This window comes from Hyaloscypha bicolor (assembly GCF_002865645.1).
Source record: "Hyaloscypha bicolor E unplaced genomic scaffold K444scaffold_87, whole genome shotgun sequence".
Classification (NCBI taxonomy): domain Eukaryota; kingdom Fungi; phylum Ascomycota; class Leotiomycetes; order Helotiales; family Hyaloscyphaceae; genus Hyaloscypha; species Hyaloscypha bicolor.
Window position 1 is genome coordinate 704496 of NW_020194589.1, and position 72089 is coordinate 776584.

The 72089-nt window shown below is 35.0% G+C and overlaps 7 protein-coding genes across 7 annotated transcripts in view; 3 read left to right on the forward strand and 4 right to left on the reverse strand.

The window, feature by feature from the left end:
• The window catches only part of K444DRAFT_663952 (HET-domain-containing protein), a 2238-nt gene extending 1471 nt beyond the window's left edge, over window positions 1-767 (reverse strand). The window contains exons 1-2 of the mRNA XM_024886906.1: window positions 312-767; window positions 1-222 (exon numbers count right to left, since the gene is read on the reverse strand). The exon at window positions 1-222 is cut by the window's left edge and continues 742 nt beyond it. Of these exons, the coding sequence (XP_024735539.1) occupies window positions 1-222; window positions 312-534 (445 nt within the window). The 5' untranslated portion in view covers window positions 535-767. The remainder of the gene's footprint in view (window positions 223-311) is intronic.
• A 708-nt stretch (window positions 768-1475) lies between these two features.
• On the forward strand, window positions 1476-3136 carry K444DRAFT_562513 (FAD/NAD(P)-binding domain-containing protein). The gene is made up of 3 exons (XM_024876988.1): window positions 1476-1803; window positions 1884-2062; window positions 2115-3136. Exons 1-3 carry the CDS (start codon window positions 1505-1507, stop codon window positions 2996-2998), a joined length of 1362 nt encoding a protein of 453 aa, XP_024735540.1. The 5' UTR covers window positions 1476-1504; the 3' UTR covers window positions 2999-3136.
• Window positions 3137-33453: 30317 nt separating this feature from the next.
• On the reverse strand, window positions 33454-34104 carry K444DRAFT_724139 (uncharacterized protein). The gene has a single exon (XM_024888605.1). The coding sequence runs from the start codon at window positions 34064-34066 to the stop codon at window positions 33479-33481; it is 588 nt and encodes a 195-aa protein (XP_024735541.1). The 5' UTR covers window positions 34067-34104; the 3' UTR covers window positions 33454-33478.
• A 13853-nt stretch (window positions 34105-47957) lies between these two features.
• On the reverse strand, window positions 47958-48425 carry K444DRAFT_643539 (uncharacterized protein; the record flags this gene model as incomplete). Its single annotated transcript, XM_024884870.1, has 2 exons — window positions 47958-48089; window positions 48126-48425. The coding sequence occupies 2 exons, from the start codon at window positions 48423-48425 to the stop codon at window positions 47958-47960; spliced, it is 432 nt and encodes a 143-aa protein (XP_024735542.1).
• Window positions 48426-48882: 457 nt separating this feature from the next.
• Window positions 48883-49635, reverse strand: K444DRAFT_630353 (nad-binding domain of hmg-CoA reductase; the record flags this gene model as incomplete). Its single annotated transcript, XM_024883195.1, has 1 exon — window positions 48883-49635. One exon carries the CDS (start codon window positions 49633-49635, stop codon window positions 48883-48885), a length of 753 nt encoding a protein of 250 aa, XP_024735543.1.
• A 2313-nt stretch (window positions 49636-51948) lies between these two features.
• K444DRAFT_530408 (kinase-like protein) lies at window positions 51949-53520 on the forward strand (the record flags this gene model as incomplete). Its single annotated transcript, XM_024874898.1, has 2 exons — window positions 51949-52515; window positions 52573-53520. The coding sequence occupies 2 exons, from the start codon at window positions 51949-51951 to the stop codon at window positions 53518-53520; spliced, it is 1515 nt and encodes a 504-aa protein (XP_024735544.1).
• Window positions 53521-54836: 1316 nt separating this feature from the next.
• Window positions 54837-59356, forward strand: K444DRAFT_630355 (uncharacterized protein; the record flags this gene model as incomplete). Its single annotated transcript, XM_024883196.1, has 8 exons — window positions 54837-55259; window positions 55505-56632; window positions 56926-56991; window positions 57063-57065; window positions 57208-57210; window positions 57364-57523; window positions 57784-58585; window positions 58648-59356. The coding sequence occupies 8 exons, from the start codon at window positions 54837-54839 to the stop codon at window positions 59354-59356; spliced, it is 3294 nt and encodes a 1097-aa protein (XP_024735545.1).
• Between the last annotated feature and the right edge of the window lie 12733 nt (window positions 59357-72089).

Below are 72089 nucleotides of genomic sequence, written 5' to 3' on the forward strand. Positions count from 1 at the left end.
CTCGTTTCCCATTCGTCTCGACAAGTTTGACATTCCCGGTAGACTCCGGGTCCCCAACATCTAATATCCTAGTTGGTAGAACCGGAAGTTGTTCGCTGTGGCAGCCTTGGTGCTCTTGATTGCATCGCTGAATCCAATTCCGCAAACGTGAAATGGTAGCAGGATTGAGAATATCCGGATGCACGAACGCCTCGGAGCTAGCAGGAAGAACGTCCCAAGTCCCTAAAATTGCGTTAGTTCGGTTTCACGAAAGAATTAAGACGTTAATTAGACGCTACCCGGATCTGTGCACACCGAATAAAGTCGCCCACGCCCGCGGCAAGACCAAAGATATCTTCGTACACGCCCTTCGCCCTTCTCTAACCAGATTCGATGCAGGTCTCGTACTAATCTGTACAGGCAACAATCCCCTTTGTACGCGTTGAACACAGCTTGGTCATGATTAAGATCGTACTTGATCGGGGGAGCTTCAATGCCCAAGGCTGGCCCGTCTAGGGGAAGTTTTGAGCAGACTGGGCACCGATCTTCTTCCATATAGTCCCTACTTCCCTACCGGTAATGGCCCGGGTACCTGCTCTAGGTATTTTGTTCAGACGGGTAAGTATCTTCCGAGAAAGATTGATTAAGCGTTTAGGTTGCTTTTTCGAAATTTCTGGTTAAAACAGTGAAAATATTGCTCTTCCTCAGCCGCAGCGCTCCAAATGTTGAGGTTACGTGTATGGAAAGCCGTAAGGATCAGACGTGCCAGCGCCAATTTACGAAGCACAATTGCAAATCGCAAATCGCAAGTCACGATTCTCTGATTATCGAAGGCTGGGAAGCCCCTTAAAAGTACAGATCCACTAGTCTCCCACTAGTCTCCCAGCCCCTAGCTGCCTTGGGCACCATAAGCTTGGCACTTCTCAATAATAAGTACTTTATAAAAGTAATATAATAAACCGAATTACTAATGCGATTTTTGCCTTTAATTAAGTTTGTAAAAGCATATAATTAAGACTTCTTAGCTAAATATTATAAAAATTCAATTCAATGAGTTATATATAGTGCGGAAAGGGTAATGTATAGTTAGTTGTCTTTAATTCTTAGTTTAGTCGATGGTCGGCTGTCTATCCGCGCCTGCTTTTGAAAGCGTACTATGCTTACCCACGCTAACCCTCACCAACTTTATTCAACCTTCCTTCTTCTTTTGTTTAACTTTCGTTCGAATGTCTCGTAAAGTCCACTAGTCGTTGAATAGGGGTCACTACTGACTCATCACTCGTCCCTGCTCCCTTGTCTTCCACTAGAACTACCCCGCATCCCTCACCCCTGTACAAGCAGTGACGTTCCACGTGAATCTGACATCTCAGCTCACCTCACTCGTACCTCGGACTGTCCTCAGGCCCCTTTACTTTACTTCACTTTACACAAGACCTCCCCTCGCAGCATCATGGACTCTTGACCTTCATCCCCTTCCCCCTTTTATTTCAATGTGCATAAATATAAAAGAAAGCTTACGGTTAAAATGGCCCCCAAATTCCACGTCCTCGTAATAGGCGGCGGCATCGGCGGCTTCGCATGCGCCGTGGGCCTTGCGCGAAAAGGGCACGCCGTCACCGTTCTCGAACGCAGCGCGTCATTGCAGACGTGGGGCGGGGGACTGTTGATTTCGAGTAATGCGTTGCGGGTTATTGAGAGCTATGGGTTGTTGGGGAGGTTCCAGGAGGTGGCGGAGAAGTGGGAGAGGCATGTGATTTTTAGATATGATGGGGGCGTGTTGGATGTTCTGAGTAATGCGGCGAATGAGAAGGTTTTTGGTTACGAGTGAGTGAAAGAAATCTGCTTTGTGAGAAGGGAGAGGGAGGCGAGGGGATGAGGGCTGGGCTGACTGAACTGTGGGATAGGATGTTGAATGTGCGGCGACAGGTGTATCAAAGGGTTTTATACGAAGGAGCTGTGGAGCAGGGAGTGAAAGTGCGATTTGGCTGTCGTGTTGAGAAGATCGATGATAGTGAGAAGGGACCAAGCGTCATGTTGAGTACGGGGGAGACACTTTTAGCTGATTTAATTGTCGGTGCAGACGGTTTGTCCCACCCCTTCTTCCCATTCAATCGCTCATTAACTCCCTCCCTAAGGAATCAAATCCACAACTCGCCCCTTCATCCTCGGCGGAAGGGATGTTAAACTGCAACCAAATAGCACCTGCTACCAATGCACCATTCCTGCCTCCCTGATGCTCTCGTCGCCTCTCACGGCGCCCCTCATCAACGAACGAGCTATCCACAGCTGGTGGGGTCCCAACACGCACTGGATCTGCGGTCGCAAGTCCAACGGCCAATCCTACGACGCAGCATTCTTCATCCACCCCACTGCATCCTCGCCTCTCCCAGCATCCCACGTCTCAGCCTCCAACTCGCACGACCCCGGCAAAGGTAAAGACAACGACAGAAGAGGCGACGTCCGGGAAGTCATCGACGGCGTGCAAACGCACGGGTACGAAGAGCGCGTCCAAGCCTTCGCGAAAATGATCCCACACGAAAACTGCACGCTGTGGAAAGTGGCTCAATTACCTGATCTCCCGACCTGGGTTTCTGAATCCGGGAGGATTGTGCTGTTAGGTGATGCGGCGCATGCGATGAGTCCGCATCTGGGACAGGGAGCAGCGATGACGATTGAAGACGGCGGCGTGCTGTCCGAATGCCTCGCTCGCGCTTCCTCCTTGGACGACATTCCCCGCGCAGTAAAGGTGTATGAGGAGATCCAAAAAGGACGCACGGAGAAGGTTAAGAGAGCTGCGGGGGTTAGTGGGGTGTGGAAGACGATGGCTGACGGGCCGGAGCAGAGGAAGAGGGATGAGGGGTTTAGGAAGAGGATGGAGAGCGGGGAGAAGTATGAGTTTTGGAGGGCGAGTGGGCATTTGGCGTGGATTTATGGGTGGGATTCTAAGCTGGAGGTGGGGAAGGAGTTGGATAGAGTGTTTCCTGTGGGGAAGGGGATAGGCCAGAGAGCAAGGATCTGAAGATAGTGGGTGGTGAACTCAAGGTGCTAAACTTTTGCTTTATAATGGCTCGCATTTTATATAAGAGATCGTTCCGGGCGGCCTCTCAGCTTATCACGTGCCAAACGCTGCGTACATACGTATAGCTCAACTCCTCGCTCCAAGCTTCTTCCCTTCCCCAGCTTGAGATTTCAAGAACCAGGGCTTTGAGGCTTTACATGTGCTTCAACTGAGACGGCTGAATCGTTTTCCGTTTCGTGCCGCCACTTGCTTTGTATCCTCATTCCTATGTGAGAGGCAAGCCCTCGAGAGGAGGTATGAGAACGAGCAGTGTGTCAAAAAAGTATTCAAGGTATTCAAGGTATTCATGAATATTCATGAATATCTTGAATAGAATATGAGTAGCGTAATTCTCAAAAATTAGAGTAGAGTAGAATATAAATTCATGAATATTCATGAATACTGGTGAATGCTGGTCACGTGACTATAGAAAATCAAGGTTTACTTAATAATTATTAAATAACTAAGGCGCCTATTAGTGGCTCTAGCCAAACTAAGCTAAGGCCTATATAATACTAGCTAAGTACTAATTTTCTATAATAATAAACTAATTATTCTCCTCGGAATCTTGTGCTTTGGTTCGCTTACTAAGCCTCGCTATCGCCTAATTGGGTAGCGAGGTGAAGCTAGAGCGGAAGCGGGTGGGAGCTTTACCTAATATAGCTAGCTTCTCACGTGCAAATCACGTGTAAATTCACGTGCTTACTACTATCCCCCCCGGTTCAAAGCGCCCTTTTGCCACTGTCTCCTTCCACGCCTCACTCCACTAAAGTCACGTAATTGAGTCTTCACCGCTTTCTCATTCAATTTTGAAGCTATTCGCATTTTCTTCTCTACTTTATAGCTCAGTACTTTGTAGGCCCACCGTGAGCTTCCTTTATAGCCTCATAGTGTCTCCACTAGCTATCATATAAGCCCTGAATATATACGTCTGGTACTGCGTTCCACGCATCTTATATAATCTTACGGAGTTGATCCAAGTGGATCTTGTCTGGCTCGTATCGTGCGTACCAGTAGTGCTCCTCAATCCAATTCTTCATCCAATTCCACATATGCTTAATGAGATTCAAGTCTGGTGAGTACCGAGGAGCTTGAATCGTAGGGATATGGCGAAGGAGCAGGTTTAGCTTCGTCTCGTACGAGCGATGGGAAGAAGCATTATCTTGCCAGAACCTATACCGGCTAAGTGGATGATTACGGAAGAACTGCTCTATCATTGAGAGGATCCTCTCATCGTATCATATGGAATTAATCGACCCCCACTCCTTCTCCCAAAAGAGAGAAGGCCCCTTCTTCCCTTCAACGATACTACCCCAGAACATCTATACAGGGAGCTTAGAGTACTTGTGCCGTATGCATTCCGGAAGGAGACGATCGCTTCCATCTTGTAAGCAAGTAATATAGGCTGAAGTATGTGCTCCGCCAAAGGCCCATACTTCGTCTGTAAAGCAGATACTTTGTATACGTGAACGTAGCCACGTGCTTCCGTCCTCTGCTAAGTCTAGTCTCTCCTGACATATAGCAGGATCATCTGAAAACCCCTTCTTTCTTAATACCCGGCGACAGTAGCCAATATCTTGAATAGCTGTCCGGAAGGCCTTCTCCTTAGTATAAAGCTGTGGTAGATAATAGGGCATCTTATAGTAAGCCACGTGGCGGTAAGAAGGAGAGGCGAGAAGCCACTTCTTAAGCTCCTCTTTTTAAGGAGTATGAAGCGTGACGTATTGAGCTTTACCTCCTTTTTGTAGTATAGGGCGGTGGTTTCTAGCGTACTTGATCTGGTGGTCTGTAACGTCAAGTACTTGCTTAATCTCTGCGTGAGGTATACGGAAAAGGAGAGCTGTTTGAATCTGGAGCCGCTTATTACGTAAAGTCTCAGGGGCACAGATATAGTGGCGATTAGTCCCTTGAGAGAGCTCTTGAGAGGAGTCTGCTTGAGAGTCTGGGACGAAGAGAGGAGGAGAAGGCTGTGTAAGAGAGTCTGGTAGAAGCTGAGAGTCTGGGAGAAGGTCACGTGAGTCCCAAGACTGCATAGGCTGTGATTTGTCGATATGAGGGCTATTGCGAGAGTCCCATGACTGTGTAGTCTTTTGCGAATCAGGGAGAGAGAGAGGAGGAGAGCGAGGCTGTACAGAGGGTGGAGTATCTGCGTCATAAAGGTTGCCGTAATTAGGCGGTGGGGTAGTAAAGCGTGGATCTTGTGAGTCCATTTTAAATTGAGGATATAAGTAAGTAAAGGATAGCCAGTGGAAGCTGTGTTTTCTGCCATACTTATGGTGCAGCTAGCAGGCGAGCTGGAAGCTTCCACGTGCTCTGATTGGCTGAAAGTGGAGTGAGGTGTGGCGTGAGTGATGCATGAGAGTGTGGGCAGACGGTGGCAAAGGGCGCTTTGAACCGGGGGGGGGATAGTACTCAAAGTATTCATGAATATTCATGAATACCTTGATTAGAATATGAATAGAATATGAGTAGTGGGTAAATTTTGATGAATAGAATATGAGTAGTGGGTAAATTTTGATGAATAGAATAGAGTAGTGGCCACTACTCTATTCTATTCTATTCATTTGACACACTGAGAACGAGGAGAAGCACACCTCAGCTCACAGGTTCTCTACCTCCATACCAGCTCTGCGAGAAAACAAACTTCTTTTAAGAACTCGAACCAAGTTTTTCCGACAGAATATCAATTGTTATTATCTTTGCAATTGCTTGAAGTGCGATGCTTCGGATGCACGCACTTGAGAGTAACTTCGTGCAGCAAGACTCGTCGCTTGGCGGTGGTTCCAGAGTCCGACTATATTCGCGGCACATCGGCTTGCAGACGCTAAACCTTACATTGCTCGCATTATCGCTTGTCCCTAATAAATACTCTTTTCTATAGTATATTTCTTCGTTTCAGATATGAAGAACCCAAATTCAGGGTCGTGTAGGCAGTCCGATGAGCTTCTGGTAATCCAAATGGAGTACAGACTTATATGGTGCATATTATCCGGTCTTAGTATTCCCTCGCTATACTTAGGGAGACTCAGACAAGTATTTGGTTAGTGGCTTGTCTTTATAATTATATTTAGCGGTTTATGCCCAAGCTACTGAGGCCATTGGCGGGCTAGTCGACAAAACCGAGAAGCGAAAAGTGATTTTCTGATTTTTTGATTTTCCGCGCCCACACCGCCCCCGCCGCACCGCCCCCCCCCCCCCATACCTTACTAAAAAAAGAAGTACAGTATATACGCCTTATTCTCGACTACTCCTAGCCCCCCCTTAGCTTGCGTGGTCCGTAAGGCAAATCCTATGGATTACAAGGTATATCTCTATCTCTTTTACTCTCTATATCCTCTATACTATGTTGCATGGCAACTGTGCTCCAGTCACGTGCAGGCCCACATAACCACATTTACTATATTTAAGCTCTGGCTACCCGTACCATGCCTCCTTTCCTCTCTTTATTAAATATATACTACTTATACCCGCATTTACTATAATATACTACCTATATTACCAGAATTATCTATATTTCCTTTATCTCCTTCTCCTCTAGTATCCTTACTCTTCTCTACTATAACCTTCTTCTCTATTATCTTTTGACCTTATATCTATCTTTATATTTGCTTTTTATATCTTATAGGCAGTTAAGGCTTTAGTATAAAGAATTTTGTAGATATAGAATAAGGCTTTCCAGACTTAATAGAATTAATATTAAGTTAATAGAAAATATAGACTTTACTATTATTATTATATCTATAATTTATATAAGTACTATTGAATTTGCCTTCTATAACTATATAGTATTTAAAAGGGCCTCTTAGTCTCTTCTTCTTATTATAAGTAATATAAACTTAAAAGAATTTAGTTCTATAAATATATATTAAGCTTATCTCTAGATTTGCCTTATCTTTCTCTAATTTCTTTAGCTTCCTGCCCTAATATAGCTTTATTTCTCTAACTTTGGTTTTATTATTAATTTACTTTACTATTTTAGTAATATTATTAGGTAATATAAGAAAATTAAAGTATTATTATAAAAGAGGAAAAAAAGGTTAAGAAATAAAAAGATTTATTAATTAAATATATTAATAGAAGAGAATATTATAAACTAAGTCTAAATTATTAAAAGATATATTATAAATATTATCTTTTTACTTATTTATAGCTTTATTACCTTTTCTATTACTTTTATTTTTACTAGAATTACTACCTAAAGCTATATTTAATATATATTTAATAAAAAAAAGCTTTAATAATAGTATTATATATTAGAATTAAAGTCGTCTTTAAAAAAAATTTAAGATTAAGATTAAGACTAAGATTAAAGCTAGTATAACTATATCTTTATTATTTACTTTTAAGATATAAATATATATATTTAATATAATTATTTAAACTCGAATAAATTTATAATAAATAATATTTAAAAATAGAAATATTAGTATTTAATAACCCTAGATTAAATATATTTAAAGATTAAAAAAATTATAATTTTAGGTATTATAATTATAAAAATAAAGATATAAATATTTTTTATTTTACTAATTTATAAAAGCCAAGATATATTAATAATAATTAAACTATCTTTAACTTATATAATTAACTAATTTATTTTACTAATTATAAATAATTCGAGGTAATTTAAATTTCCTTAAATCTCTATATATAGCTTATTATATAAACTTCTATATTTCTATATTTAGTAATACTATAATTATAATTTTTAAATAAGAAAAATTCTCTTATTTTAATATATATAATTATATTTATTTCTTATTTTTCAAATATATAATTATTAAATTAGAAAGACTTAAGAATTCTAAATAATACTTTCTCTTAAGAAATATATATTCTTAATAAATAATAAAAGTAAATATAGAATTATATAATAATATAACTATTCTATACTAGTATCTTTATTTTTTATAAAACTATAACTCTATTTTATTTTTACTCTAAAACTTCTATTTTTCTTTTATATATTTTTTTAATTTTATTATTAATACTAAGAGTTTTTACTCTTTACTAATACTTTCTCTATTAATACCTTTATTAATACTAAGAGCTAGTATCTAATTACTTTATAGCCTTTCTTTTCTTTTCTAAATCCCTCCTTTAAATTCCTTTTTCGAATCCCTTCTCTTTTAATATTTCTATTATTAATACTAAGAGCTAGTATTTAATTACCTTATAACCTTCCTTTTCTTTTCTAAACTCCTTCTTTAAATCTTTCTTTCTTTAATACTTCTACTAATAATACTAAAGCTAGTACCTAACTACTATTTCCGGGTTACTTTTATTCAAAATTCCTATACTATAAGTCTTTAACCTACTTACTTCTTAGAAAGCTAAATTTTAGATCCCCCCTTTTTTTCCCCTAATATCTTCTTTTTCTCTTTTCTAATACTTTTTATATCTTTAGGTCCTTTAAGAATACCCTTTCTCGAATCTCTAAAAAAAGAGACTAATTCCTATTTAGATTTCTTTAAACTTTAATATCTTTTCTTCTTTTCTAATACTTCTTATATCTTTAGGCTCTTTAGAAGTACTTTTTTTCAAACCTCTAAAAAAGGGGCTAATTCCTATTTAGATTTCTCCGAACTTTAATATTTTCTCTTCTTTTTTAATATTTATAAAAGCTTTTAGGCTACTATTAAGTACTTCTATTCTTTATCTTAAAATATATACTAACTTATTCTTATAGAAAATAGCTCTTCTTTCTCTAATCTTGACTTCTTTAATATATATTTTTTATCTTTAAGCTATTTAGATATTTAGATATTTACTTTTATAAAACATATACTAATTTATTTTTTAGTTCTCTTTATTTTACCTTTCCTTTAATATTACTATATATATACCTAGTTAGTACTAGTTCTTATAACTTATAATTAGGCTTTTTATTTATTAAATACTCGGGTATTTTATTTTTACTTTTATTTTATATATTTTATTTTATATACTTTATTTTTCTTTTATTATAAATTAAGACTCAAATAGTATTTATTTTAAATATTTATATTCTCGAATATATAAGACTTCTATAAATCTTTCAGGATTATAAACTAGCCTATTTTAGTTCGGAAAAGCTTTCTCGAGAGTATTTCAGAAGTTATAATATTTACTATAATTCTTCTTAAAGATTAATATAATATAGGTAATTCTAGTCTATTCTCTTTCTATAAAATAAACTACTATTCTAAGTCTATATAAAAGTTTTAATTATTTCTCGAATTAAAATATAAATACTCTTTATTTCTATTAAATTAGATATAAAGAATAGCAGGTATCCTTAGATTAGACTATAGTACTAATTAAATACTAAAACTCTCTATATCTTATAAGATATTACTTATAACTTGAGACATATTATATTTAATAAAGCTTCTATATTTAATTACTTTATATTATAATGAAATATCTTAATATTATAGTTAGAAAAGTTCTACTTTATAATCTTATTTACTACTTATAGATTTTCTAGCTAATAAGTCTTAGCTAATAGCTAAAGAACTTATTAGCTACTTTATCTAAAGCCTTTAGGAATAAGAAGTTGCTCTAATAAAGACTTAATATTAAAAATAGATTTAATTAATTAATTCAAATAAGGAATTTATAATAGAAGTTTCTATATATAAGTAATTCTATATAATAAATTCAAGTTCCTATTTCTAGTTATATAAGTTATAATATATAATAAACCCAAGTCTTTATTTCTAGTTATATAAGTTATAATATATAATAAACTTAAAATTTTCTGGCCTATTAGAGCTTAGATTATCTTTAGAAGAATTAGTAAACTTTTCTAAATAAACTTATTAAGGCCTTAGTTTTTAAAGATATTAGTCTAGCCTTTTTATTTTTCTTTTAGATAATAATTCGGCTTTTAGAAATTATATATAAATATTAGAAAAACAAATACAGAAATATATTATATATACTTTCTAAATAAATTAAAATAAAACCTATAGAATTCCTGTAATATTTATATTAAATCTATAGTACTAGCTAGTAAAAACTTTAATAACCTTAATAAGACTTGAATTACAAGCCCGGCCTTTAGATTTCCTGCTTAACTTAAAGATTAAATAGTCTATAATAGATTACCTATTATAAAACATATTATACTCTTTTCCTAAAAAGTACCAGATACTAGTAATAGTCCGGAAGCCCTAAAACCTTTAAGATTCTTTATAAGTTTCAGGCTTTAGGGCTTTTTTATAGCTAGCTAATTATATAAAGTTATATAACTATATAGGTCCGGTATTAATATAAAGTAATTAGTAACTTTATATATAGATATAATATAGTTTTTAGTATAGCTAGTCTAATATATTATATATCTATATATAAATATTTATAATTTCATTATTATAATATAATATATCCTTAATATAAAAATCCCTTTATAACCCTAGACTTTTAGGAGCCTCTTCTATATAAAAGGCAAAGTATATAATATAGTTTAAGTATTAAACTCAAAAAATAAAGAATTATAAAGGCTCTAATAATTATAAGATTTTATAAACTTAAGTAAATTTGAGTATTATAAAAGTATTAAATTTAGTAACCTGACTTTTAAATTATATAAGAACTAATTAAAGAATATTACTTTAAAGTATTAATTATAAATTTCAAGTATATATATATATTTATAAGAAAATAAGACCCAAAATAATACTAAGCTAATTATAAGATATAAGAAAAAATATATTAGATATTAGGCCCATTTTTTCTTAATTATCTTAATCTTAACAAATATTTATATATAATTTATTAGACCTTATATAATAGATTTATTTAAGAAAAGTAAAGTTAATTAATCTGGGAAGTTTAATAATAATAGTTAAACTTCTATTTAGTATAATAAATAAAGTACTAGTAATAGCCCAGATATCTTAGAGTTCTATAAAACTAAAGATAATATATTTATTAATTTTCTATATTTAATAAGGAAAAGAAATAGTATATTTATATCTTTAATATATCTATTACTATAAAATAATACTTATATAGTTTATAAAATTAACTATAATTATTTTTACTAAAAAAGAAAATAATAAAATTAAAGAAAAATCTAATAGCTTACTATTATTATTATTATTATTAATAGCTTTAATATTATTATTATTACTATTAGAATTAGCTTTAGTAGTACTTTTAATAGTACTTTCTATATTATTTTATAGCTTTTAGAGATTAGTAAATAGAGAAGAATTCTAATATATATAAATTAATTAAACCTAAAAATAAGAATTTATAAAAGAAATAAAAAATAAAAGCTAGAATAAAAAAAAAGAATTATATATATATCTTTATTTATTTACTAGTTTATTAGATTTCTTCTTATTTTTAAAGTCTTATATCTATACTAGTAAATAATACTTTCCTGAACTCTCTAGGCCTTCTTAGTCTATTATTTAATTTCTTTAAATTACTATATTTTCTAAATATTTTCTAGCTTTTTATAAGTAACTTTAAAATAAAGATCTTTATATATAGTCTTATTCTAATATAAAATAAGGAAAATTATCCAGATATTTCTAGAGCCCAGATATATACTATAATAGAAAAGGTTAAAGATAGTTTAAATAAAACCTAATAAGATTATAAGTTTCTGGGCTTTTTTATTATTAAGACTAGTATAAAATACTAGTTTATTTATATTATTAATAAATTAATAATAGTAGATAGGTCTGCTAATATAAAAAGAAAAATAAGAAAATAGTTACTAAAAAACTTAATTATTTATTTCAAATTAAAAGCTACTTATTAAAAAACATTTATTAGAATTCATATAAAAAATCTAGTAAAAGAAATAGGAAAAAACTTACTATTAACTTTTTTAGAAAATTAAATAGTTCTTTACTTAGCTTTCTAATTCTTTATATTATTAAATATCTATTTGCAGAAAACTAGCTATAAAACTATAGTCTATAATTCTATAAGACTAGATCCGGCTATATTTTAATTTATAAGATCTTAAAAGACTTCAAATAGCCTATTACTAGTATAAGAAACTATAGCCTAGATAATAGCTTAAATAACTCTTGTATTTATAGTCTATTAAGCTTATATAGTAATATAAATATTACTAGAAAAGTAGTTAGATTAAGTAATATAGCTTATAATAAAAGGAAATATAAAAGGAAATAGTTATAGGGCTATTAGGGCAAGAGAAGCCTAGAGTAAAATAGAAATAATACCTAGTAACTATATGGTAATAATAATTAAAGAAATAAATATAATAAATATTTCTAGAAAAAAAGATATAAAATAAGAATATTAAAAAAAGCTAGAGATCTAAAATATTTTAGATATAAAAGAAAAGGTATATATAAATAGAATTTCAGAGCTATAAAATTTAAGTCTACTAGTATTACTACTCTAGATAAGTAAAATAGTAGCTTTTATATTATATTTATTATTAGTAAATTAATAGAACTTATAATATTAGATATTATTATACTAGTATTTAGTTATAAAATATATATTATTAGAGTAGGTTTTAAGAAATAATAATCCTATTTTAAGAAATAAGAATTTAAAAATATAGAATATTTATATAATAAAAAAACTTAATAATTCTATTAGTATTATTTTTAAAAATGAGAAAAGAATTTCGAAAATAATATATTTAATAATAAATAATATTTATTTTAATATATCTAGTTATTTTATAACTAGTTTATTTAACTATTCTATATTATTAGAAGTATTACTAATAAAAAGCTATTTCTAGATAAAGTTCTAAATTATTAGAAATTATATAAGTATTTTTCTAGCTTATATATTACTTATATATTTTATATTTATTAGAATAATTTATTTGAGAATTCTATTTTATATAATAATAATATTATATTTACTAGTTAGCTTCTTGAACTCTTCTAATATTAGTAGTTACTCTAAAACTATATATATCCGGACTATATATTAGAGCTAGGAATAAGCTTAAATATATAGTTAATTACTATTTCTATTAGTATTTCTTATATAAATATTAGCTATATTTATACTATAAAATATAAGCTTCTAATAATATTATTCTAGTATTTCTTTTAATAGAAATTCATTAATATTTATATTAATATATAAGTAAACTATTTATATAAAGCTATATAAGATTATATTACTTACCTTAAACTAAATAATTATTAAGGATTATATTATAAAGCTCTATATCTATAAGATAACTCTAGTATTATATCCTGTCTAAAGGCCTTATATATAGTCTAAATAGCTTACTGGCTATTATATTAGGCCTAAATCTGTTTTTTCTAATCTTATAAATATTCTATAAATTTATAAATCTATATATCTTATTTTAGATCTATTATATATAAAGTACTAGTAAAATAATCCGGTTCTATAAGTATTAGTAATTATAATTCCTAATATAGGCCAGTTCCTAAAAATAGTTTTATATATACTAATTAGAATTAATTATATAATCCGGTACTATAATACTAGACTTAATAGCTTTAATAAAAAGTAATATAATTATTAGTATTTAATACTTTCTTCTAATAATAAAAAGAATAAGAAATAGATATAAGGAAATAGAATTACTTATATATTATTAGTATAACTAGATTTTTTAAAGCTTCTATTACTAGAATTCAATTTACTAATTCTTAGTACTTTTCCCAGAAATAAAATAGTCTTCTATATATATAATTAATAGATTAGCTATTATAGTATAGCAGGCTATACTTATTGAAAATTACTTTATTTTAGTAGTTTTGAGGTTTAGGTTATATAGTAAAGACTATAGTCTTTTATATAAAACTTGCAGAAATTATATAAAAAAGCTAGTTTTTTTATAGACTTAAAAAATAATTCTTTATAAATATTTAATTAATTGAGCTTTTATATATTATATACTATTTATACCTTACTATTTATGCCTTTAATTTATTATTTTACTATTAAGTTATATTTTATATTCTAGTATACTTTATATAGGTTTTTGTTTTATTATAATTTTTCTTTTATATATTTTATAATAAGTAATATAGAGAGAATAGAAACTTTATAGTTAAAGTAATACTTTTATAAAGTTCTAAAAAGTATTTATAAAGCGGATTATTAGCTTAATAAATTAGAAAAGAAAAGGGCTATTATAATACTTTAAGCCTAAAACCGAAATATTAAGAATATATAAATATTAATTTTAGTATCTTATATTAATTTCTGATATATTTAGTAATTTGGATATAGATTAGCTATAAGATATAATTACTAGTATAATATATAAGAGTAATAGAAATAGAGGCTAATTATAGAAGGAAAAGAAGTAGAAGAAATAAAATAAGAAAAATTATACTAAGATAATATAAATTAGATCTTAGTTAGAAATAGACTTTAGTATTCGGAAATAAAGTTATACTATTAATTTATATATTATTTTTAGTTATAATAAAAACAGAAATAGAGGCAGTATTAATTTTAGTAGAAAAGCTTACTTCTAAATCCGGAAAAGATATTTAAAAGAGGAAATATTCTTAATTTTAAGTAAAATAGTAAATAGAAATCAGAAATAAGAAATTATATAGATAAACTAGAGAAACTTCTAGAGAAAAAAATAGATACTAAATAGAAAAACGAAAGAGAATTCAGAAAAGTCAGAAAAATTAGTAAAATTATATTTATTATTTTTATTATTACCTTTAATAGTATTAATAAATATATTTAGTTTAATAAAATTAAGAAAAAATATAATAGATATTAAGCTAAAGAAATAAGAAAGAAAGTATAAATAATAGAAATAAGACTAGAAAAGCTACTATTTTATTATTACTAATATTAAAATTCGAATCTTAATTATATCTATTATTATTAATTAGTTTTTCCTTAATTCTAGTTCCTAAATTAAAAGATATATTTAAATAGAAAGTTAGTTCTTTAGAAATCTTATTAGTAGAAGTCTTAAATATAGAAACTTTATAATTAATTATAGAAGAAATTATTAAAATTAATATAGCTATAAATAAGTATATACTAATACTAGATTTAAACCTGCTACTTATAGAAGCTTCTGAAATATTATAGTTTTAAGGAAATAATATCTCTATATTCTTGAAATAGTATATAGATATATATAAGAACTATTATATTTCTAATAATATTAAAAGAAAGAGAATTATCTATTATATCTCTTCTATTTATAAGAATTAGATTAAGGCTATACTAAAATATATTAATTAGATTATTATATAAGCTTAGAATAGAAAAATCTCTTCCAAGTCTTATATTAATATATTTAATAAAATATTAAAAGAGTTACTAAAAAGAAAAGAGATAGATGAAATTATTTAGTACCGAGAATTTATAAAGGAATTATTTATTCTAGTAAGAGATTATATTCTTAAGGATATAAACTTTAAACCTATAGAGATTTCTATTTATAAATATAATAAGATATATAAGAAAGTAGTAATATTCTATTAGTATAAAGAAAAGAAATACTATTTTAATATTACTAATAACTTAGATATATCTAGACTTAGATAAGAATACTTGAATATAATAGTCTATAATATAATTTCTAAACTAGAAAATAATTATTCTTTACTAGTTTCTTCTATTATATTTCCTGAAACTATTATAGATATAAATAAAAAGAGAATTTAGCCTATAGCTAATTATATAAAATTTACTAAAAATAGTAAACCTAAAAGAAATAATATTAACTAGCTAGTAAAAAGTCTGGAAAAACTATTTATTATTATTATAACTTAAGAGAATCTATAAAAATAACTTAATATAGCTATTATTATAATTTAAAAGAATATCTATAGTCTATTTATATAATTTAGTTAATTATAATAACTATAGCTAGTATAATAGTATTAATAGCCTAGTAAATATAATTCGGGTTTTTGGGAAGAATATACTAGAATTTATAGTAAAAGATATAAAGAATACTATAGTAGCTATAGTAATTAAACTAGATTAGATAAAAAGTCTAAATAACTATATTCTAGAAAAAGTTAATCTCAAATATAATTAGAGAATATTATTTAAGTTAATATAGCTTATAGTATAGACCTAGAACTAAAAGAACAAATTTATTATAAGTACTATAATAGAGATAAGAATAATAATATTAACCCAGAATATATCTATATCTTTTAGTTTTATTATTTACTAATAGAAAAGCTTATAAATTATAGATATATTTACTAATTTAATAAAAGATAATATAAAGGGCTATTTAAGCCTAAATAAGAAAGTATTTCCTTTTTCCTTACTAGTAAGTACTAGTAATTTAACTAAATTATTTCCTAAGTTTAAAAAGAAGAATTTGACTATAACTTAAATATTTAATCTAAAAATATCTAGAGATTAATAGGGATATCTAGTTTATTAGATAAAAGAAAGAAAAAGAAATTAGCTAACCGGAATCTATATATAAAAGTAAGTAAGTTATATCTAGGGAATCTAAATAGCTACTTTACTTTAAAGGAAATTATATTAAAATTACTAATACTTTAGATTCTAGAATTAATAGATAGTATTAAGATTTGTTTATAAATAATATTTCTATTAATATTATAATAGATTTCTTATTAAAAAAAAAGGGAAAAGAGGTAAAAATAGCTAAAAAGGTTTTCCGAAAACAAGCTAGAGTAAAAGAAAAGCTATCTTATATAAGGGGCTAGAAAAATACTATTTCAAGAAGTAATAAATAAGAAAATAGCCTAGCTAAGGAAATAGATATTAATAGTACTAGAGATAAATAAAACAAATTAGGAATCTAATATATACTTAACTATAATAAGTATAGAACTTCTAAAGTTAATAATATTCTAATAAAACTATTAAAGAAAGTAACTATTTTATTTCTAAAGACTTAGAAAGAAATAAGAATACTTATTAATATCTTAAAAATACTAGATCTAGCTATTATACTTTAGAATTAGTAAATTAAGAATAATATTTCCTATTTTATAGTCTTATAAATAGGAAATATTATTATATTAAATATAGTTAGATATACTAGAAGATCTATAGAGCTAGTAGCTATAGTTTATATAATAGATAGAATATTTAAAGAACTAGAAATATTAGCTTAAGTACCTAATACTATAATGGGAATTTGATTATTATATAAATATCGGACTATATATAGGTATTAAATATATGAGTAGAGGAAAAGAGGATAGAAAGCTAAATAAGTAGAAGTAATAATATTAAGACTTTTAGTACTAGTAATGAAATAATACGAATAGTCAAAAATAAGGGGCTCCAAAGGTTAATATATCAGAAAGGCTAATTATATATATAAATAGAGGTCTTATATAACTCTTTAAACTAGTACTAGTATACCTGGAAAGCAGGACACGTAATAGTAGTTACGGGACAAGAAACAAAAAACCCTACTATAATACTAATAAAATTATTTAATTTAAAAATAATAATATTAATATTCGGATATTACTAGCTTATAAATATATTATATAATCTCTATATTTCTAATTCGTATTTTAAGAACCTTAAAAAAGTATTAAATATAAAGAAATAATTAATACTAGAGCTAAAATTAATATTTTCCCTAAAAAGATTTCTAGAAATATTAGTAAAATAGTATATAATATTATAAATTATCGAATATCTATTATTACTAGAGCAGAATTTGGATTTATAGAAATAGTAAAACTTAAAGCTAAGATTATAAATAGAATAGGATATAAAAATATTTTTTTTCTAATTAAAGAAGCTTTAAAGATTCTATTTAATTAACTGTTTTTAGTAAAAATAAAAATAAAAATTATATATAGAAGTAATAGTTTATAAGATAAAAGGTTTACTAACCCTAAAAATAACTAGAATATCTGTATTATTATAATTATTCTATTTTTAAAGAATATCGGAAAATAGAAGAAAATAATAGTTTAAAAGTACTAAATTTCTAGAGTTAAAAAATTAAGTAATATAGAATAGGAAACTAAAGATAAAAAGGAAAAATAGAGCCTAATATTATAGCTAGTAGTAATATTAGAGGAAATAGAAAGATATTAGGATTTCCTATAAATTCTTTTATTTTGGGTTTAGAAATTTAAGAAATTAATAATATTTTTATAGAAACTAAAATAGAAAAGGCTCTAATTAGAATATTATTAAGAGTAATTCCGGATTTAATAGAAAAGAAAATAAAAAGGGTATTAAATAAAGATATTTCTAAAAAAGAAATAGAGTAATATCTTCTAATAATAAAGAAATATATCCCTGAAACTAAGAAATATTAAACCTAAAACTAGAAAAAATTCTAAAATATATAGAAGTTTAAGAAAGATATATTAAAATACCGGATAAAAAGGCACTCTTTATATCTAACTAGAAAGAAGCTAAGTAAGAAGGTTATAAATTCCGGAAATTAGATAAAAAAAATACTAGAAAAAATAACTATAACTTTTAAAGAAAAAAATAATAACTATAGTTTATTTCTAGTTATAGAAGTATATAAAACAAAAAACAAGAAGATTTAACTAGAGAAGGCTCTAGTAGATATCCGGACTAGTTTAAGAAATCTAAAGCTAGAAAATATTTATAAAAGTATACTAGAAAGTATAAGAATTATCTTTTACTAAGAATATTAGCTATTTTAAGAGATTTATAACTTATTCCGGAATACCTTAAATAATTAAATATTAGTAACTAATTCTAGAAAAAGAAACTAGCTATATTCCGAGAATTAATAATTAATTAAGAAGATATTATTATATTTAATTAAAAAGAAATAGGAAAAGTCTATAAAGATATTAGCTTTTTTATTCTAATTAAGACTATTAAATATAAAGCCTAGTAAGAGAAGAATTTCCTGTATTTCAAAGCTCTAGTACTAGTAATAGTAAAAATACTATTAAAATATCTAGATTATAAAATTCTTGAGAAATATAATAAACCTTACTAAAATCTATAGTTTTTAGTTATAAAAAAGATTACTAGAATTTATAGACTAATTAATATTACTATAAAGAGGAATTTAGTAATTCTATAAAATACTAACCTATTTCTATTTACTAATAAGATTTTAGAGAAATTTACTAAATATATTTATATCTCTCTAATTAATTTCTTTTCTAGATATAATTAACTTATACTAGATCCTTATAGTAGAGATTTAACTATATTTATAATGCTTCTAAAGCTACTAAGAATAACTATACTACCTTAAAAAGCTATTAATTCTATTATATAATTTATATAGATTATTATAACTATTCTAAAAAATCTATTTCCCAAAATTACTATACTATTTATTAATAATATTAGAGTTAAGAGACCTTATATAGACTATAATAGATAGCTTATTTTATTTGAAATTCGGTATTTTATATTCGAATATCTTTAAAACATAAATATAACTTTAAATAGAATTAAATAAACCGGAGCTAGTATTAGAGAAAAATCGCAGTTTTATTATAATAGTATAGTTATTATTAGCTTTATTTATAGAGTACTTAAAAGAAGCCCTTTAAGCTTAGGAATTACTAAGATCTTAAGATAGAAATATTATAATAATATAACTAAAAACAAGATATTTATCGGAATTATTATTTACTATTATATTTAAATTAAAGGCTTTATAATTATTACTAAATCCATTTATTACTTAATAAGAAAAAGTATAATATAGAACTGAAATAATAAATAAAAGCAAGCTATATAAATCCTTTAAGAAAAGCTTACTATTACTCTAATATTCTATAAGTTATATTATAATTTATTAGAAGGTTAGGGAATAATTATATTAGTAGTAAATACTAGCCTAGATAAATAAAACAGAACTTTTAGTTAATATAATAATAAAGGAAAAAAGAAAGTTATATAATACAAGTCTGAAATCTAGAATAATATTAAATAGAGATATAATACTACTAAGAAAGAATATTAAAGGCTAGTAAAATATTTATAGAAAGTATAATTCTAGCTATATAGAGTTTATTTTATTCTTAAACTAGATATTAATATATTTATTATATAGCTAAATAAAGCAGCTATAGATCTTTCTAGAGCTCTAGTTACTTACTAGCTAGTATAGATTTAGCTATTCGACTTTAAAGTCAAGTATATTAAAGAAATTAAGTATACTACTATTAATAGATTATTGAGATATCTATAGTAAGAAAGTAATACTAAAGATAATAAGGATATTAATAAATAGTTAGTAATAGAGTTTAATACTATTAAAATAATATCTATTAGACAGGAAGTTTGGTTAAAAGAAGTAGTTCCAATTTAGTAATATAATATTATTTTAAAAAAACAGATTTCTAAAACCTTTACTAGATATTTAAATAATAGTATTTAGTTACTAGAGATTAATAATTAAAGCTTTACTATATCTGGAAATAAATTAATAATATTAAAAAATAATAAAATCCGGAAATTATATAGTAAAAGCTATAGCCTTTTATATATAATCTCTAGTAAAATAGTAAATAATAATACTAACTTATATATTTTATTTAATAACCCGATTATTTTACTAGATCCTTTAGATAATAGCTATTCTAAATAATACTAGAATATTATATAATATCTTATAATATTCTCTAGACTAGAAGAAATATCTAAAGCCGAGTTTCGAAAGCTAAATAAAGAAGCTTTAAATTATAGTATAAGAGATCGATTACTCTAGAGAATTATATCTAAAGTATATCTGCTTAAACTTATTATTAATAATTAAAACTAAAGGGAAATTATTATTAAAGAGCTATATAACAAAATTAGATATACTAGAAAGAAAAGTACTTTTTATTTAGTAGCTAGCTATTATTACTAGAAAAGTTATTATAACTATATATAGAAGTATATTAATACTTATAAAGTTTATTAGTAAAAGAGTAAAAGAAAATAAAAAGAAGCTCTATATCTAATAAAAACTATATTTCTTTTCTATTATATTAGAATTAATATAGTTAAACTACTAGACTATAAAGGATATAATTTATTAGTTACTACTAGAAATAACTTCTTAGAATAGATTAAAGCTAGACTTTTAAAAAACCCAACTAGTAAAAAGATTACTAAGTTTATTTAGGAAGAAATTATTTATAGATATAGTTTATTTAAATAGCTTAAGGTAAATAGTAGATCGGAATTTAAAGAAATAATAATTCAGGAACTTAATAAACTAGAAATTAATAGAATTATTATTTTGGTCTATAATTCCAAAAGAAATAATATAATTAAAAGAGGATATTAATTAATTATTTAAGTACTTATTATATTTATAATAAGTAAAAAAAAGCTTTAGATAGATTTACTATTATATATTCTATTTACTAATCGAGTTATTATATATAGATTAACTAGATTTATTTCCTTTTATATAGTCTATAATAAAGAAGCTATATTACTTATAGAAATATACTTTCTAACTTAAAGAATACTTAAATAAAATAAAGTTTATAATAGAGAAATACTTCTAGAAATATATATAAAATAAATATAAATAAGAGATAAAAATATTAAAGAAACTAGAATAAAGAAGAATAAATAATACTAAAAGAAAAAAGAATAATTCGATATTATTTACTAGATTTATATAAAGCCTATTTCTAAAAAGAATTTAGTTCTTATATATAATATTAAATTAATAAATTAAGATAAGTCAAGAAATATAAAGCTATTATACTATTAGCTTGGCCTATATAAAGTAAGATATATAGATTAACTAAAAGAATATTATATACTAGAAAAGCTTAATAGTATTATATTCCGAAAGATATATATTAGAAATCGGCTTAAATAGTTTATTAAAAGAAATAGATTCTGGTATTTCCCTAAAAACAAAGTTAATAATAAATATATACTTATAAATAAATATTTCAAGATAGATATAGAATTAAAAAAAAAGTAATTATAAAATACTATAAGTAAAATAATACTCAGGAGATTAAGAAAGCTACTAGTATTATTATATATATTCTAGAATTACTAGAATTAGAGAGAGTAAAATATATTTCTTTTATAGAAAACTAGAAAAAAAATCTAATAATAGAGACTCTTTTTAACCTAAAATAAAGCTTATTTTCTTTAATTCTTTATATATCTTTTATTTCTTTCTTCTAACTATTATTTATAACTTTTAGAAAATATTATTATTAGACTATTATTCTGGAAATTAAATAAGCCTTATTATTACTTATTTCTTATTATTATCTAATTATTATTATTAGATAGTATTTTTAATATAAGATTCTATTACTGAATCTTGGAAATCGAATATAAAGAATTCTTTTTAGTATAAAAATAAATAGAGAATTAAGAAGTTATCTTATAAACTCTTAATTCCGAACTATAGTAATAGATAGTAACTATATTTGAAATTAGAGAAGAAAGAAAAGAAGAAAAGAGGTTTTTTATATATATCTTACTAAAATAGAAATCTTTTAAATATTTTACTTGCCTTTTTAACTAGCTATTCTTATAGCTTATACCGGTCTAAAGCTTAACTATAATATTTATAGATCTCGACTTTAACTTGAATTACTATTATAAGTTTCTTTATAATATTTAAATAAACTTCCTAATTAGAAGTTATATATAGATAGAATAGCCAAACTAGAAGCCTTATAAAAGGAAAGGGAAACCTTATTAAACCTAATAGTTATCTCCGAAAATACTTAATAATATATAATTCTAGAAATCTCTTAGATATTAGATAAACTAGATCTGTCTATTTAAAATCTATCTTATACTAGAAAATCTATTTCCTTTTTAATATAACTATAGCTACTCTTAAAACTTATATTAAAGCTTAGTTAGTATATTATATATTTCTATTTCTATATAAAAAAACTTCTTTTATATAAAATTTATTCTCTAACTATAATACTATTTTATTACTAGAAACTAATTATTTCTTTAAAAAGCTAATATAATTCACTAATTCTTACTATTTATTTATTTCTTATTATTAAATATTATCTAAATAATTCCTATATTCTTAATACTAATTCAGAATATCTAATCTTTTTATATTCTATATTAATTTTAATATTAACTATTTCAAACTTAATAATAATATTATAAATCTTATTTATACTATTTTATAGTTCTTTTTTCTATAATTTCCGAAGTATTTAATATTATTTTAAAATCCCAACTAACTAAATAGTTTTATATTATATAAAGTTGACTTTAATAAATACTAAATAAATATAATTAGCTTTTAGAAAAGATATAAATTAGTTTCAGAAAAAATAATATCTTATTCTAATTTCTTTTCTATTAATACTTACTTTATATTTTCCTAATATCTTTAATATACTTATATATCTTATCTTTTATATATTTCCTATATTATTTCCCTTCTTTTATACTATTTTTTTAAGTTAATAAAAATATTTCTAAATAAATAAAAAATTAAAATATATCTATATTATAAATTTTTTATTATTTTCTTTTATATTCTAATATTTTAGATACTATTATTATATTTATATTTCTATTATATTACTCTCTTATTTCCCTATTATTACTATTTAGTTTAATCTACCTTAATTATTTCCTTAATTATATTTCTTTAGATATATATATTTATATTCTTTTTTATAATAAAAGCCTAATTTTATATTTTACCTTCTATAATTATTTCTAATTTATAACTATATTACCTTAAATATATCTAATTATTATACTTATTTCTCTATAATATATATTATTATTTTAGCTTTATTTTCTTACTAGAAAGAAAAAAAACTCAAATATATATAATATTTTTATATAATTCAAGACTATTTCAATTTACTCTTTGTTTTGAAATATATTTAAAAGAAATTCTTATAACCTTGAAAATCTTTAACTCTATAATCTATAACTATTATACTAATAATACCTTTATAACCTATTAAGAATAATAAAATAGCTAAAGAATAGATTCCTTAAGTTAGTAAAATATAATAGCTAGTTCTTATAAGCTATAGTATTATTAAAAGCTTATAGATTAATAGTATTAAAGTTTAGAGTATTAAAAAAGCTTAGATAGTTATAGAAAACCTACTAATACTAGAAAAGATAGCTATAATTACCGAATTCGATATAAATATTCTAGATAAACTAAGTAGTATATATAATAAGCTTTTAAAGTAAAAAACCTTTATTAGAAACAGAACTGAACTAGAATTAATTAAAGAGAAACTAAAGAACTACTAAGCCAATAATAGGGAATTCGAGAATATTATTAAAGGCATTTCTAAAGGCAGATAAGAGAAGCTTAATAAGATTAAGACTATAGTAAATAGTCTTAATACTAAAAGTCAGAATAGAATTATACTATATAGTAAAGCTTTTAACTCATATATTAATAATATCTATAATAATCTTAGTAAAAATATCTATAAGAAGTTATATTCTCTTTTTAAAACAAAAGCTTTAGTATATAAAGCTATTTAGTTAATTAATAAAGCTGCTTTAGAGTATATAAAGGATAAGAAGTATTGGAATACTAGTATATTTACTAAATTAGATATTACTAAGATATTCAAGTATACTAAAGCTATTTTGAAATATAGAGAATTAAAGTTTAAGCTACTATTAGCTAATAACCTCAAAGCTAGATAGTATACCTTTAATATTTCCGGAATTCTAATTAAGGGAACTTATAGTAATAAGCCTTTTCCTGCTTTCTGAAATAAACCTGAAAAATAAGTTTCTATTATAATTTCAGCTTTAATTTAACTAAATTCAGCTGAGAAAAATAGAACTAATTTAATAAAACCTAATAAGAAAGCTATTAGTAAAGCTAGTAGAACTAGTAAAACTAGTAGAACTAGTAGAACTAGTAAAACTAGTATAACTAGATAAGAAGAACCTAGTAAAGATAGAGAGTAAACTGAGCCTAAAACTTCTAATAAATAATAGAGATCTAAGTACCAGACTAAGTATAAGGTTAAAGAAATAGAGAAAAGCAAAAGAAAGCCCTTTATACTAAAGGGAAAAACATTGTCTAAAAAGACTTCTTTAACTATTCTTAGAACTAAAAAGCAAAAGATTAGAAACATTAAGTTTAGAGAACTTAATAAAAGCATTTAATATACCTATAAGATATTAGTTAAATAGAAGTTAATACTTGCTTAATAAGATAAGTATATCTTTAAAAAGATATATAGTAGTATTATAGGACCTATCTATAAGTAAGAATACTATAGAATTAATAATAAATTCCTTAAAACTCTCTATATAATATATATTTAGTAACTTACTAATACTTTTTCTATTAATATATAAGAGATTAAAGATATTCTAAAAGTAATTACTAAGATCTATAAAGTTACTAAAGGCAAGAAGCATGTTTCTATTATTTGAATAAATAAGGAAATACGGGATTTCTTCTTTAAGAGCCAGAAGATTAAGAAATATAAATATAAATATTATATTTCTAATTAATTCCGCTCTAATCTATAACTCTAATTCGATACTATAGTTCCTATTTCTGAGTCTAGTACTACTAATTTGGGTATAAATAGCTATATTTATAAGAAGAATTATCTGAAATAGATTAAGAAGCTTAGTATTCGAGAACTTTTAATAAAGAAAATAGAGATACTATAGTTCTACCTCTAAAAAGATAATATATTAATATATAGAGATTTTAGTAATAGCTATTTTACCTTAGCCTTTTAACTTTTAATAGTAGATCTATTAATATAGCTTGAATTTTATAAGGTATTAAGTAAGTATCCTATTTATTTAGTTATTTACTTTTAGCTAGCCCGATACTTTACTTCTAGAAATATTAATTATAATTAATATAAAAATAATACTAAAGATCTGGCTATTACTAAAGCTTTAAGTAGCAAATTCTATTTTAGTAAAAAGTATCGGAATATTAGCTATATTTTCTTTATAGACTATAAGAAGGCTACTACCTTTAATAAGAAGTTCTTTAAAGACATTAATTATTTCTCTATTTCCGATGAATTTGAGCCAGAAATAGCTAAGGAATTAAGCAAGTATTTACTAAAGGTAATAGAAAGAAAAACTCCGAATATAGTCTATATAACTAGATAAATAAATACCTTTAACTAGATAATCTATAAGTCTGGAATTATAGAAAAGCATTAATTTTCGGATAATATATAAGTTAAAAGATAGCTTAATAATAATTTATTACTTAATAGGCCTTTTACTATAGTTTTAATAAGTCTAGTTACTATTAAGAATAGAATATACGAAAATAAAGTCTCTTATAAAATTATTAAAGCCTCTTACCTAGAGCTTTTCTTTTCTATTAAAGATTAATTCAAAAATATAGCAAATAATATAAAATTCGAAGAAGTTATCTATTTAGAATATATTAATATAATTTATAATATAATTTGCTATAATAATCCTTCTTAATATCTAGTAGTAAAGGCAGAAATTAAGTAATAGTTAAAAACAGATATTAATTAATATAGAGAACTATATTGGATTTAGTATAAGAATATAGCTAAGTAAGTTCGGATTGCCTTTAAGTAAGTTCGGAAATATGAAATAAGACTATTTAAGAATAATAAGTCTTATTTTAGGTATATAGAAAAGAAGTTAGATTAACTAATAGAGGAAGATTCTAAATATTTTATTATTTCGGATTCTAAATAGAATTTTTCTATTATTTTTAGTACTTAGGGAATTAGATATAATATAGCAGGCTATACTTATTAAAAATTACCTTATTTTAGCGGTTTTAAGGTTTAGGTTATATAGTAAAGGCTATAGCCTTTTATATATAACTTGCAGAAATTATATAAAAAAGCTAGTTTTTCTATAGACTTAGAGAATAATCCTTTATAAATATTTAATTAATTAAGTTTTTATATACTATATACTATTTATACTTTACTATTTATGCCTTTAATTTGTTATTTTACTATTAAGTTATATTTTGCACTCTAGTATACTTTATATAGGTTTTTGTCTTATTATAGTTTCTCTTCTATATTATCTATAAAAATATAAAGTATATTTCAGTAATAAAAAAAAGTTTAGAGCCTTAATTAGCCCTAAAGAAATGAGAGTAATAGCCTATTTAAGTATAAATCTAAAAATACTATTATATAATTAAATAGATAATCTAATTAAAGATTCTAATATATATTTAGATAATATTATATAAATAAGTATTAATATAAGTATATATTTTAATCCCAAATAATAATAACTTATTATATTTATAGTATATCAAATGAATAGAATAGAATAGAGTAGTAACTACTACTCTATTCTATTTATCAAAATTTACCCGCTACTTATATTCTATTCATATTCTAATTATGGTATTCATAAATATTCATGAATACTTTAAGTAGTATGCACGTGATTCTGCACGTGAGAAGCTAGCTATATTAGATAAAGCTTCCGCTTGCTCCCGCTCTAGCACCACCTCGCTACCTAATTAGGCAACGGCGAGGCTTGGTAAGCGAACCAAAGTACAAGATTCCGAGGAGGATAATTAGTTTATTATTATAGAAAATTAGTATATAGCTAGTATTATATAAGTCTTAGCTTAGTTTAACTAGAGCTATTAATAGGCCCCTTAGTTATTTAATAATTATTAAGTAAGCCTTGATTTTCCATAGTCACGTGAAGTTACTTAATAAGTATTTATGAATATTCATAAATGTATATTCTACTCTACTCTAAATTTTTGAGAATTACACTACTCATATTCTATTCAAGATATTTATGAATATTCATAAATACCTTGAATACCTTGAATACTTTTTTGATATACTATATATTTATTATTTAACTAAATCCAGTCTAGTTCAGATATAATATAGTCTTTCTTTTTAGACTATATCTATTATATTTATAATATAATTATTTCGGGATCCAAGAATTATAATATTATATATAAGCTCTTTCTATAAATAATAAAATATATTAGTAAATAAGGCTCTAATTTTTTAAACTAGAGTAAAATAGTAAAGTATAAAAAGGCTAACCAGGTTACTAATAAACCTTATTAACGGAAGTATATATATAAATACTACTATTTATAACCTATAATCCGCCTATTATTTAGCTTATTCTATAGTATTATAAATAGTTATTTATCTACTACTTACTTATCTATTATAGTTATATAGTAAATAAGACCAAGCTTCTTATATATATAAATAACTCTAGTAATTAAAGCTATATAGCTATAATTCTTAAGATTCTTAAATATTTCCTTATTTATATCTTCCAGATAATACAGAATTATAATTTATATATAAAGAAAAAATATATCTATTATTTAAATATATATTTGAATATTCTATTCTTATAGTTAGTATTTAATTATATAGATATTAATATTAATTTTCTATAAATCTTTTAATTTTATTATAATTATTTTATAGAAAATATTTATATAAGCCTATTTAATAATAGTATTATAATATAATAAAATATTTATAAAGTATTATAGTATTTTAATATAATTAAATAAGATATTAATAGTATTAATATATTATAAGTTCAGGCTATATATTACTATTACAAAGTACTTTTAGTAATATAAGTACTAAATTACTAGAGCAATAGTAAGGCATACCCTAAAAATAGAGGGGCAGGTATATACAGTTATCAGAAATCAGAAAATCAGAAATCGAAAATCAGAAAATCAAATATCGCTTCTCTGTTTTATTGACTAGCTAGCTGTGGGCCTCAGTACAAGCTCCTTGCAGTTAAACTCTGATCTAAATCCTAGATACAAGCGAATCCGAGTGTAATACAAATGCAATGTATTTACAGAACGTAGCTTTAGTAACCAAACCAATATCTTAGTACTAACCCTTTATTTCTAAATACTCTTTCTTTAAGCGAAATTATGAACTCGTCTCGATATATTTCTTTAACTACAATTATATCTTACTCTTCACTCTGATTTCGAACTCGATCTTTGATCCGCACAACTTAATAACCCCCAGCTCGAAATTAATTAATATTAACAAAGTTTTATACAAACCAAGATACTACAGGATATCTTCCTTTTCCTTCTACTACAAATCCCCCATTCATTTCCTCCAAATCATGCTCGCCCTCGTCGCCGTCGGCGTCTCCGTAATTAAGCCCTTCCTCATTAAAGTTCCTGGTGCACCAATAAACAGAGCAAATACCATGGCATTGGGAATCGTGACTTTTGCCGCTTCCCTCACCTCCCCTCTCTTACCCTTTGTGCTTTCTCCCCCACCCTAACCTTTATCCCCAACGCGACCAAGCTAACAAATACTCCAGGGGGCGAAAATCTCTAATTGTTATTACCTAGCAAATACTAATGAAACAACGGAGAGCTGGAAGAAATGGGCGAGTTTAAAAGTGAACGTGATTCTCACTTGTCTAGAAGCGGTCTTCTGGGCTGCGGGTTGTTTTCATAATAATCCAAGCGAACTTGAGGTTCTGTATTGGGACGAGCTATGTTTTGAGTTAGGTTATCTGTATATTGGGTAAGATAGCTAGGTATGTTATTGTGGGAGGGAAACTGCAATAAAATAAAAACGTATATAAAGAATACTAGAGAGCAAAACGTAACTAAATAGTAAAATAACTAAAACAGAGTAATGCATAATAAAGAAAGAACGGTATATAATTCAAAGAAGTTAATTAATAATTAGGAAAGAAGATTACTTGACTAGAATTATAAAAAAGGCTAGCTTTTTCATATATTACTTCCAAGTTATATAATAGCAAACAAGTTCGTAATTATATAACTACTATATAGAAACTACTAAAATAATATGATTTTTATAATATATAACTTGCTATATTATATTATATTATTTATTTATATAAGTTCAGGAAAATAAAATAAGTAAAAAACTAACTATTAAAAGAAATAGTACTATAATTACTTGTACTATAATTGTTTTAATTATTTATTAAAAGGTATTTTAAAGCCATTTATAATAGCTAGTATTATATGATTGGTTTTAGCTAAAGGGGTTGATTTCAGCTAAGGTTCCAAGCTATAGTTCAAACCAAGCTCGCTTCCAAAGCTCGGCGTTTCAGTAGTCTTGGCCATACCTACTTATCCACTGCCACACCTCACTCCTGTCCTCCTTAGCTTTAAATTCTTAAGACATTAGAAATTATTAATCTTTAAGTCTTGTTCTATTACTCTGTTCCTACTATTATACTATTAGAAAGTATTATAGTATTAAGCTAGCTTCTAAGAATATATCTTACTAAATTAAAATAAAGTAATTATAATTATTTTAGTAATAAAGAATTATTTAAATAATTACATTTCAGGAATTATATTTTAAAATATAAAAATAATATTTATAGATAAATCCAAAATTAATATATCTGTATTAATTCTTATAAACTTTTTTATTTTACTTATAGTTAAGGTAGTAGTATTCTGACCCCCGAATTGAGATAGGTTAGGGTACTATTTTTAGGAGGTCGGAATACCAAAATTCAGTATAGGCTCTAATAAATTATTAATTATTATTAATTAGTAATTGTTATTGGCTAAGCAATTAATAGTTAATTAATATTAATAATTATTATTAATAAAAGTGAGCCCAGCTATTAAGCGAGCCCTATTATATAAACATCTCGCTTTCTAGTTTAATTATAAACCAATTAGTATAAAGATTAGTATAAAAATAGACTATTATTACTATACTATTATATTTCTATTTAATAGTCTATTATATAATATAAATAATATAATTATTGCTAATACTATTAATATAATAGGGCTCGCTTAATGGCTAGGCCCGCTTTTATTAATAATTCCATTAATAAAAGTGGGCCCAGCCAGCTATTAAGCGAGCCCATTAATAATTCCATTAATAATAGTGGGTTCCAGGGCCTTGGCAATACTGCAGGGCCACTACAGGGCCACTACAGGGCTAATACGCTATATTTATAGGCCTTAGACCGCCTTTATAGTACTAAATCTATTAATAATAGTGGGTCCAGGGCCTTAGTAGTACTACAGGGCTACTATAGGGCTAATGCGCTATATTTATAGGCCTTATACCGCCTTTACTAAATCGGAATTCTGCTATAGTAAAGAAAAGGTGGTATGAGGCCTATAAATATAGCACATTGGCCCTGTAGTGGCCCTGTAGTGGCCCTGTAGTATTGCCAAGGCCTTAGTTCAATAATTATCGTAATCGATGGTCGATTATCGATTATCGAAAAATTAGCGCGATTATCTAATCGTCGCTTATCGAGCTTATCGGAGCCCACACTGCCAAAATTAAGCGAGTATTATTATGTGGACAGTCGTCCATCGGCAATTCCTTGCCTCAAAATCCGACCGCCAGAAAACTAACTCCTAAAACAGAATGCAGCGACTTCTTCTTCCCACCTCTCCCAAGTATCCAAGGCCACTTTCCCTATATATAGCCTAGTTACAAGATCCACCCAGTAGTGAGAGGTGGTGCGGCACTATCTAGGTAGTCCAGGGAGCATTATTCTGATAGTTATAACCACTCGCCTAATGTCCACATTAAGTGAGGTATGTAATGCAAGGGAAACCTAGGTCTATATTCCTTGTATCTTTTTGCACTAATTACTTCCTGGTATTACTGGGTTTATAGTACTAACAAATTATTTGTACTAATAATTTAATAGTGCTGGTTATTTTTAAGTACTAATAAATTTCTTGTACTAATATTTTAATAGTACTACTAGCCTCTTAGTACTAATGGTTTCTTTGTGCCAGCAAATTATTTATACTAGTAATTTAATAGTACCAATAGTTCCTTGATACCAATTGTTTCATGGCACCAACTATGCGTTTATACTAATAGTATTTTGGTGGCAACCTGGAGTGCTTTAACTGGTGGTTGTACAGGCTATGTACAAGTACTTGATATCTTAATCAATAAACTGGTTAAGGGGTAAATCGAGGAATATGAAGACCTGTGGATTGAGGAGAACTTCGAGATATGGCAGTCTGGCAAGTGGTCAGTAGGTGATCGGCGTATACTCCTTACTCATTGGGTAGCTCAGGCGCTTGAACGAGTTCATTTAGACCACAAAAACGCTATTATTGCTTGCTTTAAAAGCGTTGGTTTATCCCTTGCTATTGATGGATCTGAAGATTGCCTCCCTAAAGTACGTGACTGCCCAAATCTTATAATTAGAGACTGGCAACAAGTACCTAACGGTATGGAGGAAACCCCCACTATTATTAATAATGAGGATATTGAGGATATAATTGAGGTGGATAATAATGAGGAGGGGCACTTGTATACTGCACAAGAGGTAGTAGAAGGCATTATAATTAAGGGGGAAAGGGAAGAGGACATACTACTGATTCAGGGGTTGATTCTGAAGACAGGTTTGATCCTGATCCTGATTCTAACTATGATGATGATATTAATGGAGATGGGGATATAGGGGATGAGAATATGTAGGTGTAATTGTACTGTTTTAGTCTCTTTTAGCTGCAATATATTTGCTTTATTACCTGCTTTGTACTCTTATTAAATTGGCTAATTAGGTCACGTGTACGTCAGACTTATAATATAGGCCCATGGGCTTATAACCCGTTCGTTCCACTTCGGATAAGCAAGTACCTGGGCTTATATGAAGGGGGGGGGGGACTATACGACAGATAATACGGTAGGGTCTAACGGCCGGAGAGCCTTCCTCTTGTTTGACTGCTCACGGCAAGCAATACAAGTTGAAAAGACCTTGCTATCCAGGGGTAGCAGAGGCATTCTTGAGAAAGCACGAGAGTAGACGCGTATGGGCGCACTTGGAGCAGCACTTTGTGTCCATGTCGTTACAAAGGAAATGCGTAAATGGGAAGCCTACGCGGGTGAATCGCGGGGTCATGGGAGGACGTGCCTCCGGTCGTCCAATCAGAAGATGATATATTCAGCCAATTAGAAGCGTCGAAAACATGTGATGTAAATCGAGTCCGGATGGAATAGTAATTCATTAGGTCACGTCTAGGCGGGCGGGGGGGTCGGAGTGTAGAAAAGCTTCGCTCAAGCCCAAGGTTAGGGTGTCCTGGGTCCAGTCGATGGAGGGGTTGTGTTTCTTAAGCCGAGGCTTTCCCAGAATTATTTGGTAGCGGCCAAGGTTGGTGTTGTAGAACGTTCGAAGTTCTTCGTGTCCGTTGAGGTTAATAAAGAGGTCAGTGGCGTGGGTAACCAAGCCAGCGGAGGAAAGTTGTCCGTCAGCTACTGTTAATTGTTTGGGGTGGGGGATTTCGTAGATTAAAAGACGTAGGGAAGAAGCGTAAGTGGAATCACAAAATTCAGCCGTTGCACCACAATCAATAAAGGCATGGGTTTGAGAGGTACTCTTTCGTTGACAGCCAGTAATTTTGCAAGGTAGGAGCAAGTGCTCAGCATGAGTAGAGAGTGATGAGATAAAGAGAACACGGGTTCGTCTCTGGCGACGACTTTTTGTAGGCTTTCCAAGTTTCCGGGCGTCTCGCTCGGCTGCATTTTTCACTTGGATCCCACCTGATCCCAACCAAGATTGACCAATTCAACATCCATCGTACAGATAGAACGAATTCCAGGTCTGTCCTCCTGCCTTGTTGGTGCATCCCCATGTCCTGTCTGCCCATATTCCCGCATGTGCTTCGTACTGTGTGCATCTGTCATCCGCGTAGATGTTTGCCGTAGGCCATGGACTGTAAGTAGTGTCCTGCCCTAGCCCAATGCTGTCGAAACCACTGTTTTTATAGACGCAGGCACCTCCGCAACCAAAATTCCACACGGTAGCAACAGCTTGCACACCTGGGCAGTTGAAGTCCCAGTAGATTGTAGCGTAGTGCTGTCCACCACGAGGCGATAATTCTGTTAGCGTCACGGTACCATTGTAGTTGTCGTCTATCGCGATGTACTTCGTGTCGGCTGGCATTGTCCATGACCCATTGAATTGTGCCCCACCGCCCAGCCATGCTCTCTCAGTCGTGTTTAACTTGCCATTGGTGTAGCGTGCAGGTCCATTCCTAGGTTCACCCACTGTTGATACCGTGTACCCATCGTAGTTCTGGGTGACGCCTGTTGAGATCCCTATAGCCACTCCAATAGTTCCTGTGAAAGCAGCGAGGAGTGTAGATAACTTCATGTTTGTTTTGGTGTATGGTGTATCAAGGTATGCTCACGATCAATGTAATGCAGCAGAAGGTAGACTGAAATTGACTATAAAGAAGGAAGAGGAGGGTGAGAGAGGACACGGTTATATACATGTCGCCAGGGGGGGGTTGGACGGATTACGCTAGTGTTCCCCTGACGGTATCGCCAGTACTAAGCCCTGTGTGGCAAAAATAATCAGTTAGGATTACACAGATTATTACACTACGGATTGGAAAGCATGACAAGGCCGCATTAGGGCGCCACGCTCGCTAGTTATCCCCCCTCCGGCAGCAGCTGCCTCAACTAGCAGGGGGGATCCGCAATACGTAATTGAAAGCGCAGCTAACGTCTATCCCTGCGTGCCGAAAAAACCGGTGTGCCGAAAAAAAATAATAGGTACTTTGACTTGAAGCATCTTAAAATCTATACACACGTTAATATCTTCTATAAATTTTAATAAGAAATGTTTTATAGCTTTTTCTAGATAGCCTGAACCCCTTCTACTAGAAAATCACATTTCTATCGTCGCCCTCACACTTGATTTGTATTGGATTTGGCTGCTTAGCAGTCAAATAATTAGTCTATAATTAGTACTACTGTATTTAGATCTATATTAATAAGTCTTATAAAGCAGTAGTAAGGCTTACTATTTCATGGCAGGATGGCACATGCATGTACAAGCGAGGCTTCGCCTTACTTAGCTAGTTTCAGACAGAGAACTCAATGAATAATTCTTTACTATATATAATAGTATCTAATACTTATTATATTCTAGTAAGACTTATTATTATACTAAGACTTACTAGTGAAGAGGGGCACGTGGGGACTCTAAAATATATATTGAGAACTCGAGTACTCGGGACACCATCTTGGTGAGAAGGAGAGAAGAAGAGGAGAAGAGAGCTACATATATGGGGGTGGTGGATAGCCGAGAGCACGTGACCCAACCACGTGAGCGTCACCTGATTCTCCATTACACACGTCCCCAGCCAACTAGTGCTCGTCCCGAGCACTGAACCAAAGAATAAAGCACCAAACCAATAAGTACCAAACCAAGCACCAAACCAAGAGCCCGCTACATGCAAGTAACCCACTAAACCAGCTCCCATACGTCTGCGAATCGTAGGCAGTAAGCTAGTGAGAGCGCACGTGATCTACCCCTGGATTATGGCTTCTGCCGCTCCACCAAGACACTGCCAGAGCGAAATACCACAGGATTCCAAACCCTCCTTTCCACCACTTCGTCCCATTCTGTACCGTCCGTACGGCGCTTTACCTGCTCCCCTTGGCTCATAGTAGAGCTCCAGAAAGGGAGGGGCTGAGCTAGTGTCGCTTCGGTCCAAGACACAGTTCACCACGATCGTTCAAGTAGCAAGTGCCCACTGTAATAAGGTGGTGGAACCAGGGGCAGTGGTTCCTGTGTGTATGCCGAAGGCCAGAGGGGTACTTATTATGGAAATAGAAACAGCCCTTTTCTATCTTGATGTACGAAACGAACGGGGGGCCAAGAGAGCTAGCCGGAGCGGGCGAAGCAGGAGCTTGACGAGGAGCAAAGCTTGCTGCAGGAGCCGTACGTAGCCGCGGAGGCATATATGGCAGAGGAGAGGGAACCGAAGGAGATAAAGGAGGCGAAGGCGAAGGCTCTAGTGAAGTGTGGTTCGGCAGTAAACCAAGCTCTAGTAAAATGTCGTCCGGTACTAAACCATATTCAGCCAGAAGCTTTATGGAATCAAGATTCTCTGGCAAGTTCAGTAATTCCAGGAGCTCGCGATATATATAGCTTATTTTTTATTAAAAATAATATTATAATTTTTAAGGTTTAGAATAATTATAAATATATTAATATTTTATTTATTAATTAGAAATAAAACTTCTATATATTTCTCAATAAACTTAATAGGCTTTCTATTAAAACTATATATAATATAAAATAAGAAAAAGAGTTATAATTCTATATTTAAGAATTATTTTATAAGCTAAATAGGCTTTATATTAATAAAAGTATAACTATTAGTTCCAGTATTAATAAAAGAAAAAGACTTGATTTCTAATTTATTTATATTAATAATATAATAAAGTATTATCTTAGTACTATGGTCTGCCCCCTCGGGTTTAGTGACTTCTGCTTTGGGAAAGGTGCATATACAGGCTAGCCGCCACTTTTAACATCTATAAAAGTTCGCGCTCTCTACTACTCGACTATCTTCTTCTTTAATCCTTTCCTAATACCCCTCGCTTAGCTATTTAACCTCGTTATACGCTATTAACTCCTCTTTACTGAGACCTACTCAAAACGCCCTATTACAGCTAAAAAGCCTTAACGGTACGGCCGGTTTATAGCCAGAACCCTCGATCCTCCTTGATCTACTACTCTGGATTTAATACTTATAACTATCGCGACGGTGATTATTCCTCTAGATAGTATTATATTACCCGAGATATAAGTATAAGTTCAGCTCACTGCCCTCTCCTCGCCGTTATACTATTATAATCCTCACGTTAATGCTCCCTCCGTAACTATAGTACTAGAGGCTTACCCTTAGTATTCCTTTCATGTGATATGACTTAGCTAATAGAAGAAATACCTCACGACGACGTAGCTAGCTTCTGCCTAGCTATGCTATAGTATTACGTATCGGGGAAGGATCTCAGTGAGTTCCCTTATATCGTAGAGACGACAATATGCACTATATACCTTGATCTAGGCTAACCTGTAATAAAAAGAACTAATTACTAGTAATCGTAGCTGTGGTAAATAATAATATATACTATATGCCTTGATCTGGGCTAATCTGTAACGGGAAGGATCTCAGTGAGCTCCCTTAGGCCGGTAGAGACAATGACATATATTAGTATACCTTAGTCTAGGCTTATCTATAATGAGAAGAACTAATTACTAGTAATCGTAGCTGTTGGTATGGTTTCCCGGAGGTCATGTGATCTTGTCACATGACCTCGTTTCCTACATGTAGGACATGGGACATGGGACATGCAGGAAACGGGACATGCCAGACACTAGCACCAATTAGGCTTAGCGTATTTAGGGATCGCATATCAGAACCTCGATACTGCGATCCCTACTTACTAGAATACAACAACTTTACCAACCTATGCAATTAGCATTCCACGACTACGTAACGGTACTATGCGTTACTAGCTAGTGAACCGATACTAATTAGTTTCCGGATCCAGATCAGATCAGAAGAATCTAGTAGCTCGCTACTGATTTGCCTGCATTCAGATCAGAAGATTCAGATTAGAGAAAGGTCCTACTATTAGTAAAGCATTCGGTAGCCTAAGATAGTAATATCTACTCCTAGTCAAAGAGGGGAACTAATATTAACTCCGGCAAAGTATTCGGTAGCCTAAGGAGAAGAGATTAGCTCTTACTAATCAGAAAGCGGTTAACCCTTTAACTATTTAACTGAACTATCTAGTTCAACTGTCCTTTAAGACCAACTTTATTCGGTACTAAGACTACCTTCTTAGTAACCTCTAACCTCTACTTATATATTACTACAACCCCTCCTCCGGAAACATACGCCCCTAAAGCCCTATAAGCTTTTCAGCTCCTACTTCGATTTTATTATTAAGTTGAGCCCCTTTAAGCTTTAGAACCCTCCGGAAACTTAATATTTTACTCCCTAAATTTCTTATTATAGATGAAATTTACGACTAAAATATTTACGAACTACTAATACCTTTCTACGAACCTATTACGAACTACCCTACCTTTGAACTATTCCCCTATTAAAACTATACATATTCTAAAGGGTTAATATAGACGAAGACGAGTAGAAGGAGAAGATCAAGAAATAAGAGAATAGGATTAACCTAGTAACTATAATAAAGGAGGATCTTTAGGAGTATCTGGATACTAAGCTCTACTAGTACTCCGTAGATAGAACTACTAATAATAATCTATAGGATCTATTTAAGAATAACTTCAAGAACTTTAACCTATTAGCCTTTAATTAATTTAACCGTACCGAATTACAGCGCCTTTAATCCTATCTTTGGTATAGTAGTATTTTTATTGAGCAGAATACTAACTACTTTACTATAGCCCAGTCCTTAGTTAATGTCGTTAATAAGGAGACGAAGCACGTATAGAATGAAGCTAATATTACACAAATAGGTCCGGTGAGAGCAGACCTTACGAATAGTCCTATTACCTTAGTCTTCGTAACTTTAGGAGAAGCTAAATACCCTGGTATACTAGACATTTAACTACTTCCTCTACTACCTCTACTACCTTAACCTTAACCTCGACCACTACTACTACTACCGGAATAGGGCATATAGAATATTAATTAACCTCCTCCGCCGCTACTACTACTATTACTACTTAACCCGGAAACTCCTCAGGTAATCCCGGCCGTAAAGCTCATTAGAGAAGTAGCTAGAATCTATATTAAAGAACAGAAGTATAATAGAATAAATAGTAGTTTTGACTATAAGCTTATTATTTTTCTTAATATCTATTAATATATAGACCTCCTATAAGAGGCACTTATAAGAGCTTTCTCTACTATACTAAAGGGTCTAGTATAAGATTACTTTTATAATAACCAGCTATCTTAACGAACCTATAAAGTAGCCTATACGAATATCCGTAACTTCTTTAAAAGTCCTGAGTATTAATATCAAAATCTAGATAAATGAAATACTATAGACTTGAATTCCATAATAGCAAAATACTTTAAAAAGTCAATATTTGAGGTTATTTAGATCCTAATTAATAACTTATACTAGTTATAGTATAGACTTATAACTGCCCTATAAATTACCGAATTCCTATATAATAAGATTATTACCGCTTACTAAAGCTCTCTGGTATACTAATATGCAGTCTCAGACCCTCTTACGGATCTCGGCTAGCTTATTTATAAGCTATAGTCCTCTATTACTATATATAAGAAGGAGTAATAATAGATTAATAGTAAATCTACCTTCTTTACTAATTAATAATTCCGTTCAAATAACTATTAGTTCAGAAACCATTGAAATAACTACGGTTATAGTTACGGAAGCGGAAATTGTAATAACTACTATAATAGCTACTCGAATTCCTATAAGCTCTACTATAGTAATAGTAATTCGAATACCCTAAAGTCGTACTTTATATATAAGAAACCAGACTACTGCTCCTAGAAGTATATACTAGAGGAATAATAAGACGAAAAGGCTTAATTTAGAGCTAGAAACCTCTATTAGTTTAAGGCCCTAAACTCCCGAAACTTTAATCGAGATTTTAGTCGTTCCTACTTATAATATGTGGCTTATATAGAAGGTGAATAGGAGATATACTAGAACGGTAAGGATAATCTAAGTAATAATTTTGAGACTCTTTTAATAGATATAATTAATAATATAAACGAAGTAGAAGTAGAGAACAAATACTAATATTTAGATTTCTTCTTTACTTCTATTAAGAGTCTCCTAGCCGCTTTAGACAAACAACTACCTAACGATTAAGCTCTTAATATACGAGCTCCTAAAGTACTAATAACTATAGCTAATAGCCTTATAGATAAACTTACCTCTCTTTCTTTTATATACTAGTTAATAAGTAAGAACCATACTATAGAATCTAAAGAACTACTTATAAAAGACACCCAGACCTTTATAGTAGGAGATATGTCTAGATATAGTAGTTAACGCTTTTATGGAATTATAATTAATACCGGAGCCTCCAAATACTCAACTACTAGTCTCGATTAATTCCAAGCTTTATAGCGAACTAATAATAGTATTGCGCTTAATAAAAGTACTAAAAGTCAAGTTACTATTTACTTTAGTATAAGCTCTTCTACTTCTATTAGTTCTATAATTATAGAAATACTAATTAGGTAAGTATAATTCTATATTATACTCTTAAAGACTCTATTCCTATTTAGCTTAAACAATATAAATAAGTTACGAGTCTACTTTAATAATCTCACTAATTATATTATTACTTCTACTAGATGTTATATACCTATTATATAACGTTTCGGTTATTCTTTTCTGCTTTAGAATAATATATTATAAAGCCTTATTTCCGAATCTTTTACCTGTAATCTATACTTTCTTATAGAGACTAAATTACAATGTCTTTATTATTGATTTGGCTATCTATTAATTAGTAAGCTCCGAAACTTACTAGAGCGAACTAGTTACAAAGTTAATACGGAAGCCTTAGAATACCTTACGAAATACTATGAGTAATACTAGAAGAATAGGAAATTACCTAGACGATTTAAGTTTAACCTAAGAGACGATATTAGCTTTAATCTATTAATTATTGTTAATATCTTCTATATTCTCGGGAAGCCTATTCTATACGTCATTGACGAAGGGACCAGATACTACGGGGGCTATTAGCTCCAGAATATTAGTACTATTCACACCTGGGACGCCCTAAAGATATATTGAATCGATACCTATTTAGGCTCTCCTGATCAGATTATAGTAGACGCCGGAAAGTAGTTTACTACTAAGGAGTTTTCCCAGCTTGTGAATATAATAGGAACCAAGGTAAAAATCGTCCCTATAGAAGCTCACAACTCTATAGGAATCGTTGAACGCTACTATAGCCTAGTTCGACGAGCCTACTTAATTATCGTAGCCGAAACTAAGGGAATTAGTAAGGAGATAGCCCTATAGATGGCCTTTAAAGCCCTCAATAATACCGCAGGAATCAGTGGAATCGTTCCTACCCTCCTAGTCTACGGCGCCTTACCTCGATTAAGCGAATATGATACTCCCGCACCTACTGTTTCCCAACGTTTAATGGCCTTGAAGAAGGCTACGGCGGAGATTCAGAAGCTATGAGCTAAGCACCAAGTCGAAGACGCCCTGAATACACGTAATGGCCCCTCCATGAACGATATCCACGAACTTACGAACGACGAGAGATTGCGGAAGTTAAGTGGATCAAGGGAGAGTTGAACCCAGCTGATTCGATAACGAAATCGAAACCTATAAATGCCCTCAAGTACTTACTTGATACGAACACCATACAACTGGACGTGGAGGAATAGGTCGAACGCGGATAAGGTAAACGGAGGGACATACGGGTGGGAAATAGACATATTCGGAGGGAAATGGGCGTATGGGATGGAAATATCGATGGGGACATATACACTGAGCGTTTAGGGATAGTCTGGTACTAGGCCGGATTAGGAAATCTGCATGCGAATAGGGGATACTGTTTTTCGTGCGTTTTTAGCACTTTTGCGTTAGTTTTTCGCGTTTTTCAGGTAGTTGCTAGTGTTGGTATGGTTTCCCGGAGGTTATGTGATCTTGTCACATGACCTCGTTTCCTATATGTAGGACATGGGACATGGGACATGCAGGAAACGGGACATGCCAGATACTAGCACCAATTAGGCTTAGCGTATTTAGGGATCGCATATTAGAACCTCGATACTGTAATCCCTACTTACTAGAATACAATAACTTTACTAACCTACGCAATTAGCATTCCACGACTACATAACGGTACTATACATTACTGGTGAACCGACAGTAGCTATAGCAGATAATAATCTATATAATAATAGTAGTATTAAAGCTCCTACTAAGTATTATATGGACTAAATATGAAACGCTAGTATTAGGAGAATAAGTTACAAGTAAGTAGGCTAATGTAAAAGATTATAAGGAGGTAGATTATATAACCTTAGAAAGAGCTTAATCCGTAGTTATTATATATTAGAAGAATAGATCTTATAATTAAAAGCTATTCCGAGGACTCTTTAGCTTAAGGTACTACTATAATAGGACTTATATGGCACTAGAATAAGTATGGCATAATTTATACTATAGGGTCTCAATTCTATAAAGGGAAGATTATTTGAGCTTAACTATACGGAAATTACTATAAGCTTAACTAGTTAAGTATAATAGATTAGATTTCGAGCAGAATTAGACTAGTTATAAGCTAATTTCTCGATCTTTAGTAAAGCTAAGAGACGCCAGGGATTATATAATAAATGAGTCCTAATAAGAGCTTAAAGGGCTGAGATTTTATATATAGAATTAGGTTAATTTCAGGATAGTATATGGCAGTTATTATTATAATTCAGTTTTCGACTTTATTAGCTGATATGGTCAGCTGATATAGTTGCCCATATCCCGTTGCCCATGTCCCGTTGCCTCCTAGACACACATAATGCGGCCGCCTCGCTAGGGAAGTAGGCTTGGAATATACTGGAGATATTTAGAAGGCTAAGCCCCTTCGGGACTAGTATACTATAGGGTGTATATATTCCCTTGCAGCCTCCTATATTCTAGTTTTCTCTTCCTTAGCTTTAAATCGTCTTTATAAGGGACCTTCTACCTTGCTTTCCAAGCCCTGAATACCGTACCCGTAATAGTATTTAAAGCTCACTCCCTTTAATCCTATAGAGGATTTTAAATAAACTAATTCAGAACTATTAGTAATATAGGTGCTACTAAGACAATAGAACCTCAGAAACAAGAGTAATAGACTCTAGAATAATAAAAGCGAAAAGCTTTAGAACCCTTAGAGAAATCAGGTATTTATATCTTTATAAATATATACTAGTAATATATTAGAAACCCTCCCGAAAACCCGAAAATCGAAGAACCTCGAATAAAGGCTACTCTTTAACCAAGTCCTAGAGTAATAGGCATATACAGGCCAGTAACCTGACTACTACCCTCAAGCCCTATCCTATAACCTTATAGGCCCTATATATATACCGGTAACAAGATTACTAGGGAGGATATAGTAGAGGAAAAGTATAATAGGTTAATATCCCAGGATACTATATAACCAGGAACTATATCGACTTTAGCCAAGGCCTCTAGTAAAGCTCCTGCTAGTTCAGGTTATCCTATTAGCGGCCCTTTCCGAACCGAATATTCTATTAGTATTTCTAAAGAATTTATAAACGAGTCTATGAAAATAGAATCTTCTACTTTTATTATAAAGCTCTTAGAAACCAATAACTATATTACTGCCGGAAAGTTATATAAATAGGCTAAGAAACCTGATATTTTACTCTCAGATATTAATATTATTATAAAAAGCTACCGGGAGAATATCCAAAGAGCTATTTCGTATAAGAATACCTATAGTTATAATAAAGCTATTTTCGAGAATACCAAGCTCTATAATACCAAGCTCGAGAATAAAGTCAAATACTATATAGCTATAATAGATTAGTTTATAATAGCTCTAGCTATTCCCGCTCTAGCTATTCCGAATTCCTTTTAAAAGAATTCCGAACTATTTCTTACTTATTCTCGTCCAGGATTCCCTATATCTTATACTTCTTTTAGAGGTACTAGAGTTACTAAGCTCCCAGATCTAACTCTCTTTACTAGAGATTATACTATCTTTAATAACTGGCTAGTTCAGATTAAGAATAAGCTATAAGGAAATACTAATTTATATTCCTTAGAAAATCTCAAGATTATCTATATTTCTAGTAGACTTACTAGTAATACTCTTACCTTAACTAACTCTTATATAGATAAAGATAGTCCGAATTAGTACTATTAGCTCTTAGAGTTCTATTCCTATTTAAAGAAGCTATTTTCTAACCCTAATAAGATATAGAATACTTATTATAACTTTAGTAAGCTTTAAATATACTCTAGTTAAGTATTTCAGGAGTTCTATACTTTCTTCTTATAACTGTCTATAGAAGGCAGTATTAGTTTTTAAGATATTAAGTATAAACTAAATAAGAAGCTCCTATTAAAGCTCTAGAAGTTAGTATATATATACTATAATAATTCTTCTATTAATACTACTTGCTTTGCTTAGTACTATATTACTAATAACTAGTAGATTAAGGCTATATATAAGAAGACTAAAGAGTATAAGAAGGCAGGAGCTATCCTAGCCAAGTTTACTTCTGGTACTATATTCCCGTATACTCCTAAGAAGTATACTCCTAAGAAGAAGCCTATATTAATTGCTCTTATTAAGTATATACTGTGGTACGGCAGGCCGTACCCGTCGAAAATCACGTTGTTTTGGCGGTTTTGAGGTTTAGGTCACATGGCAAAGGCCGCGGCCTTTTGCACGTGACTTGCGGAAATCACATAAGAAAGCTGGTTTTTCTGTAGACTTAGAGAACAATCCTTCATACACATTTAATTAATTAACCTTTTGCACACTGTACACTATTTATGCTTTACTGTTTACGTTTTTGATTTGTTGTTTTGCTATCTAGTCACGTTTTGCGCTCTGGTGTACTTTATGTGGGTTTTTGTCTTGTCGCAGTTTCCCTCCCACAATACTCCCTTATAGCCTCCTGTATTCTAGTTTTCCCTTCCTTAGCTTTGAATCGTCTTTATAAGGGACCTTCTACCTTGCTTTCCAAGCCCTGAATGCCGTACCCGTAATAGTTATAAGTAGTAAACTAATATATAGATGAGACTAGTTCAATTCCAATAAGTAGACACTTATAGATTACTACTTAAGTCACTTAATTCCCTTTACTAGACATTCTATATATACTTAAACTAGTTTCTCCTCTATCTACTTCATTTATAATAACTGCCCTTAAGAGTATACTATTTGTTTAATTTGCATTTCCCTTATTAAATTAACTATTTTATAATAGAAATATACTCTAGTCTTCTGAACTAAGCCCTTTAATTCCCTCACGTAATACTAGTAGTAGTTAAAGAATATATAGACCTATAGTTACTTTTTCCTGTTCTAGATATTAAATTAAGGTAGAGAGAAATATAGTAGTAAGAGCTAAAGGTATATAAACAAGCTACTATAAAAGTAAATTCGTTCTATATACTCCTACTAATAATTATAATAAATTAGATAATAATCTTCTATTTCTCGAGGAGTAGTTTTAGGTAACTCTATATCCAAAGATCTTAACTAAGGCCTTAGATACTGGATCTACCCTTTAGTATCTGGATTAGCTAGCTCTTTACTAGGCTAGACTATAAGTTAACTAGATATAACTAGAATCGGGTAAACCTCAGGATAATAGTCGAGGTAGGTATACCAGCTATCCTTTATACTTAGAAGCAGGCCGCTAATTATATATAGATTAACTAGTAATTCTTAATAATAACTACCTAGTTAAAGTAAGTACTAGGAATAAAGCTAAAGGCGCTTCTAGTATTAGCAATACTAGGTATATTAAACAGGTCACGAGTCTGTATAATACCTTTATAACCTTAGAACTCGCTGCTAAGCTATATAGCATGCCCTCTACTCCTATATAAGCCTAACCTCATACTCTCCCCTAATCCTTTAAGCTACTATAAGATTAAACTAACTAATAAGGTATTAATAATATTACTTAGAATACGTTAGTAGAGTTTGTACTCTACTCCCTTAAGCCTTTCAATAGCAGTAATAATAGATAGACTAATAAGAATATAGCTAAACTAGAGAAAGAACTAAGGTTAGCTTTAGAAGAGTAATAAGTAGAGTTATTATTAGCCGGTATATCTACTCCCCTAAGTCCTCGCTTAGTCGAGGTACTATAGGACCAGATCTAGAGTCGAGAACGGAGCGAAACTACTAGTAGTAGACTAGAAGAGCTTCGAGATGCTTCTTAATATAGTACCCTAGCTCAGGACCTTAAGTAGTAGGAGCAGTAAGACACTCAGGCGGTGGTGCAAGGAGGGGCCATAGTAATGCAGCAGGAAGAGCTTAGGTAGCTAGCTGTAAGTGATTAGTAGGACTTGGTCGAGGCTAATAAAGTAGATAACCCTAAAGATAAGGAAGCTACGGAGGCTCTACTAGCTATATAACCCAAGATCCCCGAGATAGACGAGTACCGTTCTCGACTATATAGAGTACGAGCTCAGTAGCTTACTAGATACTAGATAAAAATAACCTAGTACTAAGTTATATAGGGGAAATATCTAAATAGGTTAGATTCTTGGTTTAATAAAGATAATATATAGATATTAATACCTTATGAACTATACTCTTAAGACTTAGCTCTATAAGTAGACATTTTCTAAGTTTATGAGATATACTCTAGCCTATATAAAGGCAGAAATGTTTTTAAGTACCTAGTTAATATATTTGGTCTTAATAGCTATACCTAGACTACTAAAGATTAATTAAAAATCTCGCTTAGCCCTATATTAGTTACTAAGCTTAAAGGTAACTAGTTACCTCATAAATACCCTATTTTAGAAATCTAGAGGAATAGGTTACTAATGGAACATATCTTGAATAGCGTCTTCTCCCTATCCCTTGAGCGAAACACAGCGTGAGGTCCTTCTCAGACATTTAACAACTCCGATCAGTGACGAGTACCGCTATTCATTACGAGCCTCTCGAAGTTCCTTTGCCCTAGCTAATATAGCGCTAGAGGACGAACCTGCGACGTGGAAGCGAGGGCACTAAGACACGTATATAGAGATTAGTAGCGACACCTACCATTCCGTGAACACTAATAATAATCACAACGCCTGCGATACTGGCGATGAGGACCTACGACCTGCAAAATAACGAAAGCTATACGTAGCGCCTACTGTAACTTTAACCACTTCTTAAGGGCATACCCCAGAGCTCTATATTAGATAGCCTAGCCCCCTTATGGCACTGTCGACCGCTATACCTGAGATTAACGACGTGTAGCCTCAGGTCGATTACGAATATCTATCGACCTTCGTCGATAATAGCTACTAACATGCCTCGCGAACTTCTCGAAGCCTATCTGTAGCATCAGAGATAGTACCAGTTACTGAGTATAGGGAGTGGCCCTTCTAAGGCTTCCTCAAACGTACCAGGGTCGGGGATAATGTAACGTATAATCTTGAGTTTAAACTACCATTAATCTCGGAACACCTTCACTTACCGATTAATTCCAAAGCATTAGATATCTATTCTAGTAAGGAGGCGCCGGCAAAGGCTTCGACCCATCACGATGCTACTATATATTCCAAGATATACCAAGTACTATTGAAGCCAAATAAGAGCAAGGTTTCATGGATAGAAGACGATATAAAGCTGGCCTAGATGTGGAACGAAGGGCGTTCGTGGGAATACATCTTTGCTGCCCTCCCTAACCGGAGTAAAGGGTCCATCCGGGTGCGCTGTTCAACAAAATTCAAAAAGCGACCTCGTACAAGGGCCGGTCGTTGAACTGGTGGAGCAGTCGTTGAGGCTCCTTTATCGGAGGTCGAACCGTCAAGCAGCGACGATGATGACGATTCAAGTGATGGAGATCCAGACTTCAGCAGCGACATGGAGCGAGGAAGCAGCAGGAGGTGGAGCAGGAGAAGGACGAAGGCAATAGTGAGGATGAAGACGAGGGCCCGCAGCAAGAGATGAATGTTGTGGCACCAGTGGTAACGGCCGAAAAGGCTGGTGGAATTCCAAGACCGGCCAACGGACGGCAATCGCTTCCCAACCTCGACCTATCTCCAGAGTCGCGTTATAACGAGGCAGGAAGCCGATGCGATCGTGACAGCGACGACGAGCTCAACAGCTCCGACTCGGCTGGGGACGATGAGAAGGAACCACGTCCTGCCAAGCGGAAGCAGCCGTCCTCATCTCACGGTGGCCTAGCACGCAAGAAGCGCAGGCGCCCTCTTCAGCAGAGCCCTCCCTGCCAGTATCCCAAGTCGCACTCCCCTCTCAACCAGAGCTTCATTGTATCATACAGATTTCCCCAAAACTTTATAGCTCGCCTCGCCTATGTATTTTACCTTCTTTCCCAAACAGCCAATCACCTTGAAAGCATATCAAATCTTCAAACAGTGTCTTGAGACTGGTGTACTTCTATAGGTCGAGCCCTTTTCTTTAGTTTTTTAAATGCTTTCCCGTCGATCCTCTGAGACAGTGAAGTATCAGGGGTAACGTCTCGCGAACCAACACGACTTGATTGACTGTCAGCTTCGTCTAGAGACGTAGCATTATGACTTATTTAGTTAGACAGATAGTGACTCTCTAAACCTTGTGAAAGTCCAGATTCCCCTGCCTTAGATTGCTTTGAGACCTTAAAATCCAGTAGTAAGTTATTAATAACTGAATAGATTCTTTTCAGGTGAGTCAGTATCTATATATCGTAAATATTCTTGGTGAATTTGTATACTGTCCACTTTTCCTTACTATCTAGAGCCGTGAAGTCGAACGTATGGATCGCATAGTAATAGAAGGTTGTCTTTTCTCCGTCGAGCACAGGGTAATGACCATATATTCGTACTGTCCGGTGATCGTGCGAGACTAAAAAAGCGAGGATCTCTCGATGGAGTTCCTTTTTGCGCTTTACTATCCTGAATAGTTCGATAATACCCCTTACTGCGAGTGTCATGCTGTGAGCATTCTGTCGATCGGCGACATCGAGGGCTATAGCGCCGTACTTTACTTTGCACGTTAGGAACGGGAAGTACATCTGCTAAGTAGCTATGAAATGGGACGTAAAAGTATCTGGAACCTCGCCGACGAAAGGCTTAAGCTTTTCGAGTTGATCGTCCTTAAACGCAGACCGTCCGAACCCTATCGAATAATCAGGTTGTGGGCGAGGACCGTAAAAGGGTTCGGCGTAATTCCAGCCTTCATTGACACTTTCATTTAGAGCCTTGAGATGTGTCGCACCATAGATCTTTAGTACTTGGGCAGACGGACATATTAGTGAGGAAATGTCTCGAACAACCATAGCTTCGTTTCTTGCTCGCACGCCCTCGCAAGTTTCGTCGAACAGATCGTCACGAAACAGTGTATCTTAGGGGACTGATTATTCTGCCTCAAGTAAAGTTTGACAGAGTTTCTTGCTTGCATTTGTGATACCCAAGACGAACTTGCGCATAAAGCTGCCCTTCGTAGAAAGCACAGTCTCATAGCTTGGGCGCTTATACGGGGTGCTTTTGGCTTCCCTCGTCTTCAAACCTGGCGATGACAGAGCGCAGTCTGGTTGTACTGCACCCAAGAATCTCGCGGCAGACAGGATTAGAGAGAGTACCCCAGGCCATGACTTCGATGCCACGAGGATCTTTGACATTTCCCCACGATAACTTTTTATCGGATGAAAATTGACCCTCGATCTGGAAGTCGACAATTCCCAAGTCCTTGCTAGAAATAGAATCAAGGAAGTCCTGGCAAGCACGGTATGTGGCAATGGTTACCATGTTCTGTCCGGCTGCATCGCCGCAAGTATACCGAAATTTGATATGAACGGTCCTGCTAATAATGTGTGGTGTGACTTCGATAAGACGCGCATATCGACTGGTCTTGTCACTGCTTGCATCGAATAAATGCTTGAGCGTCGGTACGCGGTAATAGAACTGGAGAGTATCGTTGACGGTTCGAAAGATAAAGACAGGAGTATGAGATAAGCCCTCGCTCAAGGTTATAACTTGGATGCTACCAGTTGCTTGGAAGGCTTTGCAGCCTCGAGAACAACTTGCAACAAGTGTTAGTTCGACTGTCGCCAAAGGAGCGTATACCGTCCTCTTTGACTCCCCGTGGATGGTTAGCGGGCCAGCTAGACCAAGGGGTACCCGTATGAAGCCAATGCAGTTTTCGATCTTAATGTCTCTTGTGTCTTCGTTACGACAAGATAGTAATTTCTCTGCTGCCCTCTCTAAGTTTTGCGTTCGATCCATTATATATACTACGGGTATAATGAAGTATAGCGGTAAAAGAAACCCAATAGAGGCAGAGAGGCGGCAAATTGTTAATAGATAGCTTGATGAAGAATTCAAGAGCGATATGAAGTTCATAGTTCTTATCGCTTTATGGATTAAGGGTAGTATGTGATATGTTAATCTATTCTTTTGGCAAATTCATCACATCTCCGAAGCCGTATCCAAGTGAAAGTAGTGGATTGACACAAACAGACCTGGACTAATTCAGAGGCTGAATGAATAGATAAGGAGGCAAGGGATAGAAGCATGGGGCAGAAGCAAGGGGCAGAGACAGGGGGCAGAGACTGCGAAGATCAACATCCTAGTCGCCCAATATAATGACAAATGTAAAGACCCACTATGCAGTTCAAACAACATTTGGTTGCTCACACCGAGCTAAAATTGTAGCAATGATTTCATGCTAACGCTCACGATGCTATCACTGCCTCGCCACTGGTAGCTTGAATGATCCTCCGTGGCGCTATCTTGGATGGAGCGAAGACGGCTCTCATGGGATTTGGGGGCCAGTGCCAGATAGAGGCAACGGGGTAGCTTCTACTAACGAGTAATAATGTCTTTTCCACCTTAGAGCCCAGACTCATGTTGACACGGGAGGACGACAATGCCTCGTTCAACCGAGGAAAGTAGTGAGGGTTCCCGACGACACAGGCAGGGTTTGGAGCCTGTGTGCCGCCTTCAAATATCTACCTCAATGCTCAGATGGTCAATCTAGGCAACGAAAACAGAATACTTGATTCCAGAGCTCGATTATACGAGCAATACCCCCTTTTACGACTCTCCTGCCGTACGATGGCATTCCTCCCCCTCTCTCGACGACTGCCGTACGATGGCACCCCTTTTCCTTCGACTTCTCTTCTACGACTGCCTTGCAAATAGCACCCCTCTCTCCCTCCTCTTACGACAAGAGCACCTGTCGAAGCCGATACAAGACGAACGTATATCTATACCGCTATTAATACTATAAGATGAGATTACTAGCCGATATTCCTGTGAGGAGTGCCGGGTAAGCTGGAATGGGCTAGAGTAGTCTAGCTAACCATAGCAGGGAGCAGACGAAGCCTTGTCGCAAGAGATCGACTCTACAGCTATTGATTATAGAGGAGGAGGCTTTCTGGAGATGTGTACGGCTTGGATTGGATCGGTGGTTGCGATTGGATTAGGTGGAGAGGAGGAAAGAAGACACTGCAATGACTAGTCAGCTGACGCGATCTCCTGGATCGTGTCACGTGATTTTAGATCCTGGCTTCTGTCTGCGGTTCGCAGACGTACGACAGTGGCTAGTTAGTTGCGTACGTGGTTTGGTTCTATTTCTGGCTCTGTATTAGCTGTAGAGTGCTCAGGGACGAGCACTTCTATATAGGGGGTCGGATGTGGCCCCTGCGCAGCTGTATTTAACCCACGACTCTCTTGCAGTCCTCTCTTAGCTCTCTAGTCAAAAACACCAGTTTTTTGCACTCCCTCCATTTCTATGGTTGTATCGCCTTGCCCTTTTACATTATACAAAGGTCACAGAGAATTCCTCTATAGTATATATAATTAAAGACGACGCAGCAGAAGTTAGGGAGCATGTTTACTATCATAGCGGAGGAGTATTTATAGGCTTAAAGACATTAGGGGGAAGTTATGGCTGCCTTAGGCAGCATTGTGTATTTAGGGTGCGCCTGTATCACTCTCTCCAATTCAACCCACCTTTACACCCCAGTGCGCAACACGATAGTCGAAACGCAGCTAGGCCTGTAATGGCTGCGAGAACGCGCTACGGATAGACCCGGAAACTCCAGTCTCCACGAACGAAATGTGGCGTGGACTTTGCCGTATCTGCTTTAGTCCGACACCTTGCCTCATTGGAAACGGGGCAACCTTATCAGTGACACAACTCCATTCCACATGCAGGTGACGACATGTTCCACCAATGCGATTGGTTGGGGCCACTCCCACCACTTACCTATTAGTCATGAGATAGTTCTATCATATGTGAAGGAGCTAACCCCCCGCATGATTCAGAACACCATCCAGGCTCCTGCACAGCCCGCCACGGATCTGAATGCTCCACAGAGAGCCTTGCTGATGGGGGATTTAAACCGTAGTTAAGGACCCCCGATTCCCGGCTCTGCTACAGCATACCCTAGCCATGTAATTTTCGGTTTGCCCAAGAAACGGTGGTATTGGGATCATCTTATCCCCCTCCCATTAAAGGTCAGAACAACGCGATCTAGAACAATATTTATTCCAATAACGGCCCCATACACCCAGGCACACACCAGTACTACGATGTCGCTACATGAACAACTTTGGTCATATCTGGAAAGGTATAAATGTCCTCTCAGCGGAAAAGAATTCTTGCCATTGGGTATTTTGGAAGAAAAAATCACAAGTGATATAGTTAAGAAGGAGCTGTGTGGAGATGGCTGGGAGAAGCAGCTGACCCTGCTTCGCTACCCTAGCCTCCCACAGAAAGTATCACAAGACGCAAAAAAGGTCTTTGCTATTCTCGTGCTTATTGGTAACCCCTGGGCGATAAAGCGTTTGATTCGAGAAGGTCTCACCGATAGGCATCTTCCTCTCCGTCAGGGTGGTAGTGGCTTTCTGGAATCTTCCGACAACACAACATTCAAATCCCCTGGTGCTTGGGGGACAGACGCGACAGTTAAACTGTTCATCGACAAACAGTGGTTGGTCCTAGCTCCTGTATTGGACTCGACTGGTCAAGACATTAAGCTTAGCGACAAATGTAAATGTGCCTTGCCAATTTGCGATGCCAATCATAGAGCTATCGACGGTTTCTCCAGCAAAGTCCGGAAGGGCATTATCCCTGCAGGCCATCAAAAAGGTTTCAAGGTAGGCGAGGCCCTACCCTCAACTAGCACATTAAAGAATGCTAAGGATCCGTTTAAGGTAGAGGGGACTTCACTTGACATTGCAATTAAAGAAATCACGGACAAGGATATCTTCCTCCTAGAGAAGAAGAATTTGAATGATATCCGAAGACTCCAACACCGCCACTTGATCAAGCACATTGCCACTTGTCAAATCAGAGACGGCTATTGTTACGCCATATTGTTTCCATGGGCTAGCGGTGGAAACCTTTCGAATTTCTGGACCCACAAGGATTCCACAGAGCGAGCACCAGATCTCTTTTTATGGTGTTTCCAGCAGCTGCTTGGTCTTGTCGACGCCTTGAAGGCTTTACACAGTATTAATTGCCGCCACGGTGACCTTAAACCGGAAAATATTCTCTACTTCAAGGAAGGTGACTATCTTGACATTGGTGGAGAAGGGGTCTTGGTCATCGCAGATGTTGGCGTGTCTAAAGTTCATGTGGACCGGACGGTTTCCAGACCCATGGGGACAAATACTCATGCCACTACGCCCTCGTACGAAGCCCCTGAGGCTCAATTCGACAAGGACGCCGCCAGGGCGCGTAGATACGACATGTGGTCAATTGGTTGCATTTTCTTAGAATTTGCGATCTGGCTCTTGTACGACCTCGACGCAATCAAAAACTTCCGGAAGTGGAGGGAGGAATCTAGATGCGATCCGATAACTCCGAAGGCCAGCTTCTATGACCGCCCTACCGAAGGAATTGTCGATGTCCAGCCAGCAGTCCGCAAGATGATGTATCAGCTACGGAACAACTCACGGTGCCAAAATGGTACTGCGCTAGGAGACTTCCTGGATCTTATCGAGAACGATCTTCTTTTGGTGGAAGTATCACGCCGCTGTCACGCTGCTGAATTATACAACAAGCTTAAGAAGATAGTTCAGGATGCTGAAGAGAATGCGTCCTACTTACTCAACGACGCTGACTCTCATCCACCCACTCCTCTGATTTTTGTCGATTAGAAGCAGGGATCTGGCCATTTTCGAGCTTCGAATCTGCCATATCAGTAGGGGTGGGCCTGATGGAGTGACCTGCGAGACGAATGCTTTTGCTGCGGCTTAAATGTATGGGTGCCTTTGTTACAATAACATATAAGGATTGTGCTGCGGTAGAGGAATTTTTTGGGGGTTTTTTGGGGGGTTTTTGGATTGGAGAGGGAATTAGTTCTGCCTATTCTTTTTTTTTTAAGTCGGCGCTCCTGGCTGCGCATCGAGGGGACGCGACCAGGTAGATCAGAAGTCGCTGGGTAGGGCCACCACTCACCACCTCATTGGTAAGCAGGAGAATGGGAAGACCTTTGATATTTCGAGTGTATTTTTTCACTCTTCTCCTTATGTTTCATGAAAAATAAGATAGGCATCGCCCTGCAGCAAAGGAACCCTAGCGGAGTATCATTCATCTAAAGACTAAGTTGCGCACCCCTCGCAGCCATAGTACGAGAAGATAGTGTACAGATACTAGAGACGCATTCGAGTTACTAATCATCCGGCAGATAGCGCATGCATGGCAACGTTTGGCCTACCGACTTCCGCATAACACAGGCGACACAAAGTCCCAATAGCAAGACAAGGAGGCTGAGAAGTGAGGTATTGATGCCTAACGACCGTGGCCATTCACGGCAAACTTTTCTGCTGTGCACTGTTGGCGGAAATGTCAGCGCAGTGTGTGGAGAAGGCCGCGAGCATGTTTATATCCAACATTTGCCTTCTCCCACAGTGGAAGCTGCAGCATATGCCCAATTGTATTCCAAACACTGGGAGAAGCCTCGTATGCAGGTGAAGAGCCTGGCCAAGTTTGACGCAACCCGTTACCTGACGTATTTGTCTCATCCACCATGTGGTCCGCCTTGCTCCCGACTGTGATTTGCTGGCCTACATTCTTCTTTATCTATCCGCACCGCCCCCTGTCTCGATTTTGATCACTAAGAATCGCGAGCAAACTGCATCTGACCTTCTTACCGGCACTACTCAAAAATGTAGTGTGGTATCACCCGGTTGGGTGCCACACCACCAACTTGCAGATAGACAGACCCTAGCTAAAGCCAATGAAGCGTCCTTCGGTTCAACATCATATGCCAGTTTCTGGGTGCTAACTGCAAGAACTGCGGATGACTAACGTGTTGGGGGTGGTCTATATTTTAGTTGGCCGCCCCCAACATGTACCTAGAGTAGGTATCTATCTGTGCGTTGGGTATGAAAATGGCTCATGCCCAACCTCTCCCCGTGCGGATTGCCTAACAGCCTCGTCATAAATCGCGAAACTTATTGCCCCTACAATCATGTTCTTGCCTACCAATTTCCGCATCGGAGTTCCCAAATCAACAATGGGTACTGATGGGCTCTTTACTCATATAAATGAAGGGCTGGCTAGCGGCCTCCCGGACGGGAAGCCCTTTCTCCCGCACGACATCTTTGAGAAACTCTGGGCTGGCGACGAGGCTAAGCAAGAAATACAGAAGCAAACAGGGTTTTTCAAAAAGCTCATAAAGGATCAAAACTCAACTCTCGTCGATTTCGTCAAGAAATCTGCCAGGAAAGTCTTTGCAATTCTTGTCCGTTCTAATCTCGTCAAGAAGGTGTCAAATCTACCAAAGCACAAGTTCATGGACAATCATCTCCCGATCGTGGTAGAAGGTACACGAGTCACGTCATACAATCTTCTGGCAGACGATGCGGCTCTGGAATGGTTTCAAAGCTGGACTGTACAGGAGCGAGTACTATTCACTGACGCGCAGTGGCTCTTCCTTGCTCCTGTATTCGCCAGACAGTCAATAATGGAGCAACTTCATAGCAAGTGTCCGCTGCCTTTTCTCAAGTTCGACAAGAAAGGTTCTGGCGGTTTCAGTACTCTGTACCAAGCTCGCATACACAAAGATCACATAGAGTGTTTAGACGAGGCACGTTATCGTTCTGCCGGATAGAGATACTCTGTTCTGACACTTCATAGAAGCACGAAATTGCTGTCAAGGAGCTGGAAGAAGACCTTGTTACCGACAAGGCCTACGAGGTAGAAATCGACGCTCTGGAACTGGCTCGGCAACTGCAGCATCCACACCTTGTCAGCTTCATTGCTGGGTTTGAACGAGCAGGAAAACGCTACATGATGTTTCAGTGGGTTGACGGCGGCAACCTTCGAGAATTCTGGCAGAATCACAGTTGGTCGCGAAATATTGACATCATCCGATGGGCTTTGGAGCAGATGAAGGGCCTTGCAGAGGGGCTCGAAGCGCTCCATCACTTCAACCCCAAGAAGAATAAGAACTGCCGTCATGGAGACTTGAAGCCCGAAAACATTGTCAGATCGCGGAAGTCGGGGTCCTTTGGACTCCTCCAGATTGCCGATATGGGATTAGCTAAGATTCACTCGCTTCCTACGGTTCTTAGGCCCATTGCGACGACGACACTCGCCGGCACGATACGTTACCAACCTCCTGAGATTCAGACTAGCACATCAGGCAAAAGGTCGCGCTCGTACGACATTTGGTCCATGGGTTGTATTCTGTTCGAACTCATCATCTGGCTTCTCTTTGGGCCAAAGGGATTGACAGAATTTGAGAGTTCCTTTGATAACCCCACCCAACCATTTTTTCACATTTATGAAAGCAGCTCCCTTCGGCCCAATGTCAACGCCTGGAAAGAGCATCTTGAGAAGATCTGCCTCAGCGATTTGGAGATGTGTGTCAGTCCAGCTCTAAAGGAGCTTTTCAACTACGTGTGCAAGGCGCTTCTCGTTGAGGACCCTGAATCAGATGACCCGGGACTTCAGATGATGAACTCCAATGTTGATGGACGGCAAGGCAGCATCAGCCCCTCCATTCCGAGGGTATTGGTCCAGCGAGCGACAATCCGGATGAGAACCACATCAAGGGCCAATATTACGGATTTGAAGAAAGAACTCCATAGAATTTGCTCGAATAGTTCTCTAGATTACTTCTACAGGAAGGAAACCGAAAAATTCAATGTCACCTGGGACGTACTGGATCACGAGGACATCGCTTCACAACTTCAGGTACACCCAGGCCGCACCTCACCGCGTTCAGGGGCCCGACCACAACTACAAATTGCCGATATTCAGGTACACATTCCATCCAAATGCGATACACTGACTCTAATGTTGCCATGCTTCTCAGAATGTAAGCTGCCTTCACGTTTCATCGTCGTCTGGCCGACATTGCCAGCAAAGCTTTTCCGCTCTTACGGGAAAAGTAGTCTTATTGGCTTTTTTCTTTTCCTATTTTGAGTCGCGACAAGTCCACTGTTTCCTGACGTCCTCACTCCGCCTTAGGGCCACCTTCCAGCTCCTACCTAGTTAATCCAGTACAAAATCTTCGCTAACAATTAGCTGCTCACAGCCTGTGAGTTCTCCAGAATGACAAAAAATCGCATTGGGACTTATATAAAACTAACCACGCCTTTATTTCGGTGGTCCAGTATGTAAGTACATAGATCTAATACCGCCTGCCTCAGTTTAGCGTGACCCGTAATGCGGTACTGACCCATCACAGGCAGTAAGTAAACATACTTCCCACCTTGCTTAAGAGCGATGTAATGGGAGGGCGTTGACAATCTATGTCAGATTGTGAGTTCGCGTAGAATGATGTAAAGACCTGCTAGGCTAGCACTGACATGTAGTGTGACTTGTCTACTTAGCTTGTAAGTCAATATTCTACATTATGGTATACTGTAAAGTAAAATTTGCACAGAATGGCTGATATCTTAGTCACAGCCTGTATGTCATCCTGTTTAACACCCTCGGAGTTTCGAGTCAGGGCTTTCTTGAGGATGGTACTAATTTCACCGTATCAGCTATCAGATACGTGGGAAATCTGTAACGACAATATCTTCGCACGAGACTTTTTCAGAAACATCACCTCAAAAACCCTAGACCAGGATTTTCAAGCATTAGAAAAACAGAACACAAGATTGTGCAACCACTGCTCGAATCCAACTTCAGGGATCTTTTCTAGTGAGTTTTCTATCACTCTTGACCAGGCAAAGTCAACTCCCCAGTGTGATCTCTGCCAAGTTTTGTCGTCCCACATGAACAGCGACGTTGGGAAATCTAACAAAAGCGGTCTTGAATTCACCCAACTTTTGCGAATCGGATCATCTTTAGCACCGTCCTCAACAGCATCGCCAATACTTTCTATCGTCATTGGCCCAGGCAAGCTTTTCTGCTCCAAACCTAATTCCGATTATACCAACCTAACTTAACCTCGTCGCTAGGATGCAATAACGCCCCCTCATACATTCAGAGAGGATTTCCTATCTTGCCAAAGGCTGGAAGCCGAACTCAAGCCCGGCTTTTCAAGCACTGGGCCGAAGATTGCGACAAGAACCATAGTCGCAGCTGCTTCCAGGTTGACGTCCCCCAGCGAGCACCGACGAGACTCCTGGACGTAGGCGATACTTCATTAAGCACTATCAAGCTCGACTGCTACCCGAAGGATCGCAAGTCTAGCTGCTATGTTGCCTTGTCGCACCCTTGGGGCCCAGATGAAAGCAAGTGGTTCCGCACGACATCAGAAAACATCAAGGAATTCAAGAAATTCATCGACTTTAAGCAACTGCCACAGAACTTTCAAGACGCGGTGACAGTGACAAGAAGTCTAGGAGTCCGATACCTCTGGATTGACTCTCTCTGCATCATACAGCAGGGAAAAGACGGAGATTTTGGCACAGAAAAAGAATTCATGGAGGACTATTACGGCGGCGCGTACTGTACAATTTCCGCCAGCTCTGCAAGGGGGACAAGTTCTGGATTTCTCAAGTCACGCCTCAATGTCAGAAAATCTTATGCCTTCAACAGCGGGGCCGGCCCTAGTCCTGAGCCCCACAAGTCGGCCTTTTATATCTGCGACGCCATCAATGATTTCGCCCGCGACGTAGAGGAAAGCTACCTCAGCACGCGCGGCTGGGTATTCCAGGAAAGGGCACTCTCGAGGCGTACGCTTCATTTCACAGAAAAGCAAGTCTATTGGGAGTGTGGTAAAGGTATCCGCTGCGAGACCATGACCAAGCTTTTCAAGTGAGTTAAGAATATCCCTACGGTCGGATGATAGCCATTGAAGGTTAGTAACACCCCGTCAGCCGGAAGTCATCCTTTTTGTCCGACCCACATTTCCCCGAGTCCGCCGCGAAATATTACAAGGGGATGCGGATTGAATTCTTCCAGTACATTTATTCGAAGTACTCGGGACTCGATTTCTCGGCAAATCATGAAGACGATAGATCTGTAGCTTTGCGTGGTCTTGAAAACAGGATGGCGAAGGTCTACAACGTGCCAGCGTGGCATGGCATCCTGGACGGGGAATACCTTCATCGAAGCCTTCTTTGGCAGAGAGACATGGTGAAAACCAAATCATTACACGAGATCAGCTACGAAGATGATAAGAGAGTTCCCTCTTGGTCCTGGATGGCGGTCATGGGTCCAATCAGGTACATGGATGCCCCATTCGATTGGATGGAGTGGAATAGAGACATCAAAACACCGCTAGGATCACGATCTGCGGCTCAGACCGCTACGGACTTCGAGGTTCCGGCGTACAACGCTAAGCCAGACGACAATTCTCGGTCAACATACGATGGTGGGGAAGAGGTGGATACCTTCGAGAAATTAAAATGCGTCATTATTGGGTGGGAAAAAACGGAAAAGGCCACAGATTCGAAGGACTTCTATGTTTTGCTTGTGACTCCCACTGATCCGAGCGGAAGTGGTGTTGATCACAAAAGGGTAGGGGTTGCGAGGATGACAGTGGACGAAATTGGCTCTACAGAATTTGTGGTAAAAATTGTTTAATGAATACATATACTTGGGTATTACTTAACTTAGCTTGCTCGTTAATGTAACGACACAGGGGCTCATATGCTAAGAAGAGGCCCTAAGGCTTTCAATTAGACTAACTAGAGCAGTACCCTATAGGCCTGCTACGAAGGAAACAAAAAAGATAGAGAAGAAGAAAGGAGAGGACGGCGAAGGAGAGGTAATATAACCTGCGACGCTAGGCCGTAAGCTAAGAACCCCTGAGCCCCTGAACGAGCGGGCACGTGACTAGTCGATCCATCACAATTTTGGTGTAATTTGGCGTTCACGGTTCGCTGATCTTCACGGCTTGCTTATTCAGCACGTTAGTGTATACGTATTGGCGGCCCCTGCTTACGACTCTGCCGCTCTGCGGACTCTCGGCAAGCTGCTCTCTCTCCCATGCAACTTGTCCATCTCTTTTGAGGAGTTGTCTTCGCGAGCGAGGAGAAGCGACAGGACGCAAACACGTTCCGAGGATTAGCTGAGAGGGAAATGGTTCCAAGGTAAGCTTCAAACGCTCCCAAGGGGTACCCAAATTTTTTTGGATGAAATTGCATCGTCGGCTACCACAAGTCGTACTAAGTTACACTCTCCGCCTGCTGCTTCGCTTCTCCACCTCTTCAACTGCCTCCTTCACCTCCTAAACTACCTCCGCAGCGAACCCCCCTCTCCCGACCTGGCAGCAGCCCTCCAACCTTTCTGGAGGCAACTTGCTATCTCCATTATCGGCTTCACAATTTGGCTCTGATCAACCTGCAGTCTTTCTGCCAAGGCTACCGTCTCATCAGTGCCATCCCCGTGTTAGGACACTCACCCTCTTCCGCTGCCTACGTTACGGTGAGCTTTTACTTCAAAGGAGGCCAGCGCGAGAACATGTTCGAGAATAGGGGCTCTGAGACTTCACTAGATCATGTCAACCGTTGCGGTCTTTATATCCATCTTGCAAGGCCACGAATTATCTATCTACTGGTAGGTAGTCTGCCTATTAAGTTGATGACTCTTCGATCCCCCTTCTCTATCCGAAGCCAATTTTCTTTTTCTCCTCTTGCTGATTCAGATGCATGTAAGATGAGTGAAGCGCCGAGAACGACTTAACTCTCAAGTCGAACGGATCTACGAATAATCTTCGCCGAAAATAACGGATACAAAGAGCGGGAAGTGCGGTATAGAGGAACAATTATGGGGATTGTAGATGTTCTACAAGTGCTGCTGCCTCCAAATCGACGCCGCATCATCTCTACTGCAGAACGGTTGGGTTGGGTTGCAGAGACCTGCCTTTTGCGGTGAGCCTCCCACATCTAGTCAGTTAGGGCTGTTGCTATGTCAGTTCTGTCGTCTCATTAGTCCTCGTTAGGACTACTATGCCTCCTGCTACTTGTATTACAGTTAACTTTGGCTATAAGGGAAGCCACAGATAAAACAAATCAGAGAATAGGGCGCTAAGACTTTATTCACTAATATCCATAACTATGGTCTTATTTTCCCTTTTATAAGACTGCTGGTTATCTATTTATTTGTAGGTAGTCTGTCTACTGTTTATTACTCTTCCTTCTTCTTTATTCTTCGAGGTAATAGCTTTTACCTGGCAGATTTCGAAAGGCGCTTCTTAATGTCTTCTGGTAGTATATTCTTTGGGAGAGGATAGGTAGTCTACTAGATAAGTATTAGTACCGGTTATATATTTCAAGTAAGTAACCGCTTTACTTACTATCTCTGCTATAAATAGCGGCTACGATATATAGTCCCTGGATCTGTATATAGTGTATTGACTATGCTTATAAATGATTAGAACTACGTCGATACTATTGAATTCCCCTAATTTATAGGCTTTCTTAATTAAGGTATCCTTTCTCTTATTTAACCTCTCGTTTTTTCTTTTTCTTCTTTTCCCCTCGTCGTTTCGTTTAATATTTATAGTATCTATTAATACTAAAGGGCTATTATAGAGGTTGAGGTAATCTGCATAGCTCAGTTTTGATATACTTCGAGCGTTAAGCCTGAGGTATTTGAGAGTCGTCTATTGTTCTGGGCCGTGTTTTGTTAAAGACCCTCTACTCTGATAGTTGTCTTTGAAGGCTTTCGTATTAGCGGCTAACAGGAGCATAGGAGCCAATTTTGAGCCCATGGTTTGATATTGGATAATAAGGGCCTGAATCGGTCCCCTTTAAACCAAAGTGGTGGGAAGCCGTATTTGAACCCTTAATCCTCCAAATTCTTGGCTGATGGAAGGGTTTGATTACGTAATGGAGGGCCTGAATCAGTCCCCTTGAATCCAGGTGGTAGGGAGCCAGATGTGGACCCCTTTAATTCTAAAAATGGGTTAAGCTCTATAAGCTCTCTTAATCGATATTGACCAAGGTGTCTCTACCTTCAGAGTAGAGAGATCCTAGCAGCTCTTAAACAGACATTTTCTTTCATACTTTGCAAGGCAGACAAGACTGTAACGGCCACTTTTGTATTAACGCTAAACTCACATGTACCTGTCTATGTGCCATGCAGGCTGTATTTCCTAGTAACAGGAAAACCCGCTCTTGCGTATTTTGCTATGGTCAACATTGGGCAACACAGACAATTAAAGTAGCGGAGCTCAGAGCCAAGGATCTCTTTAGTGTAGTCACTTCCGATCTACATACTCTTTAGCATGGTTTTGATAGATCTAATTTGTTGATTTATGCCCTCTTATTTGATTACAGCCTATATGTGACTCGCTTAATCAGTGTGAGAAGAGTTGTGACTGTAATATTATATATGTAACAAGGTCTAGCTAAGAACCATTTGCTAATTTCCATGGCTCCTATGAGAATATTGCTTCTGAGATAAGTATCTTAGGATGTTATGGCTCGTAGGACCTCACAGATCTAAAGAGAATACTCTTAGGACTATTAATATCGTAGGAGGACTCTCCCAAGATAATTCTCCTAGGGGAATTCTCGTAGGAGCCTGAGATTTTTGGGAGAAATCGCTTAGGAAATTTCTCCGAGGGTTTTTCTCCTACGACTAAACACGATGAGGTTACAGCACAAACTGCTAGATTTACTAGAAGATACATATCTCTGCTTTTGGGTTTGAGGAGGTGGGTTTACTTTGAGGTCAAGGCTCGGCCTTGTTAAAGTATGGCCTGAAGAATGGAACTAACGATGTTTTGACCTATTTTGGCTAGAACATCAACGCTAAAAATATCCCTTAATGGAATGGAACTAACGATGTTCTGACCGTTTTGGTCAGGTCATCAACGTCAGGAGTATTTCGGCCTGAGGAATGGGCCTAACATGTTCTGCCTTTTGATCATATCAAAATTATTCTGCCTGAGGCTGGCACATCCGTTTCGCTAGCGCTTGCACACCCCAGCGTCAGGGAGCCGATTTGCCCATCCCCAACGCCAGCGCTCGTCAAGCGCCATCGTAACGGATGCGCTAGCGTCAGGGAGCCAATTTCTGCTCCCTTTTCAACGCTGGCGTTCCTCAAGCGCCATCGTAATAGATGCGCCGGCGTCAGGGAGCCAATTTCTGCCCTTTTCAACGCTGGCGCTCCTCAAGCGCCATCGCAATAGATGCGCCGGCGTCAGGGAGCCAATTTCTGCTCCCTTTTCAACGCTGGCGTTCCTCAAGCGCCATCGCAATAGATACGCCGGCGTCAGGGATTCTGCTCCCTTCTCGCTGCCGCTCGTCAAGCGCCATCGCAACGGATGCGCCAGCGTCGGGGAGCCGAATTCTGCTCCAATCCAACGCTAGTGTTCCTTATGCACCAGCGCCTTGGGAGTACTCGAAACTATTTTAGATTCGGAGTACTATAATTACGACTATATTAGTTTGAAATAATGTACCTCGAAGTGGTTACGTCTGAAGTATGATACCTTAATATACTACAAGATCGCGTATATGCCTTATTTATACTTCAAGTCAAAGTAGTCCGAAAAATACTAGTGTAAGTCGGACTGCTTTAGCTTGAAGTATACGAATTCAGCCTAGTAGAACTTCGAGCAAGCTGAAGATTTCTATTAAAACCTGTCGTATGTACGGGTACTAGGGAGCTTAGCTTCGCTTACTCAGCGGCCCCTTTTATTTCCAGAGGCTCCCTTTAGAGCTTCTTTTAATCAGACAACCACTTATGCAAATCACTGTTCCTTGCTATTTTGCGATAAAACCCAAACTATTCCAGCTAATAATATAAAAATCTAGAGCATTCTTATAGTCTATATTACACCGACTAATCGGAGTGATTTGAACTCAAAATCTCTAAGATAGGTATATTTTCCGTCTATCCCTATAGTCCTTATTTTCCTATTAAATCCGTGATTAAGCTAAGTTATATTCGGGAATATTTTATTTACTGTCCCGCATATGTACGGCACCGTGCTCCTTACAGTACTCCCAATGATAGCCTCAATGACATCATTGGGCTCGCTTAAGCCTTGGCCCATCTCGGGAGCCGGCTGATCTCAGGCAGAACATTGGTGTATACACACCACTTGGTTTCTGCACAAGGTTTGTGCACACCGCTTGGTTTCTACATGAAACCATTGGTACCATAAACCCAGTGGTGCCATAAACCCAGTGGTACCATAAACTCAGTGGTACCATAAACCCAATGGTGCCATGAAACCATTGGTACTATAAACCCAGTGGTACTATAAACCCAGTGGTACCATAAACCCAGTGGTACCAAGAAGTGATTGGTGCAAACAATTTGTTGATACCATAAAGCTAGTGGTACTAGGAAGTGATTAGTGTCACGAAACCACGTGACCACGTGACGATGAGTCACATGATGAGTCATACTGAACGTCTATTTAGAGATGACACCCCGCACTATTCTTCTTGACTCCTTCGCGCTACGTCTTATATCTAGAATTAATGTATACCTTGACTTAAACCCTCACACTACGTAGCGCCAACCCAGATAACAACGACTAAAGAAATCAAGAAAATAACGATATTAAAGATACTTACGATACTAAAGAATAACTACGATAACACGAAAATACGATATAGGATAACTCAGGATAATTACAATAACTACGAACCCGATACGATAGTAGAACGCTCCTGACGTTCTGAGACTATCGAAGACCTATTAGACGACGACGGCTATAAACTAAGTAACGATGGAAACCCGGAAACTACTAATAACGACTAAGGAGACTCGTCTAAAAGAATTAACGCTCTTAACTACGTTAACGCCGACTACCCTCTTCTTCTCCTACTACGCTCCAGGATACTAGATAGTACAGAGTTAGTTAAGAACCGAGCTCGATAATACTCTGCGTTCTGGTAAGAAGTCTTCTTAATAATGCAAGAACGGGTATAACCTGGCTAGGCCTAAGCTTCTAGTAAGAACTTATGTACCGAGATAGCTAGGTTAAAGAAGGAGAACGAGGGACTGCGACGAGAGAAGGCCTAAGATACGATAACTAACGAATCATTAGTTGCAGAAGTAGCGAAGTTAAGTAAGAAGCTGGAAAAGGTATAAAAGGAAAGAGAGTAGGATAAGATAGTTATTATATACCTTGAATCAGAGCGCCGACGAAGCGTATTACTAGCAATCCAGGGAAAGCACATAGACTACGATAGGAGAATACCTCGAGATACCTCTAAGACCCTCAAAAGACTATATAATAACCCGAAGTTTCCGGATATACTTGTCTTCTTCGGAGACCGAGCGAAGTTCGAGAGCTAGAAGGACAAAGTTCGTAATAAGTTAATTAATAGTGCTATTTAGTATCCTATAGAGTATTATTGAATTTCCTATATCCGGAGCCGAACGGATAGTGACACTTACTAGCAGATACGGGCTCAGTATTAACCAGAGTACTCTTGGATGTTCCAGACGGTAGAAGAAGTATTAAGCGCCCTCAATAAGATCTATAGAGATAAGAATAAGAGGAACCGCGCTATTAATGAGTTCTGTACCTTATGAATAGGGAAGAGAGCCTTTGACGACTTCTATATAGATTTCGCTCGTTATATAGCTGAGATTAAGTACTCGGACAATACCTTAATTCCGCTACTCGAGAACATGATCTCTGACGAGCTTATACGATAAGTCATTGGACTGAAAAAACCTTCCGACTACTACGAGCTGGTTGATTTCTACCGAGAAATCGATAATTAGATACGAGACTATAATAAGAGAATAACGAACCGATTTAGAGGACCTCGAATAATACCATTAACGCCATTAACGGAGCGACCACGACCTATGTAACCGATACTAGCTACGAGTTCTAAACTAGACAGTCACAAACCAATTGCCGCAGACCGTGCCTTACTTTCTTAATACGGACGATGCTATAAGTACGGCGAATATAGACACCGAATTAGTAACTACACCAATCCGTAAATAAAGGAGATGCCACGCCTCCTTGCTCGCTTAGTGGGTAAGCTGTATAAGGTTACTGTGGACTCAGACGATAATGAAACTGTTATAGAGGGAAAAGAGGAGTCCTAGACCAAAGTCGCGGCCTAGGACATGAGGACGAAGGTGTAATGCACACATTGACAGCGAGCGTCCAGCTGGATTTAGTAGCCTAATTAGGCTAGTGCTTATGTGGGATCGCACTCCCAAATTGGGACTAGTGCTTCCGTACATCCAGCGGAACACTAGATTCTATATATGGAGGCATGCGAGCTTTGGAAATGGGCATCGATTAGTTTATTACTGAGAACCAGTTCTTGGAATTAATTATACTTCCACGCTTCACTCCATACTTTACCCTATATTCCACCCCTTTACCTTGACTACTTGCGTAGCACCCTGCTATATTGGGAGCCTCACAGAAGGAAAGGGGTCGATAACGATATCCGCTTACTTAGTACAAGAAGAGAAAGTGAAGCTAGGTGGTACTTATCTCGTTTTGCCGTATTCTATAGATACTAGCGGAGAGCGTATATTAACGACCTCTCTGGTAGATAGCAGAGCAAATAGAATTGCTTTTATTAACCAGACCTTCGTACGTAATCACAAATTCCTACTTTAATAATTATATAAGCCCCGTCGACTAGAGGTGGTAAACGGCTGTTAATTAGCCGCTGGACGAATCACGCACCTTATATAACTCCCTATCGATATTTAAGGATACCGAAAGGTACTACCTTATTTTATTACCAAACTCAATTAATACCTAATTATTCTGGGAATACCATGGATACAGATCCACGACCCTACTATTTCCTGGCGGAAGAATACGCTTACCTTTGCCTCAAGTTATTACTGTCAGACATATAGAGTCAAATGACGTATTAAAGTACGAGGGATTCCTTAGGAAGGGAATTCCATTCAAGTACTAGATATTTATATAATTGGAGCTATCCTATTCGTCCGGCTAGCGGACAGGGTAAGGAGATCTCCCGAGGGTTATACAGTTTTTGCTATGACCCTATGAGATATCGAGAAGGCTCTTATACCGAAGGTAGCGATTAACTCTCGCGAGAAGCTTCCTAAGGAGTACTATAAGTTCTTGGACGTGTTCTCAAAGAAGGAGGTAGACAAACTGCCCCAGTATCGTCCGTATGACCACAAGATATAACTTAAAGAAGGAGCCAAATTACCTTTCGGACCTATATATAACATGTCAAGAGGGGAGTTACTAGTCTTACGCGAGTACCTGGAGGAGAATCTGGGGAAAGGATTTATCCGAGCTTCAAGATCCCCTGCCGCTTCCCTGGTCCTTTTCGTTAAGAAGCTAGCAGGTGGATTACGTTTTTGCGTGAATTATAGAGCCCTTAATAGAATTACCGTAAAGAATCGATACCTAATCCCTCTTATTAGGGAGATACTTGACTGGCTCTATCGAGCCAGATACTATACAAAACTCGATATTATTTCTGCTTTTAACTAGCTATATATTACTAAGGGAGAAGAATAGAAAACTATATTTCGGATAAGATACGGCTTCTTTAAGTACCTAGTTATATCCTTTAGACTAATGAATGGACCTGTGTCTTTTTAGTATTATATTAATAATACCTTACGAGACTACCTGGATGTTTTCTATATCGCCTATCTTAATAATATCCTAATCTATAGTAATTCCCTTAGTAAGTACAAGTAGTATATATAATAGATACTTTAATGCCTCAGAGAGTTTAGGTTATAAGTAGATATTGAGAAATATGAATTCTATATTTAAGAAGTAAAGTATCTAGGCCTTATTATTAGTACGAACGGGATCCGAATAGACCCTAATAAGGTCTCTATAGTAGTTAAGTAGCTATAGCTAGTGAACGTTAAAGACGTATAAAGTTTCCTTAGGTTTACGAACTTTTACTAATGATTTATTAAGGAATTTGCTAAGAAAGTATTATTACTTATAAAACTAATAAAGAAAGATACTTCATTTTTATGGGATACTACTTATAAGTAAGTATTCGAAAGCTTAAAGGAGGCATTTATATTTATGCCCATTTTACGATACTTTGACCCCGATAAACCAAGTACGATTAAGTACGACTCGTCCGACTATATTAATACCGGCTGTTTATCGTAACTAGATAAAGACGGAATTTTGTATCTAGTTACGTTCTTCTCTCAGAAACTGATACTAACCGAGTATAACTACGATATCTATAATAAGGAATTAATAGCTATTATATAATCCTTTGAAGAATAGAGAGCGGAGCTTAAAGGAGCAGGAGTTCTAGTAGAAGTTCTTAGTAATTACAAGAATCTTTAATACTTCATAATAATGAAGTGTCTTAGCCGCTAGTAAGCTAGATAGAGCGAGTTTCTCTCGCGATTTGACTTCAGACTAATCTATTAGCCAGGAGTGTAAGGAGGCAAGCCTGATACTTTGACTAGACGCTCTTCGGACTTGCCGTAAGGCGAAAAAGACGAGAGATACTAATACTAGAATTAAATAGTTTTGAAGACTTATAACCTGTTTCCTGGGATACTTCCTATTACTCTAAACTAGAATACCCTATATGGAGAAGACGGAGATTCGTAACTATTACTCGAGGAGCTTATATTAATAGCTTATGAATAAAACCTAATACTCTTTAAGATCCTGGAAGTACTATACAAGAGAGATTATTAGCTACTCCCGGACCTAAGTCGGTCAAAGATACCCATTGCTATACTCTCAGAGTGAGAAGGAAGATTATATATAGGGAAGCGACTATTCGTACTTAAAGATAATGCTCTGTGCCTCTAACTACTATAATCTTACTATAACAATATTACGGTAGGATATCCAGGGAGGGTAAAGACTTATAAGCTACTTATAAGAAATTATTACTAGCTACAGATGAACTAAACCGTACGGTAATACGTGCGTAACTATTATACCTGTATATGATTAAAGGTATTAAGGCTGCTATATTAAGGGCTTCTTTAGCTGCTTAACCTACTAATACCGAGATGGGAGGATATTACTATAGACTTTATTATTAAACTACCGAGAAGTAAGAGCGAAACAACTAGCTAAGTCTATCGGAATATTATAGTAGTAGCCGACTGGCTCTTAAAGTAACGTCACCTTATTAGTTATAGATCTATAGAAGCGAAGTATACTATACGTTTATTCCTCTATTATATTTGGAAATATTACAGGCTCCCTAAGACAATTATGTCCGACCGAGAACCGTAGTTTACTTTAAGATTATAGTAACGTATTTACTAGAGACTTGGTATCTCTACGAAACTCTCGATCGCTTTCCACCTAGAAACGGACAGATAGTTAGAAAACTCTAATCAGATCCTCGAATAATACCTTTATGCTTACGTTAGCTATACTCAGGATAACTGGGTAAACTAGCTACTGCTAGCGGAGTTTGCTATAAATAATCACGAGTCGGAAATAATAGGAGTAATGCTATTTTATACTATTTACGGATAATACTTACGAATAGGTACTAAACCTCCATAATTAGTATTTAGACTTCTAGCTCGTTAGTAGTTAGATATTGTAAGTACAGACAAGTTTGCCGAATAGATAAAAGGAATATCAGATTTTCTATATACGGAAATAGGAATAGCCTAGGCATGTTACGCTAATTAAGCTAACGTATCTCGATCTTTAGCTCTAGCTTTCCGCATAGGCGATAAAGTCTAGTTAGATATAAGGAATCTGAATATGGATAGGTTAAGTAAGAAGTTAGCCGAGAAGTATATCGGCCTATTCGATATTAAGGAAGTCATTAGTCCCATTACCTATCGTCTGGACCTTCCTCCAATATTAAGAATCTATAACGTTTTCTATACGAGCTTACTCCGCGCTACAGCTACGGATCCCCTTCTAGGTCAATACTAGCCCCCGCATTCGCGCGTAGTACTAGAACCAGATAATACGAAAGGTAGAGCGTGGATGGTTACCGAGATATTAGATTCCAGAATTACAAAGAACCGGGAAAAGAAGGTAAGATTGGAATACTACGTGAAATAGAAAGGCTACCCTCCTTCGTGGCGGCCTCCACGTGATCTGATACCGGGTTGCGAAGTATTACTCTACGATTTCCATATGCAGCACCCGAATAAACCGTTACCGATTAATGTATGGCGTCGCAGGAGCTCCTAGTTCTTTACGAGGGGGGGTAGTGTCACGAAACCACGTGACCACGTGACGATGAGTCACATGATGAGTCATACTGAACGTCTATTTAGAGATAACACCCCGTACTATTCTTCTTGACTCCTTTGCGCTACGTCTTGTATCTAGAATCAATACATACCTTGACTCAAACCCTCACAATTAGTGCAAACAAATTAGTGGTACAAGGAATGCATCACTCGCTTAAGGCGATAACCACTGGCCTGATGGGTGGCCCTTACTATCTAGGTGGTCATGTATACTACGTGGCCCTCAGGAACAAGAGGCGGATGACCTACTCGCCCACTCGTGATTATCCTAGACCCATTGCGATTCTGACAACCTATAATATTAATGACTGGTTGCCTCACCGGTATTAGTATACCGCTCCTATTATGTGATAGATCCTAGCAGTTTTAATAGAATAACTATAAAGCACCTGGCAGCTGGTCTCTAGTTACAATATCCTTTTTATATTTACTAAAGCAATATTCTATAACGTTTATAGTCCCGCCTGCTTATATGCTCTTTATTATATATTTTAGTATCCCCTATTTATAGAAACTAAATTAGATCCGTCTAGTTATATAGCCTCGCTAGGAAAAGTTTAAGGGGATCTGCCTAATATATTAAGAGGTTAATCTATATAAATTATAATAGAGGTATTAAGCTATCCTAACTTTCTAAGAAGCTCTCGATACTTAGAATAATACTCTCTATATGAATTCTTATCTTATCTATTATCTAGCTCTTAATTATCTAGTGTACTACTTTATCTAGTATCTTATAAAGTTTTAGTATCTCCGGATACTTATTAGAGATATAGTATACTAATGCATTAAATATACTATCTATAAACTTAGTATTATTACTACTTACTTATTAGTTACTACTCTCTATTTAGACTAGGAATTACTTATATATACCCTATAGCCTCTAGGCTACTAAAGAAGAGAATACCGAAACCTATATAGCTTAATAGAGTTATTAGCTGCTTTCCAAGATATTTTTATTTATATAAAAGATTCCTCTATTTCTACTTCTTAGTAGGCTTAATTAGGTCCTAATTATTAATATATAGCTTCTCTAAGAGGTAGTTTATAGTATATACTATATCTTAAACACCTCGCTTCCTCTTAACCTCTGGGTCCTTAACTCCTTACTTTACTTCCTCTAAGAAACGAAGGTAGAACTAGTACTATAGGACTCTATAGAACAAGAAGCGTATATAATCTATAACTAATCCTTTATTTATAATAATAAAATATTGTAATACCTTTATAAAATAATTAGTAACTAAATTACTACTTATTAGTATTAAGAGGCTTGATTTATACTATATACCTCTCTAGAGGAGTAGTTTATCCATTAAGAAAGGGACCACGTTATCCTATACTAGGGTGTCTCCGGTTTTAATAATAATAATTAGTTTATTTAGGCTTATGATCGTACTAAATAGTAAGGTTAGATAGCCGAACGCTTACGTAAATAGGGAGCGGTAGCTTTCAAGTAAGGTATCTATCCGTTAAGCTAAGTTAGTAGAGTAAGCTAATTATCTATCGAAGATGTTAGTTTATTACTTTCCTCATTAACTAGTCTCTGGTCAGGATAAGCTTCCCTAGCGGGACCTGAATAGGAGGGTAAGAGTGAGCCCTGAGTGATTACTAGCGAAGTTAAGGTAATAAGAGAACCAGGAGCTAAAGGGATTAGAGGTATCGCTAGGCGAGAGTTGAATGGCTCGCGAGTTATATTCACATGCCTAGGAACTCCTAATCTCGTAGGCAGCCTGCTATTATAAGCGCTTAAATCCTCATTTACCTCGATAGCGTGACATGTCTAGTGATTGCTCATGTCTGGAATGTCTCTTCTACCTTACGACTGAGATCCAAAGCCTATAGTTCAAAGCGGGGGATGTTGCAAAGGGGCTAGCTTATACGTCTCCTCATCTGCAATGACCGTACCTGGAGCAACTTCCTCTCTCAAATCGGGGATCTGGCCTATAGATTTTAGAAGATCCTAGCACAGGGGGGGGGGGGGAAGAGGGAAGTTAACCTAGCTAAGATATCACATTATTACTCATCTTTGAAAGTCTATAGGGTTGGATTTTCGCCGCAACGGTTTCTATATCTACTTAATTAAGTCGAGTAAAAGTGTTAAGAACTATATAAATAGCCGCGATGAACTATAGAACTACTTAGCTAT

Bases quoted from the DNA above. Each gene is read 5' to 3' on its own strand.
- K444DRAFT_562513 (XM_024876988.1), top strand. From the start codon at position 1,505: ATGGCCCCCAAATTCCACGTCCTCGTAATAGGCGGCGGCATCGGCGGC. The intron at 1,804-1,883 runs GTGAGTGAAAGA...ACTGTGGGATAG, and splicing joins GAGAAGGTTTTTGGTTACGA to GATGTTGAATGTGCGGCGAC. The intron at 2,063-2,114 runs GTTTGTCCCACC...TCCCTCCCTAAG, and splicing joins TTTAATTGTCGGTGCAGACG to GAATCAAATCCACAACTCGC.
- K444DRAFT_724139 (XM_024888605.1), bottom strand. From the start codon at position 34,066: ATGAAGTTATCTACACTCCTCGCTGCTTTCACAGGAACTATTGGAGTG.